The sequence below is a fragment of the Borostomias antarcticus genome, assembly GCF_949987555.1.
Source record: "Borostomias antarcticus genome assembly, chromosome: 10".
Classification (NCBI taxonomy): domain Eukaryota; kingdom Metazoa; phylum Chordata; class Actinopteri; order Stomiiformes; family Stomiidae; genus Borostomias; species Borostomias antarcticus.
Window position 1 is genome coordinate 10,377,320 of NC_140243.1, and position 71,186 is coordinate 10,448,505.

General features: G+C 44.7%; 5 protein-coding genes across 9 annotated transcripts in view; 3 read left to right on the forward strand and 2 right to left on the reverse strand.

The window, feature by feature from the left end:
* The first annotated feature begins 1,921 nt into the window (after window positions 1–1,921).
* srd5a3 (steroid 5 alpha-reductase 3) lies at window positions 1,922–3,515 on the forward strand. Its single transcript, XM_084444122.1, has 5 exons — window positions 1,922–2,050; window positions 2,186–2,340; window positions 2,471–2,662; window positions 2,756–2,887; window positions 3,047–3,515. Exons 2-5 carry the CDS (start codon window positions 2,253–2,255, stop codon window positions 3,304–3,306), a joined length of 672 nt encoding a protein of 223 aa, XP_084300248.1. The 5' UTR covers window positions 1,922–2,050; window positions 2,186–2,252; the 3' UTR covers window positions 3,307–3,515.
* Window positions 3,516–3,968: 453 nt separating this feature from the next.
* On the forward strand, window positions 3,969–9,042 carry tmem165 (transmembrane protein 165). The gene is made up of 6 exons (XM_084445172.1): window positions 3,969–4,220; window positions 4,763–4,988; window positions 5,408–5,583; window positions 6,658–6,834; window positions 7,314–7,419; window positions 7,505–9,042. Exons 1-6 carry the CDS (start codon window positions 4,068–4,070, stop codon window positions 7,579–7,581), a joined length of 915 nt encoding a protein of 304 aa, XP_084301298.1. The 5' UTR covers window positions 3,969–4,067; the 3' UTR covers window positions 7,582–9,042.
* Window positions 9,043–14,039: 4,997 nt separating this feature from the next.
* clocka (clock circadian regulator a) lies at window positions 14,040–39,454 on the reverse strand. Of its 4 annotated transcripts, none has more exons than XM_084444322.1 (23): window positions 39,380–39,454; window positions 33,434–33,511; window positions 25,217–25,426; window positions 24,256–24,347; window positions 21,311–21,370; window positions 20,396–20,544; window positions 20,118–20,209; window positions 19,905–19,994; window positions 19,607–19,727; window positions 19,382–19,495; window positions 19,137–19,255; window positions 18,914–18,996; window positions 18,600–18,706; window positions 18,355–18,502; window positions 18,099–18,174; window positions 17,190–17,331; window positions 16,891–16,991; window positions 16,524–16,742; window positions 16,199–16,357; window positions 15,526–15,735; window positions 15,210–15,391; window positions 14,658–14,934; window positions 14,040–14,539 (listed from the first exon to the last, which is right to left on the reverse strand). In XM_084444322.1, exons 4-23 carry the CDS (start codon window positions 24,273–24,275, stop codon window positions 14,213–14,215), a joined length of 2,796 nt encoding a protein of 931 aa, XP_084300448.1. In that variant the 5' UTR covers window positions 24,276–24,347; window positions 25,217–25,426; window positions 33,434–33,511; window positions 39,380–39,454; the 3' UTR covers window positions 14,040–14,212. The 4 variants fall into 4 exon arrangements, with proteins under 4 accessions (XP_084300448.1, XP_084300446.1, XP_084300447.1 ...); XM_084444320.1 differs by having other exon boundaries at window positions 16,882–16,991; XM_084444321.1 differs by having other exon boundaries at window positions 17,190–17,334.
* A 5,268-nt stretch (window positions 39,455–44,722) lies between these two features.
* Window positions 44,723–55,519, reverse strand: nmu (neuromedin U; the record flags this gene model as incomplete). Its single annotated transcript, XM_084444467.1, has 7 exons — window positions 44,723–44,761; window positions 44,876–44,929; window positions 50,119–50,148; window positions 50,363–50,416; window positions 51,606–51,653; window positions 51,741–51,796; window positions 55,375–55,519. 7 exons carry the CDS (start codon window positions 55,517–55,519, stop codon window positions 44,723–44,725), a joined length of 426 nt encoding a protein of 141 aa, XP_084300593.1.
* A 15,549-nt stretch (window positions 55,520–71,068) lies between these two features.
* Window positions 71,069–71,186, forward strand: part of exoc1 (exocyst complex component 1) — a 14,878-nt gene continuing 14,760 nt past the window's right edge. For both annotated transcript variants that reach the window (XM_084443968.1, XM_084443969.1), the window contains exon 1: window positions 71,069–71,186. This exon is cut by the window's right edge and continues 25 nt beyond it. The gene's annotated coding sequence lies outside the window, so the exon portion shown is untranslated.

The window sequence follows — 71,186 nt, forward strand, 5'->3', positions numbered from 1 at the left end:
CTGTCGTGGAACAGGTGGTAGCCTACGGCCCAGCAGGCGAGACATGCTGTGGTTCCTGTGCAGCGGAGGCCAGCCGGCTGGATGTCTGCAAGGATGGGAAGGTTGTCCAAAGGAGTGGGGTGCAGGCATCCTGTCATGATGCGCAAGGCTTCGTTGATATGCGGATCGATGAGGCGGGTGTGAGCGCTGGGACACCACACCGGTGCGCAATATTCACTGGCCGAGTAGACCATGTAGGCCTACCCTGAAACGGGACAAAAAGATTGGGGCCACCCCTCCCACCCCGGTCACAATCTCTTTGAATCTTTGGTCCATTAGGCCCAACCCCGCACCGCAAAAACAGCCCCCCGAACTCTATTCCTTTTACACCACTTGCAAATGACCGCTGATTGTGCCACATATCAAAACAGAACACACATTGTAGGCCTATATAAAACATCACACATACATTACACTACACTTTTCACACACACTGAATACGCTCACCACACTTCATTCTGCTATACAGTATATTGCGTATTTCGCATTGTGCTTTTCTTTATTATTGTATTTTGAATATATGCACTGTCATGTCTGTGTCCTGTCCTGCACTCTGTCTAATGCCGTCTCAATCAGTGGTTGCACCATTCCCTAGACAAATTCCTAGTAGCCTATGTGTAAACCATGTACATGGTTAATAAAATTATATTCAATCTTGAATACGGACGGCTATGTTGAACTGTAGACAGACATAACCAGCGGAAGGGACTGGATTTATAGTGTGGCTTCTGATTCACTGCATTTCATGTCCAGGAAAATGATTTATCCTTGAAAAAGATAGAAGCACAACTCACAAGAGCATAAGCAAAATCTTGGCTATTAAATCAAAAGCAACAACTACTGGCCTGGGCATGTTGTATAAAATATCAGTAAATGAAAACATCTGCCTTTCAATCAATGTGCTTTCTCCATGTATGCCTAATATGAAACGAGCCGAATAAGGTTTTTCTTTCATGGAGTATGGTCTGAAAGAACCAGTCCCAACTATTTATAATAAAACTGATTTAAAGTTAAATTTTCCAGTTCTGCAATGTTGAACATAATGTTCATTGTCAGTATGCTCTGTGAACCATCTACCCTATTTATTTCCTGTAAGGAGTCAGCTGTTTGTATGTGAACACACGTATCAGTAATTCCTCCCCTGTTCATGTGGGTTGTCAAGTAAAAATCAAGGTACAGTAAACCAGCTCAACTCTGTGTTGACACCCCAAAATGTCTACAAGGAGCAGTTTTTGTTCCTCTCACAGTGTTAAACAAACAGCAGGTGGCAGCAGATATTGTTTTAGATAGAACATTTAGATCAACATTTCTTGAAAATAGAACAATAAATGCCGTCAATACCAGAGTACAATATTTAAATGTATAAGTCCGGCAAACCTATCACTGTGTGAGTGTGTGTGTGTGTGTGTGTGTGTGTGTGTGTGTGTGTGTGTGTGTGTGTGTGTGTGTGTGCACGTGCGTGCGTGTGTGCTCTAATTCCTCTAGTGGTATTTTCATGGAGCTGGGCATTTTGGCACTCAGTGCACTGCCATTCTGATAATGCTGCCATCTGCTGCTGTCCTCATGAGATAGCAACACAACTTTTAAGCCGAGGAATAGATATAAAGTTATCTATCTATGACTCCTCTACATTTTAGGATTCCAAAATAGCATTATTTGGAAATCCTAAATCGCATGTCTCTCTCAAATTCTGTTTGCTACAAGCCCTGTTTAAGATAACCTTGTGGAACGCGATAGTTCCGGTTCTGTTTCTCAACGGACATTTTTATCTGCTGAACCAGCCAGTGTTGAGAGGGAAAATGCTGTTAGGATTGAATGTAATTGATGCGACCTGGTTATCTTTAGGATTGTGCTTTATTTTGGCCTTTTTAATAAACAGAATTTCAATTCACCTGAATGCTGAATTTCAGATATCTCACGTAAATATTTTATTCCAAAATCTAATCCGATACGGTAAAACTAAGCAACAAAAACGAGACGACTGGCTGAATGTGTTCAATGTCCCAAAAAGGTGAAAAAGCTACCTAACCGTGTAGGCCTGCCTTGTAATTTACTGCAATAAACCACACGTGGTGAGCTATCAGCTGTTGTTGTTTATCGTTGAACTGGTAATCTCATATGACCTCTGCTTCTTCATTCTCGACAGGTGGTTCTGGCACTTCTATGCAGTCTCTATCGTTTGGAATGGATTACTTTGTGTTCTGTCACTGCGTATGATACTATGGGGTCTACCATACCCATCATGGTTGACTGACACACTGGGCTTTCTGACGGGATTACCACCAGAGGCTGTCAAGCAAGGTAGCTAAACTGAACTCCCCTGTTCTCTCCACAGAGATGCATGTGTCTGCTAGTTGCGCCAGTTGTTGGAATAGTAAGATAATTTCCTTCTCATTATTTACATAATGTTGATGTTGTGTCTCCTCTCCAGTTCCACAGGTGACATCTGTGCTGGTGCAGGTGCTGCTATGGGTCCATTGCCTTAGGAGACTGCTGGAGTGCCTGTTTGTCAGTGTGTTCTCTGATGGAGTCATTAATATAGTTCAGTATGCATTTGGCTTAGGATACTACATTTTACTGGGATTGACAGTCCTTTGTCCTGATTATATTACTGAAGGAAAAGGTGAGGTTTAAACTGTGACATGTTAAGTAGGTGTAGTAACGATGCTCAGTTGTATTTGATAGTCTTTAATTTTCTGGGGTATGGTTTTCACAGTGACCCCTACACTTCCATTCCACTCTCAGCTGGGGTGGCAGCATGTTTCTGGAGCTGTGCTGTTCAGCTGTGCCTCTGTGCTCCAGCACCACTCTCTTGTCCTACTGGCCAGGCTACGCACAGGGGCCTCAGGTAAGATCACAGTGAGCTCAGAGAGACCATACTCATACACAAAACATTTGAGCATATTTATGCTGTTATTTAGTTGTTGTTTTATGTAAAGTAAAAAATAAATTGTATTGGTAAAAATATATTTGTCATGATTATCTCATTGCTCTGTTTGAGGTGCAGGTGCAGTAGAGACTCTGGCCCACAGAGTGCCGAGTGGAGGCTGGTTCGAGCTGGTCTCCTGTCCACATTACTTTGCAGAGCTTCTGATCTATGTGTCTCTGAGTGTCATATCTGGAGGTCACTCTCTCACCTGGTGGCTTGTTGTCTTCTACGTGCTTTGCAACCAGGCGCTGGCCGCCCAGCTCTGTCAGGAGTTTTACAGGAGCAAATTTAAGTCTTACCCACGGTATCGCAAAGCATTGATACCCTTTGTATTGTGACAGTAGATGTTGCTGTTTTTTTTGTACATATTTTGCAAGAATGGATAATCCAATTTTGTAACTAACACACAATATGTATGAACAGAGATTGCAAAACAGCATTGCAGCAGCAAAACAAACAGGATAACTTGTGTACTCATCTGCACAGAGCACCTGTAAAGATCTGTAGGCCTATAATAGACACTGCTCTGCTTGTTACTGAACTGTTATCATGCCTGTGCTGATCTACCATGTCATGTGATTGAGGTGTCTTGAGTTCCACATACGAATTGCATGAATAAAGCATGAATTCATTCATTATTCATGGTACGGTATTTTTTGTTACAATTTGCAATTGAGAGCGTATTATAGGATGGTTATTTTTGGTGTACCAAAAAAGGTTATTGTCACCCACAATCTTATGATCATAATCCGCTGCTTCTTTTGCTAAAAACAAACTACCTTTTCATCTTCTGTCTGCAGCGCTACCAAACTAGCACTTTTTCCATGACAAAACATGATACACCGTTAAAGTAACCAATTACAGCCAGATACGTTGCCACGTCAGAGTATTTTCTAAAGCGTCTTTCTGTCGACGACCCAATCACAAATATGTATGACTTCCTTTTTTGAGCAGCATGTTATCAACAACTTGCTCTACTCGGAAGAAAAAGATACCATGAACTAGCTTCACAGTGTGCAGCTATCAATACCATCAAACCATCAGAGTCCCGAAAACTATCTAAACACGGATCTATTTGAGCCTTTTTTGTCTTGTTGAAATGCCTCTCCTGGTCTGCGGAAGGGATAGCCGGGCTGACAGAAGTGTGAGATGTGTCTTGCAGACTGCTCTGTTAGCCGTTGTGTTGTTATCAGTCGGTGTTGCTGGCAGTCCGGAGGAGCACAAATCTGCCCAAGATCCATTGCCACAAGAGGTAAATTATGATATTGGTTCGGTCTTGTAATTACAAAAACAATATGTACCCTTTTTGAGCAAACGTGATAGCTAGCTTAATGGCTAACAAATGGTAACGTTAACATCAATAATGCCAGCTAGAGCTAGTTCGTTAGCAACATTGTCGGGAGGACAGGATATCAGGTAACGTTATTCTGGTCAGTGTGACCTGATATCAGTTACTCTGGTCAGTTTGACGTAGCTAGCTGGGTTGTGGAACTTGGCATTATGCTCTGATGATGAAATACAGCGTTGGCTTTTCTTTTCTTGTCTTTCTGGTTCTGAGTTGTGCTCATCTGCTAGAGACTACTAAAACAGGTTCACGAGCTACACTTAGCCAGACTCGCGAGCTCCCTGCTCGAGCTAACGGAGACATTACAGTTGATCCACGTTTTTGCACGCTCTGCTTATGATGTAGTTTGCTAACCTGTGGATGCAGAGAGCTAGCTAGTCCAAACAATGAAGCACAGCCAGACTATAACTAGCTAACGTAGCTAACATGCCTGTTTTCTCTCGCTACAGAAAGCCTCCACTGCCCACCCCATAGGCCCAGCTGTAAGTGATGATGACCCAGGCAAAGGGAACCTGGGCTTCATTCATGCGTTTGTGGCATCCATCTCCGTCATCATCGTCTCTGAGCTGGGAGACAAGACCTTCTTCATTGCTGCCATCATGGCCATGCGCTACAACCGCCTCACCGTGTTGACAGGGGCTATGCTGGCTCTGGGCTTCATGACCTGTCTCTCAGGTTAGCGGATTTGATGAACGAGAGGTGGAAGTAGCTAGCTTACTCTCGTTACAGTAATTAAGTAGCTTTTCTGTGTACTTGTACTTTTTTGAGTTAGTAGTTTTACCCAAGTAGCCCTATGTTAATGTCCTTGGGTGCCAGAGTCTGTAACCGATTGGGTGTCAGGAAAAAAATTGAAAATGAAAAAATACTATAATAGATAGATAGATATTAGCCTCTTGAGACCATCCTGATCTCGCGATGCATCCTTGTCTAGACGTTTAGCCTTGCTCAGCCTGTTGCTGTATACTACTGCCTCGCTGATGCCTTCCTCTCTCTCTCTCTCTCTCTCTCTCTCTCTCTCTCTCTCTCTCTCTCTCTCTCTCTATCTCTCTCTCTCTCTCTCAAACTGTCTTTCTCTGCTTTTATGATTCTGCCAGTGCTGTTTGGCTATGCCACCACCATCATCCCCAGGATCTACACCTACTACATCTCCACAGCCCTGTTCGCCATCTTTGGCGTACGCATGCTCAGGGAGGGTCTGAGGATGAGTCCGGACGAGGGCCAGGAAGAGCTGGAGGAGGTGCAGGCCGAGATCAAGAAGAAGGACGAGGAGGTTGGCGAAGAAATAAATCCAATCCTGAGATCATTGAAGAAATTAATCAGTCAGATACGACAAAGTCAGAAACGCTGATTCATGATTGGTACAAAATGATTCAACAAATCAGGAAATGAGCTTTTCTTGTTTTGGTTCCTTCAGAAGAAGAAAAAAGGGAGTCCTTCATACAGGCCACAATACCGCAGAAGAGACAGTAGCTGGAGCACAAACATAACTCATCCCTGACTGCTATACAACCATATGTACTTTATGTACTTTATTTAAAAGTAAGCGAGAGCAATATGTAATCCTTTAAGGACAGGTTCGGAATTAAGCATTATAAGCCATGTTATAAGGTTATTTACGACCATTACAACGGCCGATATCAACGTTTTGTCAAACGGTGCACTCTGGAGACTCTCGAGTGGTCACTGGTGTCTGTTGATGTTCTGGCAAAAAGATTGCCACAAAGTATGCTTCCGATCGGGTTTTATTGATCATATTATATCCATTGATTTGTATTGACAACAAAGCCAGAGATGTTTAGATTCATCTGTGTTCCATATTTGTTTTGATCAACAAACACTTCTACCTAACACTATCAATGAAATACTAGCTGCAAAGCAATCCTAGTATATCCAAATAAAATCCAATCCAAATAAAACCAGATCGGAAGCAAACATTGTGGCATTTTTTTTGTTAGAACATCAACGGACACCAGTGACACTCGGTGAGTTTCCTGTCTTTGAAAACAAGAGTTTATGGTGTTTTTGAGGGATTTTGTAGATGCACCTATGGATCCATTGAGTGTGTTAGCAGCGACGGGCTATACCTCGAGAGTGCACAGTTTGACGCAACTTTGATATCGGCCGTTGTGTACAGTATGATCATACATAACCTTATAACATGGCTTATAATGCTAAATTCAGAACCTGTCCTTAAATGAAGCAAGCATAAACAACATTTCTTTAACTTCCACTGCTTTAACTTCCACAAGGTGCGGACTGAGCATGCTCACGCTCACATGTAAATGAGCTCACTGCAAACACATCGATGGATGTGGGTGTTTTAACTGCGTGTGTCGTCCTTCAGCTCCAGAGGTCCAAGCTGGCGAACGGGTTGCCGGATGTGGAGGCGGGCAGCACCGTGCCACAGGGCAGGTGGCACAGCATCATCTCGCCCATATTCTTGCAGGCCTTGACTCTCACCTTTCTGGCAGAGTGGGGGGACCGCTCTCAGCTCACCACCATCATCCTGGCTGCCCGCGAGGTCGGTTTGGATAGGAAACACTCTAGGCTTGGAGCATTGCACTCCCCAAGAGATTTACTGATGCTCAATGGGTCTGCCAGTCCTACTTGTGACCTCTTTGATTCATATTCAGCTTTTATTTGTCACGTAACGTACAGTTGTACAATCACAATCTGAAATGTTGCTGCCGGTTCCCTGATGTGCTCATTACAGATAATTACAAATACACAATTTACAAATTACACAAAATAATACAAATCTATACAATATAAGGATAAAGATACTGGTATGGATGGATTATGTACACGCTTTATATACGTACACTGTTAACTGGTGTTAAATTAAGATGATATGGCTACAAAGCACTGATATCCCAATAATGTTTTAGTGAGGGCAACTAAAGATTCACTTTTGACTCTTTGTCATGTTTAAGTCAGTGTTGTGCCACTGCGTTGGACGAAAAAGAATCATGTCACATCATAAGCCTATTTGTGTTTCAGGATCCTCTTGGAGTGGCAGTGGGCGGCACTCTGGGTCACTGTATGTGCACAGGACTGGCGGTGGTTGGAGGAAGGATGATTGCACAGAGGATATCTGTTAGGACTGGTGCGACCTTTCCTCCATTCCGTGTCATTTTCTGTCAGCATATAATTTGCATACATTTACTGACGCTGTTTTGTTTGTTCCCCAGTTACAATCATCGGTGGAATAGTCTTCCTGGCCTTTGCCTTCTCTGCCCTGTTCATCAAGCCAGATGCTGGATTCTGAAATGACTTCATCTCTCATTCTGTACATACCTGTAAAGCTCAACTATGTTGATTTAGAGAGGCTGCATTGACTGTGTGTGCGTGCGTGTGTGTGTTAGAGATGTTTGGCCGTGTGTGTGTGTGTCTGAATGCTACCATCTTGTCTGAGTCTGTGGCCCCTCACCAGTCTAGGTTTTGTGGCTTACACACAGAGCGGGACTTACCTCTTCCTAATTCATATGCCCTTTAGTACTGGGTCATATTATTAACTTTTCATTTCCTTCATCCTTGGTTACATGTGTGCTTGAGAGCTCACCACCCCCCCTGCTGGCTTCATGCTGACCTCAGGGCTGTCCAATGGTGGAGGGCAGTGTTGGGGTTACTGGAACTCTCTATTCCAGTCTCTCTGATCCTTGGCCAGGCATCGTTGTTCCTTCCTGGACCCTCATAATAGCAGCTTTGCTGTCACTGCACCATGAATTCACTCTAATGGACCCTGGCCAACCCATCTCTAGGTGGATTGGTGTAGGGGTTTTGTTGATGTTGCTGTCATAGCACCAGAAACCCACTCTAGTGAACCCTGACCGAACCCTGGCCAACCTAACTCCAGGTGGATTGGTGAAGAGGTTTTGTTGATATCCTGTTACAGCGAAATAAACTGTTCTATTGAGGGGTTGTCGGAGCAGCAGTAACCCAGACAGTATTGTCCACATTCAGGCCTCTGCAGCAGGGGAGAGGGGTACAGATCACCCCCCTCCATCCCGGCTGTCACCTGCCTGCCATTCAGAACTCTACGCCCCCTCAGAGGTAGCCTGGCCCCAGCCCCTGAATCTGAATTTTTGAATTGAGTGAAACGAAATGCAATTCAGTCTGAGAGTCAGGCTACCTCAGAGGAACGGGTGTAGAAATCATGGAATGAATCGGTTATTCTTTTCCTCCTACAATTCATTGCCTGGAATACATCTGTTGTTACTTTCCTCTTAAATTTCACTGCCTACATAAAAGGAGAGCGTCTTAAACTTAACAACAAACAAACCTGAGCCACTAAGTCCACCTAACAAACTGGGTGTGTATTTATTTTACAACTATTGAGCACAGTTTTTTTTCAGTTTGTTTTGCATAGTTTTTAGCATAAGTACTGTAGACAAGGAGTGGATATATTTTTAAAACGTGCACAGGGTAATTCTACATTGTCAATATTTGACAGGTTGTGCCCTGAGGTGAGACAGCCCTAAATGCTGTTTGTGATACAGATGTATTGTAAAGCCTGCCTTGTAAATGCTCAATAAAAGCTCTCACGCACCGACTGTTTACTTACTGTAGAATTCAGACTGTATCTTGTGATGCACTGTAGTAGAATATACAATGTGTGCACTGAAAGGGATTTTCCTGGAATACAGACCAGAATTGTTTTAGTAGCTTAAATGTCGGTACATATGTTACCCACCTATCCATGGTAAAGATGTGACCTTTTGCTATCCTTGTTATCAGGCTACTTTGATTGTGATAAATTCATGCAAACTTTTTTTTTTCATAATTTCACTGTATTTTTTTATTTTCAAATTTGAGTAAGGGGACCAAACAGTTGTGTTTGCTTCAAATGGTTTCGTTATTGTTTTAGTTCATGTAAGAATGGTCTGGTAATAGTTTCATGACAGCACACTCCTTGCAGTGAGATTACAGCACTGCTAATACAAAGCCATCTGAATGTGCCTGTGTTCTTCTTTACCACAATTGTCTCTGTCCTCAATCTTGGGCAAAAAACAAACAACTTCCCCACACTTGTCACAAAGCATTTCTATGAATGGAATGTCTGTTCTGTCAATTTGTTGTTTGGCTCCAAAGAACCCCATTGCCATAGCATTCACTGAAGTCCCATTGAATTTGCCATGTCGTGAACAGCTGATCATTAACCGTAGCCCTCGTATCCATTAACCACCTGGATCTGACTTTGACCATGGAGAATGTGAATATCATAACATCATTTTACAGTGTGTGCAAAGTGTACTGATCAGATCAATTTCATGAGCCGGACAAGTGTTCTGCCAAGAACGCCACACGTACAAAGATTAAATGAGAGAGAACGCTGATAGACATTCAGAACTTCTAGAATACATCAGAACTACAGAACATTTAACATGTTTTCCTATCGGCTTTGATATTGGGCCTTCCAACCTGGGTAGTGGGTGTTACAAAAAGTTGAACATGATTAAGCCACATTACACCTTATCTTCAAATGTGTTCTGAACCACATACTGTACTGTAAATTTTCTACAAGCCCTCTTCATCGTGAAAAAAAAACGAGATCATCACCTGTGAATGTGGACACATTTCAGTGGGTCTGAATGAGGGGGCGTTCATATTCCCAACCTTCTCATTGTGGAAAAAAAAAACAGTTTCCCTCATCTAATCCCCACCCACCTCTGGCATATGTGTCTGTTTTTACGTATCGACTTTAAGGCTACACAATATGTAGAAGCCTAAATAGACACTTAAATAAAAGAGTGGTCTTTAAAATAAGTATTTCTGCACGCAAGATCACACAACATTTGAAATGACAATTTGAGAGAATCTCATATTTCAGAGAATTCATATTTATTGGGCTCTTGAAACAGATACCATGGGGAAATATAGTATAATGCAGTTAAATAAGGATTTTGTCACCAACAGCTTTGTATAACCAGAAGCACATAAGTAGCCAACTTGGTTTTAGGGGGAAATTGGTTCACCAGTCCTCATGTGTCACAGTTTGTTTACATCCTCCGCTTGTTTTCCATGTCTGCACATAAGGGAGTGCACTTACAGTGTTTGACATTATCCATCATCAACATATGTATAGGTCTATGCATCGTTTGAGGTCCATCTCGGCTATCTCTGAGTTCTACGATTCACCCCCCTCCCATCCTTCCCGCCTTTTCCTTCATGCAAGTTGTGTTAGTGATATTTCATTACATTCATTCAAGTATTGCACTGCCTAGCTCACTGCAGAATAAAAGGTAGATGTGTGGTTTGGTTTATTACTCCATAGGTGGCACGTGTTCATATCGTTTTAATTTGAGAAAAGCATCACACTCACAAGCCTATGAGGCAAGCACCACAGACCCTTGTCTTTCATTTGATATCAGTGTATTGATAAGCACCCTAGCACTATGATACTTGGGGTTCCTGTAAGGATGGGATGAGTACGGCTAAAGCACTGCAAGCCACCCAGGACAGTAGCAGAAGCCTGTTGACTTCAGGCTTTGTGTGATTTACTGCACTGCGAACATGAAAGTGACAGTGTTGCTATGAGAAACGTAGACAGACTGGCCCAGCCCTGGGGGACTGGAAGCATGTTCTGAAGGGGCCAGACATGCTATATACACTCCTGTCCACAGAGGTCTGATATGAAATGGCCTTCCACTTCCACCAACAAGAACAATGTACGCACCATCCTAATCAGGAACCACGGATAAGAAATTACTTAAATTGAATGACCTAGAAAAAAAAAAAGATTCCCTATTGTGCCATTGACTGACAACGCTTATGGAAACGAGTTAGGATGGTCCGAAACTGTACATTAAGGACGAGGAATTAAGAATCCTTACTGTATACCAGGAGGACACTCCCTTTTCTCTTAAGATAACCTTAAAAGCATCCTGAGGCCATACTAAATATGATTTACGATGACTACCATAAATCCTGAAGTGCCATTCTACTTGGTAGACAAGCAGCTGGGAAAAAATAGAAACAAGTTCCAACACGACTGTAGCCTCACAACCATCACCAACACCATTAGTCACCATAGCAACTGTCTGTTAGTACGCCCTGAAAATGGAAACCCTTGTAACCCTTGCCTACCGTCTCTGGGATTCCACAAGAGTCATAATAACCAACACATAAGGACTGACAGGGTTATCCTGCAGCTGTTATTAAGAAATGCCATTACTGGTCTCACAGGCCATCTATAGATCACGGGTCAAATATCTTAAAACTCTGAAATGAGGGCGAGTGCTGCTCATGGCTTTAATCCGTTCAGCCTCCGCCAGAGGACAGGAGAAGGACAGCCTCTAGTTTCTACTGTGTACAGTCTTCTTCCATTCTAGCAGGATTTTTATTTTATTGAACCTTTATTTAACCAGATAAAACTCGTTGAGATTAAAGGAAATCTCTTTTTCAAGAGTGACCTGGCCAAGAGGGCAGCACACAATAAAACCACATAACCATCCAGGTTTCATACATACAGAACAACAATAAAACATTGATAGAAAGTTTCAGGAGTAAATAGGCAGTATAGGAGTTTAGGCACAGAGATAATAGAGACTGTCCAGAAGGGGGTTCTTACATGACAGAGGTCAGGATATCTCTAGCTCATAATGCATGTCCTTTAATGACCATAGATCAGGTACTTAAGCGTCTTTATCTATGTCGTTTAACGACCATCATAGGTCAAGTACTACTACATCTTTTTCTAAAGACCACAAACCTCTGGCCCCGCCTGCGCCCACCCACCACCCACCCAGCACCAGGAGCCTCTCTGCTAGAGCCACCCACCCTGCCCAGCGCAGGATCACCCTGCCCAGCGCAGGATCACCCAGCCCAGCGCAGGATCACCCAGCCCAGCGCAGGATCACCCAGCCCAGCGCAGGATCACCCAGCCCAGGAGCCTCTCGGCTGGGTAAGCACAAACACACGTCTCTCTCACATACGTCAAGCAGACAGTATAGAGTGCCAGCCCTCCGAAGCAATCGGGCTTGCGGGTCCTTTGTGCCAACCAGTATTACAAGGCTGTGATAGGCCACTGGATGTGTGTTCCTGACATGGCATACACAGATTTGTGGATGTTGTTTAAGTGTCCTGTCACTTGTCTGTCATTGTATTGTGTGGCTATGCACTGTACTTGTGCTTGTACTGCTGTTGTTGTTGTTGTTGTTGTTGCTGTCATCAATGTTTACTGTCTATTGTGACTGTTGTTGTCCGACTGACTGCTGCTGAAAAGCACAAACCAAATTTCAGAAAGGACAATAAATATATCTGTCTTGTCTGATGAATTTTTCGTTAAACAAAAAAAAGGGGGGTAAAATCATTAGTTGAGATGTCATCTGCTCTGTGACAGGAGAGTCAGCAGGGCGGCGACACCACGGGGGGCAGACCCTCCAACCACGTCTACGACTGACTGCGCAAACAAGTGAAGACAGGCAGGAATTGCATTATGTTGTTAGTTTATGTTAGGATTAAAACGTCTAAAACGTCACTGAATACATATAAAATCTGAGGATCATTTAGCAAAATATTACATCTTCAGGGCGAAGAGACTTTGGACTAGAAAACCAACACTCTACTTGTCAGGTTTGTAATGCTTATGAACGACTTGCATCATGAGGCATTATGGAGTATAGAGTATGATCTCAAAATATGTCCATAAGATACACCTAAGTCTATTTGGTAGTCCTTTCTGTATAAACGGCTCCATATATTGAGTCAGTAAGATTACATGTCTAGATTTAGGGTGTTCCTACGGAACACAATATACTGTGTATAAAAAATATTTCCATTTTAAAACATTTCTGTTTATAATCTAGATAGATGGTTTTACTAAAATACTGATTGGGGATTAAACAAACTGTGACACAACCAGCAGCATCAGCACAGCCTGCTATGCAGACCCCCACCAACACACACCGTAAAGAAGTCCGTCAAAAACACCGGCCACTGAGTGTGTTAAGGTTGTCTTTTTTTCTTAGAATACTAGAAAAAAAGCATATTCAAAGCTACAAATAACAGACTACGCTTTTCATTTCATGCATCATATAAAATATTAGTTCTCTTTCTTTTTGTCCATATATTTACATAATATTTTACATGTGTTCTGTACAATAAAAGTTCGATCCACATGACACATTCTTAAAAATATTTTCCTGACCCATAATCACTTTGACGTGAAAAAACAACGGAGCAGACGAGGCCCGGCCGTCTTTGCGGTCGTCTGTCTGGGCAGCTTCTTCGAAGCCTTGGTTGAAGCTCCAGCGCGTCGCCTGGATCGCTCTGCATAAATGAGTCATTTTGAGGGTGACGAGGGCATGGACACACATGGAACACACACGAGACGAGGGCAGGCAGGGGGAGGAGGAGGAGGAGGAGGAGGAGAGGGCAGGCAGGGGGGAGGAGGAGGAGGAGGAGGAGAGGGCAGGCAGGGGGGAGGAGGAGGAGGAGAGGGCAGGCAGGGGGGAGGAGGAGGAGGAGAGGGCAGGCAGGGGGGAGGAGGAGGAGGAGGAGGAGGAGGAGGTGAGCTCTGCCAGGTCCAGGGATTCTTCCCCGTTACCATGGTGAGGGGAGCTGGAGCGGGAGCCCTCGGTGGGGTGTGTTAATAGCTGCCGCCCGAGCAACTGGCACCACACTGGGTTCTCTGGGTCCCTCGCTGGTCTCCCCCAGCTCTGTGCAAACAGCAAGAGATCCCGGGGAGGGAGGGGTGGGGAGGAGGGGCGACAGGCGTCTCCCTCAAAACCCCTCCCCTGCCCTGCAGGCTACGGAGAGGCAGCCTGTGAGGCCGGGTCTCAGTACAGCATCGCCAACACACACAGGTCTACACTGACCTTCCCCAGCAGACCTCCCCCCGACACGCACACTTGACACCTTGCCTTGATTCAGTCCTTGTCTGATTGGCTGTCGCTGGGTTACTGAGGCTGTGTACTAGAACGGTCTGACATGCTCTCTGCCCTATGAGAGGCTAGCTGCTGCTGCTGCTGCTGCTGTTGAAGTTGTTGTTGTTGTTGTTGTTGAAGCTGCTGCTGCTGTTGTTGATGTTGCTGCTGCTGCTGTTGGAGCTGTTGTTGTTGCTGTTGTTGGAGCTGTTGTTGCTGCTGCTGCTGCTGTTGCTGGAGCTGTTGTTGTTGTTGCTGGAGCTGTTGTTGTTGTTGTTGTTGCTGGGGCGCGGGGCTAAAGGGGAAGGCTGCCTGTAGGATCAGCTGGGTCGACTGGTTCCCATGCAGCAGACGGGGGGCCTGGGGGAGAGAGGGAGGACAGTGGTCAGAGAGAGAGAGAGAGGGGGGGTTGGGGGTGCTTCTCACCTATCTCCCTTTCAGGAGGCCTGCTGAGGCACCAGGACAGCCAGGGGGTTACCTGGAGGAACTGGGTCTGCGCCTGGCCCTGCTGCACGGCTGTGGCCTGCGGTGGCGCCGGGCCCTGCGCGGAGCCCGGCTGCTGTGACCCCTGGCCCGGCTCCGGGCCCTGCTGCTGGGGCTGAGGCTGGGCGATGCTGATGGTCTGGGTCTGGCCCTGCGGCGGGGCGAAGGCCGTCACCACCTGGCCCATGAACATGGTGGTGGGAACCATGACGGCGCCGCACGCCATCGGGCCCGTCACCAGCTTGGTCAGCAGCTGAGAGCCAGCAGGGAACCTGAGAGAGAGAGAGAGAGAGAGACAGAGAGAGACAGAGAGAGCAAAAGAAAGGGTGTGGGGGAGAGAGAGAGAGAGAGAGAGAGAGAGAAACAGAGGGAGAGAATGAGTATGTGTGAGAGAGAAATAAAAAGTCAAGAGAGGGAGAGATGTTCCTGTATATACAGAATAGCTGGAGCCCACAGCTCTCTCTCTGTTCCTGCTACACCAGGTCTAATTTGTAGTGGCGTGTCCACTGTGGTTCTGGCGAGGACACACTGAACACCGGGTCCATACCGGATCTGCCCGGAGCGGTCCTGCGCGAAGGTTGCCACGGCGGCGCTGGGGCTGCTGTTCTGGGCCAGGGTGGTGGCTATCTGGACCACGTTGGCTGGGCCGGGCTGGGAGATCATCATGGTGTTGTAGAGAGAGGCGGGCAGCGCCCCCTGCTGGGGCTGCAGGTGAGACGAGCGCTGGGACTGAAACAGAGACACAGACAAGAGAGACACGCCACCAGAGACAAGTTAGCACTGGACAAGCATGTGTACGATGGGGTTAAATTAGGCCTGTGTGTGTGTGTGGGGGGGGGGGGGGGGAGTGAGGTGTGTCTGACCTGGGTGAGAGCGGAGTTCTGTTCTCGAAGGAGGTTCTGTTGCTGGCACTGGGCCTGCTGGGGTTGCTGCTGCTGCACACTACTCTGCAGGCTCCCCGCAGACACCACCTGGCCCTGCATGGTGAGAGCGCCCCCTGGCTGCACGGGGGTCCCCTGGGCCAGCTGCACAGAGCCCAGGCTCAGGCCACCCATGCCTGGCTGGAGGAACATCTGGACCAGGAGCAAAGAACAGAATGACATCATGCGCGTGCGTTTGGTCCGTGACCTGTAGGTCCTGTCCCTGTTGGTGATGGCGGTGTGTGTGTGTGTGTGTGTGTGTGTGTGTGTGTGGTATCTGACCTGTAGGCCCTGTCCCTGTTGGTGATGGCGGTGTGTGTGTGTGTGTGGTATCTGACCTGTAGGTAGTGTCCCTGTTGGTGATGGCGGTGTGTGTGTGTGTGTGTGTGTGTGTGTGTGTGTGTGTGTGTGTGGAATCTGACCTGTAGGCCCTGTCCCTGTTGGTGATGGCAGTGTGTGTGTGTGTGTGTGTGTGTGTGTGTGTGTGGTATCTGACCTGTAGGCCCTGTCCCTGTTGGTGATGGCGGTGTGCGTGTGCGTGTGTGGTATCTGACCTGTAGGCCCTGTCCCTGTTGGTGATGGCGGTGTGTGTGTGTGTGTGTGTGTGGTATCTGACCTGTAGGCCCTGTCCCTGTACTCTCTGGAGCTCTTCCTGGATCTGCCTGAGCTCTTGCTGCTGTCTCTGGATGTTGGCCTCGATCATCCTGGTCCTCTGCTCCAGCTGGTCCTTCAGGTGCTGCATGGCGTCCAGCTGCGTGGAGAACTGCACCATGGGCTGGCGCAGGGCAAGGGGAGGGGCACAGTCACGTCACCAGGAAGTGCGCGGGAGTGGCCGAGAGGTAACGCCAATCTTTTTCATTTCATTCCAAACCTTGTTTCCCTCATTTACAGTGATGACGGGTTTTACACAAAGACACACATCTCAAGATGATGGGTATTACCTGGACACTGGGCTGGATCTGTTGTTGCTGTTGTTGATGTTGTTGCTGCTGTTGTTGTTGTTGTTGCTGTTGCTGCTGTTGTTGTTGTTGTTGTTGTTGCTGTTGCTGCTGTTGTTGTTGTTGTGGCTGTTGCTGCTGTTGTTGTTGTTGTTGTTGCTGCTGCTGCGAAACCATGGATGTCGCCATGTTCTGCGTGGTATTCTGGGAACTCATAGACTGCTGAAGAAACACAAACACAGACACATCAGCACCCACGACCGCCCTCGGTCACTTCCTTATCCGTACACATTCAGGAGTCTGGTCAGATCTCCGTGGTCCACGTCGGTCATCGGCCAGGCAGCTCCCCCCCATGACTCACCTGGCTCACCTGACTGCTGATGGAGGACCGTCGCTGTGATGTCATCTCGACAGCGGAGACGGACTGGCGGGCTGGCGTCCCCCGCTCCGTCTGCAGCTTGGTCTGAGATGCTGAGGGGCGAAACACACACACATACACACACACACACACACACACACACACACCTCTTGACTGCGAGAGACACACCAAGAGACCAACGCAAACACACAACCTCTGACCGCGGAATGGATGGATGGGGTCCATGTTTGCTGGGAGACGGCCATCGGTTTTACCGAGGAAGAGAGTGTGAGGAGCGCGGTGGAGCTTACAGCCAGGGTCGGACACGGCGGTGTGGGAGGACTTGAGCGAGCTGCGGGAGGAGGGGGAGGGGCTGCGGCTGTGGTCGAAGCGCTCCAGCGCCTCCTTCAGTCTGGAGCTGTTGAGCTGGGACTCGGAACCGGAGTCCTGAGACTGCTGACAGAGAGAGAGAGAAGCTGCGTTTCCATTACACTTTTTCGCAAAATAAAAGCGATATTTCGAAAGTTTCAACAAAGTACAATTGCAACTTGCAGGTGTTTCCATTGAAAGGTGTTTTGCGCAAGAGCCGTAATTCTCGTAGTCTAGTCTCGCGACGCCACACAATTCACGCAAAGCGCAACCAGGAAGTAAACCATGGATGTATTAAGTAAACAAACCGTTGTAATATTTGAACTTTATTTTAGCTTTCCCCTTGGCTCCACTCTTAAACAGTGCACGTTTCTCGTATCGTTGCTTTAGGGTCTTCCACTTGTTCCGGGCATATCGTTTCATTTTTTGAAGCGAGCAAATCACATGACCCCTACCTCTTCTTCTCCTGCCTAAATTTGAAAAAGGTGTTTCTATGACGCTTTTGCGATATACTTCTATATCGAAACTTCTGAAAAACCACCTCATGAGAGCGTAAAAACGTTTTATCGAAATTTGAGAGGTTTTTCAAAATTTAGGTGTTTCCATTACCAATTTTTTATTGCGATATTTAGGTTTTGCGCAATTCTAGGTGTAATGGAAACGCGACTAGTGACACATCCAGTCAGAGCCAGCCCTAGTCTCGCCGTGGGACTCGTTAGAGCCACCTGGATGACCTCCTGCCGGTCTGAGCAGCGCAGACTCATTCTAATACTCTCGTCGACCGAGCTGAACCGAGACCTCGTGAATGAAACTCGGGAATATCCCCCCCCCCCACAGCTTGTGCATCTCACCTTGTCTGCAGAGATCTCTGGAGGAGACTCCTCGATGCCCAGCTCCCTGCGTTGCTCCGCCCTCACCTCGGCGTAGCTGGGCCGCACACAGGAGAGAGAAACACCTCAGCGCCAACGATGGACATGTGCTAGTCAGGGTCGGTATTTGTGACGGGTTCGGAATTGGAACGGCCAGAGCATGGCCACGTCTCACCTGACCACATTGTGTGTGTGTGTGTGTGTGTGTGTGGTGGGGGGGGGGGGGATCTTGTCTTACCTGACCACAGTGTGTGTGCAGACGATGAACTCAGGTCTGGAGTTCCACTGGTGGTAGGTGATGTAGTAGTGGGTCTGCAGCCAGATCCATTGCTGACCTTTGGTGAGGAACCTGTAGTAGCACGACTTTCCCTTCCCATACTGCAATACTGCAAGACCAGAGAGAGATGGGGGGGGGCAGGGGGTGGGGTTAATGATGTGTAGCAGGTTTATCAAGCACAGCCAGGTGGATAGTGGAACCCTCACAGTGCTCATGACATCGGGCCAGCGTTTCCAGGTCATCCACGTGGTAGTAGTCGTACCCGGAGGTACCCAGAACCTCAAACGGCAGGTAACCTATGATGGGCGGCGCCCTGGTGAACAAACAAACAAACAAACAAACAAACAGGAATATTATTGTAATATTATTCAAATCACGCCTAGCAGGCCAATCAGGGCTCAGGAGGCATAGCCCTGCCTAGCCAGCCAGCACGGGGCTGAATCCTCCTTCTACTGAACGGCCTCTTACAACAGCTGTGTAAGAAGGCCTATCCAGACACACAGCTTAATTTGAAGTGTACCTGTGGTCCAGGAACAGAAACTTCCACTCTAAGCTGTGTCTGGAGGTGAACTCTTCGTTGGGTTCTTCTACAGTGCACATCTCCTGCAGAGGGGCGCGAGGGAGGACATAAACGCTCAAATAATTCCAAAACAGTCGTCTCAAGTTTCACGTTAAAACCACTTCACATGTTGTGCAGCAGCGGGCCTGTCCAGCTACACTGAGCGCGATAACAGAGTTCTCACCTTGATAAACTGCGGTTTGGCTAATCTCACAGTTGCTATAAAACACACTCTCTCCTCGAATGCTGGCCGGAGCGAACGCTGAATCACTCCTTCGAAGCCGTTTCGAGCAGAATTAGGCACTGCAGGGGGAGGAGGAAATGAAGATCGGTAAGTAGGGCAACAATGACAGCTATACTCATCACACGCCCGTACAGTATAGTAGCTTCTGATATGCTGCTGGCTCAGGACCAGCAGGGGGAGCTCACCATTATTCAGGGACTTAAAGTTTCCGATGAACTTGACATACTCATACACAGGCGGCTCTTTGGGGTCGATAGTCCCTCGGAGCATGTGGCAACAGAACTCTAACTGGTTTTTCGCTGCAAACCAAAGAATTGTTTTATTAACATGCCATCATCCTGTTTTTAACACTTCTGCTGTTACAGAGAGCCAAAGGAGGATCAGTGACAAGGTGACGAGGAGCCACTCACTCTTCAGGTACTCGGGTGTGAGAGTCTCTCCCTCCAGGATGTGGGAGGACAGGGCCTTGTACACATCTGAGTGTTCTCCCGTGGGCAGAAAGTTCAACAGGTTCTGATCCGTTAGGTCCGACTGAAACAAACACACAGGACATACACAGCCATTAGTAACCAAGGCTTATATACTGTAGTTCAACTCATGCTTAACTATCACACAGCATGCATCCACTATAGCGTACTGGATAGGTATCTTAGCACAAACGAACTGTTTTTACCTGATATAATTTGACAAACTTTTATTGATACTCACAGGTAGATGTTCCAGTAAGGAGGTAACACTCTCAGAGACATAGATGATGTTCCCATCCGTCATAATGGCTAGGAAGAAGCCATCCAGCGCCTGGCAGAGACAAACGGACACAAGCGGATACCATTACATGATGCCTAGATGCCCATGTACAGTAGGCTCGAGCTGCAAACGCTGCAGCCTGCTGAGTAAGCCGCGAGGATCTCTCTCTCTCACCTCCAACATCAGCTGGGTGAACTCTTCATTACTAAGAAACGGAGGTTTCCAGTCCTGGCGGATCTCGCTCGACTCTGACTGTGCAGCGATTTCTGATGGGGGGGGGGGGGGGGGGGCAGAGAGAGTGAGAAAGAGAGAACACAGAGAGAAAGAGAGTGAGAGAGTGAGAAAGAGAGAGAGAGAGAGAGTGAGAGAGAAGGGATGAACACTGTGAAAGACAGCTTGATAGAAGGTTCTCCCTCGACAGTACGAGAGGCAGCGCCAGGCCCAGTTCTCACCTTTATGCTTGCGCAGGAAGTCAATGCTCTTCTGCAAGATGGTGGACTTGTCCATCTTCCGGGTGTTGCCCGGCAACATGGTGCCCAGCTCCTTGATGAGGACATTGAACTGGTCTCTGCGTTTCTTCTCTGACTTGTTACGGGACACACTGTGTGGTTGGACACAGGTAAGATAACAAAACGTCAGTTATTTTCTCCTCATTCCAGTCCATTTCAGCAACCACAAATTAAAACAAAATCAAATACTAACTGTATTAAATACTAACTGTATTAAATACTACCCGTATCAAATATTACGTATCAAAAACTACCTTTATCAAACACTACCTGTGGCAAATATTATCTGTATCAAATACTACTGTACCTGTATCAAACACTACCTGTATTAAATACTACCTGAATCAAACATTACCTGTATTATATACTACCTGTATCAAATACTATTTATATCAAACACGACCTGTATTACAGTAAATACTACCAGAATCAAACATGACCTTTTTTCCTTTCTCAAAAACATCCCGCTGTTGTTTTAAAATGTAATGTCTTGGTGCTCTTATATTATTGTAAGTTACTGTATTTGCTTGATACCTGTGTGGGAGCTGTGGGCTCACAGGAATGATGTGTCGGTGGGTTGGTAAATGAGCGCCTCAATGTATGTCTGTTGTATGTAACTGTCTTTGCTGTGTATTATGTTGTATGTTTTGTTGGACCCCTGTGAAACCCAGATGGTTCATCTCACAGGGCTATCCATGAATAAACTTAAACTTACCTGTATCAAATACTACCTGAATCAAATACTACCTGAATCAAATACTACTTTTATCAAATACTACCCTGTATTATACACTACTCCAGAATGCAGGTGGTTCTAGGCTTCTAAAGTTGTCAACTTTTTCTTCTATCAAATCTCACCGTTTTGCTTTGTCTTTTTCATCTTCTTCCATCAATCCATCAAAGATACTGCTGTCATCCCTGCAAGGCACAATACCACAAACAGTCACATCCTTCCGTCCCAAACATGAGCCTCACACATGGAGACACCCTGACAGGTGAAATACATCCATTTCCCCCAGTGTGCACGTGTGATACCCCAGTCCCTGGCAATAGAGGGCGCTGTCAGTTCCATCTGTATTTAGACTGGAGTTGGTTTTGAGTGACTCAGCTGGTACCGAGGCAGAACAGAGATGCGGATCGCTGTCCTGAGTGGGGAGAACATCTGCTTAGTCAGCCAACCCAGAATGACGTCAGCAAAGGTACATCAAATGGCCATTGTTATTAGCTCTCTGAGAGGAAAAGCTGACAATGTTTTCCTGGTCAGGTAGAGAACAATGTCACATTGTGAGTCAATTAGCCTGGGATAAGGGCACTATGGCTCTGTGTCCATATTAAAGCTAAGGCCTGAGAGTGTGTGAGTGTGCGTGTGTTCGCTTAGCGTGCTGGATGTGTACGCGTCCGCATGCTCTTTTTTGAGTGAGACCGGGCATCATAACCAGAGCAGCAGTGAGGTGGGTGCTCCAATCATCAGCCCCGCCCCCCCCAACCAAACAGAGTCAAGCCAAAGTCTATTGTACAGTTGCAGGCTTCTTTATTCACATGCATCTGTGCATGCCATGTGCAGTCGCCAATTTCTGTCCGTGTATTAATGTGTGGATCCTTGTGTATGTTTACCCAAGGGCAATAAGCCTGGCAGCTTTTTACCTGTGGATGCGTTTAGTCTTTACAATATGGAAGCCCCACAGCGCAATTCCAACAAAATACAGTTATAAAAAGTACGTGTGTCTGTGTGCATCTGGGCACGCGTGTACGTGTGCACCTGTGTGGACAGAAAGTGCCTCCCAGACCAACACATTCAAAACAGAGAAGTACATCTAATCATTAACCTTAATGGTGTTTGTACTTAAACAGGAATGAATGGGGAAAGACTATGGAAACTGAAAGACAGACCTTCATGTTTTCATTCTCTCCTTGCTTGTTGGAACTACTGTACTGTACGTCCATTCCGCTCAACAACACGCTCATAAACGTCCACATGACCGTACTGGACTGCAGCCATGCTTCTTCACTGGGCCACCAGGGCTGGTGCCTGAGCTGATAGCTCTGGCCTCTACCTCACTCGGGGCCCCAGGGGTCTATGGGGTGGATGTGGCAGCAAACAGGGCTATGGTTCTCTAAGAGCTGGGACAATGAGCAGAGCCCATACTCACAAGAGTAAACACACACGCATCAACTATGGGCATAACAACGTTGTTATGACGTCAAATTGCTCGGTTTAAAGCGGTAGCAACCACAGTTCGGTCTAATGGATCACCATACGCCTACTTGGCAGACACTATCCATAAAGTCAGCAGGGTAGTCTGAAGCTCATATCAACATCTTTCCTGTGTCTGCCTGAGGGAACACCGGGGCTCCCTTTATATCTTGCATTAAATGAAGCTCGTATCCAGATTGTATCTAGATATGATCTATCCTGATTACATTTACGTCTGGCATTTATGTGTCTCCAGTGTCCTCAAAGAGACCCGATCGCTCTGTCCAGCCCAAAAAACAGAATGTCACATCCTCCTCTCCAGGGTCCAAAATGAACACTCGGCAGTCGCCAAATGCATGTAAATTTAGTCTTTTAGCATGTAAATTATGGAGACCACACACAACTCTGGCCAGTAGAAAAAAAAGCATTTCCAACACGTGCTGAAGAAAGCTACTGGTCTACCGTCGCTTCAATCTGCTAGATCTGCCGTGCTGGAAATGGAAAGTGTCCGTAAGGTGTCTGCACACGGCCCCAACCAACTAACTAACCAACTCCCAACAGACAACATTCTAAAGTTGGCAGTTATTGTTAGAATGTTTTAAATGTAAAATTCAGCTGCAAAATCCATTCAACCTATGCCAACTGTCACCAACAACCATGGCACACCAATCCAATACTGGTATTGGTTAATGTTGGTTGGCATTGGTTGGGGCAGTGTCCGGACACCTTTACGTTTACTCTCAGCAATTACCCCACCCCCTTGCTTGTCTGCTGTGCAACACACATCATCAACGGACTTGTCAAAATTACAAAATGCCAAAAAACTGATTATGCTAGCCAGCTACTAACTCTAACCCTACGCGTAATGTACGGTAAAATGTTGTTGCCGACTCCCAAGATTATGCTCAATACAGATGAACTCCAATACTCAATTTACAAATTACTAATTTATGTTTTAAGTCACAAATTTACAAATGTACCATTTCTATACAGTATAAAGATAAATTAAGATAAGACCAGTCATGAATGATAGTCCCAGCTGGGCAGCATAACGTTAGCTCTGCGCGTGTGTCTGGGACCAGAGATGACACAGAGGTCCAGAGCTAGAAGAGTCAGTGCAGTGGGTAAAGGCAGGCCCTTTATGCCCTACGCATCATTTCTGTGCCTCAGGCAAGCTGGTGCTAGTGTATAGGTTTGGCTCTGGGAGGAATGCAGGAGAGGGAATTAGTGTTATCCATATCTGTAAATGAGGGAAACCTCAGTGCTTTACGAGTATAAATAAAAGTTTGAAATGAAATGAAATATCATCCCTTAGACGGACAAGAGACGGTTCTGGGTTTGCTAAAGGCTTGCCAACTCTCACCGCCCCGGGTCACCTAACAGGTAGAATACGCTGTCACTCAGCTGCGCCAGCCTATCAAAAGATCCACCAACGTTGACTGCAGGATGTCGATCCAGGTGAATCACCACAATGATCACACACACGGGGTGGCTTGCTGCTTGTCACCAGGGCTGGTTAGAGCATGCAGGCTGATTGAAGGATTTCAGGAGCCGGGGACTGATGGGCCGGTGCTGCTCCGTCTGGGTAGAGGCTGCGTACCAGACTCACCGGTCAATGCTAGAGGTCATCTTGTAGCCTGTTCAGGGTCGCAGTGATGGAGAGGGGCCTTTTAACCGTGTAGTAGACATTTGTGAATAAGCCTGTAAGAAAAAAATCTAATTAACTGGTAAATAGCATGACTTATGCTGGTGTCATCTAGGGATGAGAAGGTATGGATTTTAGCATTACGGTACGGTACAGTATCTAGTTACACGGTACGGTTTACGGTATTTCACGGTATACGGCATCTCATCTCCCCAACACACATGAAAAAAACCCAAGTATTTTACTTTGAAGGAACTACAGTGCAACACATGATGGAAAATACACACTATTGTAATTAAGCTCAGTTTATTAATAGCAATCTTATATTAAATTACAAAATTAACCGTTGCAAGCAACTTGAAATGTGAAGTTTCAGCAGCGCATTATTGTGTAATACCGTAAACGTAATACCGTAAACACAGGGAATGTCACGGTTCTAATACCGTGGACATTTTATACCGCGGTTCACGGTTTTACGGTATACCGTCTCATCCCTAGTGTCATCACATTTATTTACTTCAAAGCAAGATTATATTTCAAATCTGACAGTAGAGCTGGGTACTGACTGGCAAGGACCTCACGATACGCTACGTATCACGATACAGGGGTCACAATACAATTGTATCACATTACATTGTGATACGATAAAATACATACAGTAGTATAGCGATACGCTACATAATTTACTTGAAATTTTAAAATACAGCTGAAAATACAACTCCATCCCTCAAAATATATATATACACACACATACACACACTTAAAAAAACAAAAACATATTGATACTGTACCGCGGAAAATCAAAACGTAACGGGAAACGGGAAAAAAATACTGCGATGTATTGCTGTATGGATTTTATTGCACAGTCCTTTCTGAAAGGCTGAGCTACATTCAAGAGGAGCAACACAACCTGTCCCAGCCTCACCTCCTGTCCAGCTGGCTCAGAGTGAGGATGATGATGTTGGAGTAGGATGAAGGGCTGGGTTGAACTGGTGACGATAGCAGAGCTCTGGAGGGTTAACCACTGACGGAATCCTGGGTCAAAGGTCAGAGGTCGTTAGGAGGGGCCTTGCTGTGCAGTGTTTTCCGTCGGGTGGGGGTGTGGGGATACCACATGACAGCTACATGCGATTTCCTGTGAGGTCAGACGGCAGGGGAGAAGGGAAGGTGGAGGAGGAGGAGAAGGAAGAGGAGGATGGGGAGGAAGAAGCGGAGGGAGACAACATGGAGATGAGCAAGAGAAGTAGTAGGACGAGGAGGACACCCTTCCTGTCCTTGGCTAGTGCCTCTAGCACCTCAAATCAAGTCAATTTTACTGTCCTTCATCCACATACAAGTCCACGGCTGAACGAAATGTCATTCCTCAAGTAAGCAAGTAAAACTTTATTTGTACAGCACTTTTCGCAGCACAGAGTCGCACAGTGCTTCACTTACTGTAGGTAAAATAGATCAAGATGTCACAAAATACACAGTCACAACATGGAATAAAGTACAAAATAAACAACAAAGGCAACAGTCATTTACGGCTATCCAAAAGCCTGCTGGAACAGGTGAGTCTTTAGCTGTCCCTTAAAAATGTTCACAGAAGGAGACTCTTAAGTCCTGGGGGAGCGCATTCCAGAGTTTGGGTCAGATTCTATGGGCCGAGGTGCTACAGTAACACAAAATAGGACATATACTACACTTACTATACAAAACACAAACGGAAACAATACTACAAAGCCATGGGTGCGGCCTTGTGTGACGCAGGCGTTAAAAGTGTGCACACCCAAATGTACTGTAAACATAGCCGTGCTTCGGTGTGCAGTCGACCCTCTGTAGAGCACTCACCAATCACACAGTATCTGTGACGCCACATTAGCTCTTAACTAAACAAGAAGATTCCTCTTTTCCTCTTGGATCTAAAAAATAATAGGGAACAGGCATGACCATCGATCCTGATTCACTGATACTGCGTGACAAGCACACACAAGTAGGTACTTAGGCCTACGCACACATGCACGTGCGCACACACACACACACTCACACCGTGACATCACCAGGGGAAGGTGAAGCCAGTAAAGACCTTTAAAAGGGCCGAGGCCTGGACAGAGACCAGGAGTTGTTCTCTTTTTAAATTACACAAACTGGAATGCTGGTGAGGAGCAGATGGCCGCCCCTCTCCGAAGCCCGGCCCAATGCAGCTCGCGTGCCATTAATCTGGCCAGCACCATGGCCCCGGGGCTAAGGAGGCCATTTTGTGGAGTTGCCCCTGTTGATACCACAACACACACGCAAAACATATTTCAGCTCTGACGCATGATGCTGGCATAGCTGTGCTGATTCAACGAACAGACACAGACAACTTTAAAGTACAGGCCCTAACAACAGACAAAGACTACTCAAAACTACAGGCCCTAACAACAGATACTAAACTAACTATGAACACCTTAATTAGCTGAATCAGGTGTGTTCCCAAGTTGCCGAGTTTCAGTAGCTTTGCAGGACTGGAGCTGGAAACCCCTGGTAATCTGTCCCAGCTTTAATTGGCTCTACATAAAATAGCATCCAAACCAATCAGTTCCCCTCAGCACGAACGTCCCCAAATAATCAGTTGTGACAACCTTATGACCTTCAAAAACCCATAACAAGCACAACTCAAACTCTCTGTCTCACTGTCTCCTGATGCAGATCCTCTCCAGGGCATCCCTGCTACAGTGCCAGCCATCACCCAATCCACCAGGAGGGTCATGTGCTACAGTGCTTCAAATATTGGACAGTGGTATGGATGAATGGCGTCCATCTTAAAGGGAACCAATGTAACATTATTGTAAGCAACTCATTTTTTGTTTACATTCAAATTTTCAAATTTACATTACATTCAAATATTCAAAAAAGAACACTTTCCGAACTAATTGTCAGATTGGAAATACATTCGACATGTTTATTAGACCACAAGGACAGATGTTTTTGCAGAGCATATTTGAATGTAAAACAAAATTGAATGTAAAAATTAGTTATTTTCAATGATATTCCATTGGGCACTTTTAATCCATACCTTTTCAAACAGAAAGTACCCTTGCCCTGTTCTTCCAGTATCCTAGCAGCCACTACCAACACTCAGCCTGCAGGCAAGCACAGATTTCCAAAGCGAAACCCGGTGTCGTTTAAATCTGACAATGCCTGTCAGAGAGCCTGAACACCAATGCCTTGTACGGATTGTCACAGTGAAAGTGGATGGTTTTTAAGTAGAGCCAATGTCAATATAGGCTCAGTTTGGCTTTGGTGTTGAGTATTCAGAACTTATGCTTGGAATGTTCCACAAGACATTCCACCCCCTGACTGCGGCATGCGTTTTTAGCAAAACCCAGATCAAATCCATAACCAGAGAGAGAGACAAGCAGACAGAGACAGACGAGAGACACACGGGGTGTCTAACAGTCGCAGTGAAGTCCAGGAGAGAGGCGAGGCTGAGCGCCTGAAAGGGAGGGGGAGGGGGAGGGGGCCGTCTCATGGCTCAGTGCCTACCAGCTATGCCTGACTATTCTGCTCCTCCCTGCACGTGACACATGACCTGCACGCTACCCAGGCTCTTACGCAAACACGACAGGCTACAAAGAATGAGGTCTCTTGTCTACGACATTCAGGTTTCATAGTGACCTTCTTCTACGTCCGTAGCGGTAGGCATGTCCCAGATATGGGTCGAGATGAGTCAGCAGCCACTCTGCCCCGTTGTGATTATAGCCACAGCTCATTGTTGGAGTCAGTCAACCGACATACAAAACGATAGGAACGCAAAAGACTGTAATCCATACTCGGCTCATACAAAGTTAACTTGAGTAGTACAAGGTAATTCTAACGCTAGATTACACAGAGTGTGGGGGTTAGGTTTAGTAGTACTGTAGACTCAATTATGTTTATTTGTACCATGTACAATTAAATGCTCAGCCTAACAGCAGCTGGCTGTAGTGGGCTAGAAGGGGTAGGCTAGTATTAGCAGCTGTAGAAGGCTAGTAGGCTAGCAGGAGCAGTGAACTAGCAACAAAATATAGTAGGCTACTGGGCAGCTGTGGCTCAGGAGTTAGACGGTCGTCCCATGATCGTAGGTGGGTTCGAATCCCGGCTCCTCCTGTCCACATGTCGAAGTGTCCTTGGGCAAGACACTGAACCCCAAATTGCTCCCAATGATCAGGCTAGTACCTTGCATGGCAGCTGCTGCCCTTGGTGTGTGAATGTGTTTGAATGGGTGAATGAAACGCCATTGTAAAGCACTTTAGATAAAAGCGCTATATAAGTGCAGTCCATTTACCATTTACTATCGTAGCAGAAGCAGTAGGCTGTCAGTAACAGCAGAGGGCTTCCAGTAGCAATCTAGCATGCTGGCAGCAGTAGAAGTAAAATCAGTAGGCTAGCAGTAGCAGCTGTAGTAGGCCAGTAGGCTAGCATTAGCAGCTGTGGTACTGTAGGCCAGTAGACTAGCATTAGCAGCTGTAGTATCCCAGTGGGCTAGCATTAGCAGTTGTGGTAGGCCAGTAGGCTAGCAGTAGCAGCTGCGGTAGGCCAGTGGGCTAGCAGTAGCAGCTGCAGTAGGCCAGTAGGCTAGCAGTAGCAGCTGTAGTAGGCTAGTAGGCTAGCAGTAGCAGCTGTAGTAAGCCAGTAGGCTAGCAGTAGCAGCTGTAGCTGCAGTGCCAAGCAGCGGTTGTGTAACTGTGACGTCACTCTGTGCTTCACCGACCCGCTGACCCAATGACCTACTTTTCTTCCTTCTCACTACTCTTACTGCAACACAGCTCCATATGCAGCCCCTGCCCTGTTCTGGCCAATCACACTGGATTACTAGTCAAAGATAAAAGCTGGAAGAACCAATCACTCAGTAGAACAAGTAACCAAGAGCACTAAGCAGCCAAACATACCCCCTAGCGAGCATTATCACAACCTTCCCCGACCAATCAACCCGAGTGAATGCATCCCAGTGTTCCCAGAGCCAGTAAAAGAGAGAAGGAGAGAAGGAAAGGAGGCATATGGAAAGAGGACGGTTAAACGGCAGAGAAACTTCACCGATCACCCATTCCAAAACTCACACATTCTCAGTAACAGATATATATATATCCTCCCACACCGAAGCCTACACATGATCATTCAACCCTTAAATAGTGCATTTCCAGATACGAAAGCTCTTTCTCACCACCATTTTCCTCGCCATTTCCCTGCCTGTGTGTGTGTTCTCTCAGATGTAGGTCAGCAGAGCTCTGAGGATGTGACTCACTCTGAAGTGAATCCTCGGCGCCGCTCACCGTCACGCACTCCGCTGCCTGCGAGCGAGTGGGGCGCCAGCATAGCGACGGTGCCCATCAGCGACGCCATAGCAACCGCCCTCGCCGCGCAGTGTAAAAATAGCCCCGCTGAATTCCTCCACAGCTGATCCCCCCCCCCCCCCCCAATCTCTGAGCAAGCATCCCCCTGTTCTATTATTGAGTAGAAACTCCCTTCCATCACGTAGGCTACTCCGATTCCCCCGATGATACCCCTAACCACAGAGGAGCTTCCTCCACCCCCCCAGCAAAAATGTTCGGGACGCCATGACGGTATCGGATACCGTTCATCGTCAGGAACCAGTGGCGGAAAGATATCAGAGTCCCTGGTACAGTTCGCTCTAGGGGAGCCCCCCCCCTCCTCCTGTGAAACATGCTCTCCTCATTCGACTTGAGTTACGGGGCGCCCGTCGACCAGCAAGGCAACACAACGAAGAGAAAAAGGAACGAAAAAACTTAAGAAAATAGCATTTTCTAGAACACCACTGAAGAGCGTAGCACGTGATGAACATCCCAGGTGTGTGAGCCGGAGGGGGGGGGGGTGAGGCTCTACCCTCAGTTGGGCCCAGGCGTGGCTCCACCTGGAGGCCTCCTCGACACCGGAGAGCAGGGAGGATTCGCAGCGGCGTCTCGCAGAGCCGTCTGCGGCGGCGTTGCTTTCAGGGAGTGTGGGCGGCAGGATGGGAAAACGAGTCCCTCCTCCATTACCATAGAAACCCCCCCCCAAAAAAAATCCTCTCCCACGGCTGACATTTAAAACCCGTGGCAGATCAGTCGTGGTGCTAGGTGAGGGGGCTGCAGGCGGAGGAGGAGCCCTAATGCTGCAGGAGCGGGAGAATATCTCATTCATCCAATGAAGTCAGAGGAACAGACTCCTCACCGGCAGGGAGAGCAACCAAACACTACGTTGGCTTTAAGTAGGTAAAGGTTCTACAATACTGTGGAGGTACTACAATACTGGCTAACAGTAACCGGCCCAATAACAACTGAGCACACAGCTACAGATGTGCGGCTTGTGTTCCTCCGCACTGCCCACCCCATCAGTCCATCTCATCCCCGTGCTGCCCAGACCCAGGAGGCCGGGCGGCAGTCTGTGTTTCCACCCACACTCACGCATCTGCAGCCCCTGCCGCACAAAAGGCCTCTTTGTTTTTTTGTTGTTTTTTTGCGTTCTGAGTCCCGCAGCCCACAGACAGGAATGTCTGAGAGGGCCGAGCGGCGGTTTCCACTGGCGACTGGGCCCTTGTTCTGCTGCCTGGAGCCTCTGGCCCGCTCACACTCCCATAGGACCAGGAGCCCAGCCAAGGGGCCCGTACTGATGCCAACTGGGTCACAGGGGGTTCAGGCGCCAGACAACCTGAGCTGCCTATGTTTATTGGCAAGGGCCTCACGATACGATACGCATCACCATACATGGGTCACGATACGATTGTATCATCGGGCTGTCAAATACATATTCAAACTTTGACCAGTCGTCCACTTTTGGGGAAAAATACGAAATACGCAATCAATCTTAAAAGTGTAGATTTATTTTTAGTGAGGAAATACCTTACTTTCGGAAGATCCAAGTGCGTCTTCTCGCCAGAAAACATCGTAAACAAGCACTGAATCTGATCAAGCGGACTAGCACTATAGGGTATTCCTCATTTTATTTTCAGTTGGCTAGGCTATAGGCCTACTAAAAGGACCCTGTTTGCATCGTCACCCATGTTGACTGGGTATTACTTGAATAGCCTACTTGAATCCTGTGAACACTTAAATGTTGTCTTGTGGTTAGAACTGGTACTGGCCAGTTCCATTATAACATGCGTCATTTTCTATGCAAAATTATAATAGTACCAACTAGAAATGGTGCTCAGACAGCACAGACCTATGCCAGTCCAAACCCTGTGTCTGTGTGGCCTTCCCATGTCAAGATATGGTCGTTTCAATTCCCCCTATTGACAATGAATGGGGGGAATTTTTCGCTCCCCAAATCTAAAAAATGAATTCAACGGGTTCTAAGTTGGCCCATGCTACACCCCTCCACCGAGTTTCATGAAAGTCGGTCTGGTAGTTTTGGCGTAATCCTGGTCCCAAAAAAAAGAATGGAGGTGAATGGCTGGCCATGTTTGGGTGGCACCCCGTGATTCGGATCCACTCCAAAATGTCATGGGTTTTAAGTTGGTCCATGCTACACCCCTCCACTGAGTTTTGTCAATGACAAAAAATCAGCTGGTAGTTTTTGAGTAATCCTGCTAACAAACACACACACACACACAAACAAACAAACACACACCGGTGAAAACATTACCTCTCGCCCTGCGCTGTCACTGGGACAGAGATAATAATCGAATATATTCAATTTTCAGAAAGTAATTAAGTCGAATATCATTTCTGAGCTCCTTTGATAGCCCTATTGCGATACAATGCATGTTGCGATACATTGCAATACTTCTACATAATTTACTGAAAATATTAAAAAAATAGAGCTGAAAACACAGCTCCATCCTCCGCTCACTGGAAGTGATTCTGAGGGCAGAGGAAATGTAATCTGTTTAAAACATGAATAATATATCAATGATTGAATTCTATCCTTCATTTTGTATATTGATATCTATTACCTGTCTATATATACACACACACACGCTCGATACGATGAGCTGGGAAATTATACACATATCATGAACAAAATAATATTGCAATACTCAGCTGAATCGATATTTTGCACAGCCCTAGTATGCACACACACCCTAAAGTAGGCCTAGGGGCATACTGACTATGATTAGACAAGAGGGGAGGTAGAGGTCTTGGTGCCATCTTTTCTTGAAGTGTACTGCGCACGTGAACAACTCAAGGCAGGGTCAGTCCAAAGGCAGACTTTATTGGTGTCAGTCAAACATTTCCGATTCCTGAGTCCCGCTGAACCCATCTACTCTGAGCCAGGTAGTAACAGAATCCATGCCGTAAACTACATGATTGTTTCCATCCGCCCCATCATTCGTACGATGGGATCGGCGGCATACGAATGTTTGATAGATCACAGGTGGACGCTGTCCTACCATCGCTTCAGCGATCGGATCTGCGCTCCTTTGATAAATGAGGGCCCCTGAGCCCAATACACAAACACCTCTATTTAGCACACCTTTAGTTTGTCACATCAACCAGACAGCATTAGTCAAAGTCAACAGTAATGTTTAGGTTTATAATTCCTTATTAAAAGTAAATACATTTTTTACATTTAGCCCTATTTGTGGTCTGTCTGAGCCTGAAAAACAGAGAGCATCATTTCACTAATCTCTTAAGTATTGATTGAGCTAGACCGACATTTTCGACCGGCTCAAATTTATTAACAATGGAAGTGGACAGGGCCACGGTCAACGCAAAAATGTGTAGCTTTTTCCGAGACAGGAAGCTCATGGTTTAATCTTACTTGGTCTCAGTATGCTGTCCTGTGAAATGTAGGCTATTTGCAAACTGAATGTTGAAACAACAGTTACATTTGAAACAGAACTATTTTGCCGACCGCACTACCACTGTAAACTTCTGCTCTGTTTACATTGTAGAGACGACATAGTCCTCCATGAGGTTTACAGTGGTCATGCGGTCGGGGAAATAGTTGTTTCAAATGTAACTATTGTTTCAATGCTCGGAAAAAGCTACACATATTTGCGCTGGCCATGGCCCTGTTCTCTTCCACTGTAAAGAAATTTGAGCCTGAAAAAAATGTTTATCTAGCTCAACTTGAGCGAACTGTGAAATGAAGGTAAGGTACATGTTAGACAGACCGCAAATAGGACTAAATCTCCAAAATAGCATATCCCTTATCCATTAACTTTAATCATCAATCATCAATTCTTTTTTCATCTTACCTCTTCCTGTTTAAGATAGGTCCAATAAGGCAGCACTCAGCCAGGGGTCTTGGTGTAATTTTTCTTCAAATTGTTCACCTGTAAAAGAAAATATGACAACACATGAGTATGATGTGCCCATGATAGGGCAGTGTGTGTGGTTGCGTGTGTGTTTGTGGGCGGGGGGTTGGTGTGTGTGTGGTTGTGGGTTGTGTAGTTGGTGTGTGTGTGTGTGTGTGTGTGTGTCTGGTTGGTGTGTGTGGTTGGAGGTTGATGAGGCAGCATAAGCCAGCGCTCTCCAAGGCAGAGCAGTGTTGTCATGTTGAAGCAGTGTCAGCTGGCCGCCCCGCGAATGAATCAGAACTAAAACATGTGGGTCATCCTGAGACTCCCACAACACTCCCAGAGAAACACACACACACACACACACACACACACACAGCTCTCCAACAACCGGGACTGGGGGCTAGTTGTCAGAAAATGTATTTAAAGTCGCACAGAAACGGACGTTTGAGATCATCTAACTTCCGTAGTTTGACGTATTTCCGATGCAAACAAGCTATGAGGGTGGGACATATGTTTAGAGAATTTGTTTATAACATTGACAAGTGGACGGGTTTTAAGAACTTTAGACAGATTCGATAGAAGGATAGCGTTGATTGATGTTGAAGGATGAAGGATGTTGTGAGATTATTGGCCTAAAATCTAAGGTACCTGTGGTCGTCATTGCACGTGACCTACCGTTTTCCAGGAAGTAAGAAATGATATGCTTTGATATAAGATTACAACAAAAGTAGAATTGTAATTTTTTGGCATACATCGTTGAATAGGTGAACACTATGACCAATTATGTGAACCAAAATGGGACAGAATGCTTTTTTCATTTCTGTGCGACTTTAAGCTTCCATGTGCTCCTGGAAGCACATCAAAGTAAGTGCCTGAGATTTGTGTGTGTGTGTGTGTGTGTGTGTGTGTGTGTGTGTGTGTGTGTGTGTGTGTGTGTGTGAGAGAAAGAGAGCGAGCAAGAGAGAGCGAGAGAGGACAGAGCTGAAGAGTTGAAGGAGGAGATCTTGCGCCTCAATTCTCTACTCTTCACCAACACAGTGTGCCCTTTCCTTTTAGGATTTCAAAGCGCTTCTGTAGCTTGTAGTGGAAACTTCCCGAGCCCAGGCCAGTGTTTCCCATTAATTACCTAGACTGTGGTGGGCCGCCATAGTCTAATTTGTCCCGCCATAGTCTCATAAATCAGTATTATTATAAATAATTATTTAGGCTACTGAAAGTATTTGACTCCTCTTAATAATATAAATAAAACATCTTGAACGCCGTTGTGTTTTGTGCAGTGCAAAAGGCTACTTCAAGCATCCATCACTCCGTCAGCCAGCCAGCCAGCCCCTCCTCCCTTGTACCTCCCCTTCTACGTAGATTTGGGTAGTGTTCTTTGACCGCGAAGGACGACTGGGAGGCGAGATTAGCGTTCGTTCAAGTAATTTCAAAATAAGGGTCATATAGTTAATGGTATATAGGTAATATAGTTAATATGATGTAATGCATGTAAATAGTTCAAGGTCAGGTTCTGAACATTAAAGTCCCGTCTCGTTTACCATGCTTTGTGGGGGTGACTTCTCTGCCAATGTCATCCCCTTTCATAACCAAATGTGTTTATGATTAAATTGTTATTCTACCTTTTTGATTTTGCTCTCCAAGTGCACCAGATTGATGCATTTAAATTTAAAATGTTCACATTTTCTTATGGGGGGGAATCCCCGCAGACCCCCTAGGGTCAGAGATCCACCCCCAATAGTCTCACAAAATCCTGTGGGAATCACTGCAGGCTAATATAAAGCTTTTAAGTGTGTAGGGGGGGGGTTACACCTCTCTCCAGAGAGCAAGTTAGAGAATTGGGACGAAGGAGAACTATACATTTATATAAATAAAGCACTGATTGATTGATTGATAGGGAATACGAGAGTGAGAGAAAACCAGGGAGGGAGAAAGAGATGAAGCAAGATCGAGAGAGCTGGAGACAGCAAGAGCTGTAGGCTAATAGTATGCTTCAATAACCGTATACTTGTTATTCCAGAGGGCAGGTGCGAGTGGCTCTCAAATAAAACTGCTTTGGTGCTCTGTCTGTCGTAATAAAATGCTGTTATTTTACCTCCAAAATGGAGGACATATTAAGAGGACTACTGGCTGATTAGCCTAAAATGGCAGAACTGTGAAGACCATCTCCAGCTGAATGTGTGACTGAGCTGTGTGTGGTGGTCTGGTTGCCACAGCCTATGAGAGCCCCCCACCTCCAGGTGTGTGAAGGGACAGCAGAGCGGGGCAGTGGGGCCCGATGCGTTACTGAGTCGGCCCCTATCCTACCGAAGGAATGAACAGTCAACTATTGAACTCAGTGGCTCCAGTTCCATCAGAGACAGTTGGGGACCTCCGTTTAGCCTCGTCATCACTCAGAGGGGAACAGATCATATTTTACCCTCATTTATAACACAATTTGCAGCCGGTACAATGCAGCTTCACAGACCAACTAGAATAACAGTGCACAGCCTCACTCAAGCAGCCCAGTCTTATCCTGCATCCATTGGTAGCCTTATTCTGCATCCGTTCTTGCAGCTGTAGCCTACTAGGGCTTGGTGCCGAACTTGCCTAAATGTTTTGGCTGTCACTGAAGCATTTTTGCGGATGTTAGAGCTCAATCTGTCTAAGTAGGGGGAAAAATCCAGCGGATATCTTAGTTAATACAAGAAGATTGATCTAGCAAAGCAGTTTTGTGTTGTGATATTCCATTTGGGAAATGCATGTGATTGCTGGCACACAGTAGGCTAGACGCTTAGCGGAGGGGAGAGGGGTTCCCTGCCTTCTTCCCTCCGCTATATCAGTCTTAAGTCTCCTTTTACAGCACAACAAATAACTGCAGTGATAGCCTAGGTCTAAAACGAATGATTGGCCTGTCCTATATAAAATCACAAGGCAGGTGAGCGCATCCTGACAGTGGAGCAAAACACGACTTAAGGGTCTCTGACTGCTGACACGACTCGTCAACTTTCAGGGGGCAGCCCTACTGATCATGTTTGTTTTTATTAGTCATTCCTGCTGCCACCCCGACACACCCTTCAGTAGACTAATAGTCAGACTCACCGGATGTGCAGTAGGTTTTGGGGATAAACCCTGTCATTAGTATATTACTGCCCCAACTAATCAGATTCAATCGAGATTACGTGAAACAACAACCCAGCAACCGCTCTGCCCAAGAGAAGTGGAATTGGTTTAAAGACATATTGCTTTTTTTCACCCTATCCTTGAATGGTAATGACTGCACTGCCAACCTTTCTCAAGCGCTGGCACTGCGTAAATGAAGGATGGAGATAGGTCTGCTTACACAAGACTAGTAGCCTGGTTACAAATGCCGAAGTATCACCCTTCACTAACCAGGATGAGTATGCAGAGAGAATGCCGCACGGCTGTAACCAATTTAACTGTAAAAGAATTGCTGCCATTCTCAACTGTGGAAGCCCCATGGTTTAGTCAATAAGCTAGTATCTATTCTAAGTTAAATAAGTATCCTGCTTGAATCAATGGGCATACTGCGTGCTATTCCTGCAGCCTAGTAAGCCTACTGTACCATTTGTATTGTTCACAATTGTTTTGTTTTTTTTAAAGAATAAAAAAAAAGTTGTTTTCTCCATTAATCTTTAGTAGTTTCACCTCTGACTGGGCAGCTAGCTTCATATAGTCCCTTGTCTTTCTGGTGCATACTACATTAATGAGAGGGGGAATGCTAGGCTATACTAGCTATTGGGGATTTAAATATGAGAACCGAAAACAAGATTGGTACCGGAATCGAAAATGTTAAGGATAAGCTGTTGTACCTACCCACACAAGGCCTCCTTTAAACCTTTATTTAGACAGGTCATCTCATTGTTTGAGCCACATGGTATCATTCTCAAAAGAGACCTGGGCTGAGTTTCCCAGGGTCATCGTAGCGCTACGTTCATCGTAAGCTATGGCGTTCATCGCCTCTGGGAAACGCAGCCCTGATCAAGACTAGCCTTGTGAGACCATCCTGATCTCGCAAGCCCACCTTCTGTTTCTACCGCAAATCAGTCTGGATACTCTCCATAGAGGTCTTTTTGTGCCAGCTCAGAAAACAATCTTGCCAATCAGCATTATATGAGGAAATTCAAGCAGCTACGCTGGACGGGTTTAGGTGTGATGACAGCGAGGAGCGGTTTAAGCGTGTGGCTCGTCCAATCACCTGCCAAGCACTTTTGAAAATGCCTGCCCTTTACCAAACAGTTTCCAACAGAGAGTTCACAGATGGTTATGTCTCTTCTTCGTTCATTACCTCAGACAGTGGAGTGTGTGTCAGCCTAGGTCTAACATTAAACTACATGTCCCAAAGGTTTGGATTTTGCTCTACTCTAGTTGTGATGCTACATTATAGCTTTTTTCCCCACAAAGTCTTCAGTGAAGGATGACTGTACCAAGGGTCTGTGATCTTGACATTAGAAGGTAAGTAAGCATCATAGACCTGTTCTTGAGTACAACCTGAGGCACCTTTGAGTAGCCTACTCTGAATGAGGAATAATTAGGATCAACCAATTGATCTCACTTAGTGTCTTCATAACAAGTGAGCTAACTGTTTTAGTATCTAGGCTAATTGGTGGGAACACAGTAGGGCACCCCTGTATCAAAATTAGATTGAGATTTCCTGCTGAATATTATTTAGCTGATTTCGGCTACTGTAGTAGAGATCATGTAAGCTAGGCTAACATGACCAACAGTCTATGGATCTGATGTCCACCCCTGAACTATAGTCTATGATGGATCTATGGGCCATTGAACACATACTGAGTAGTCTGATACAACAAGATAATAGGACACTTTACAAAACACATAAGGCAAATCACACCATCTGCATTGTATATGCTAGCTCATTCGGACAAACAATCCAAGCAGCATTATTCACACAGGCCAGCGCTTCAAAAAAGGAAGCATGGACAAGATGAAATGAAATCCAATATGGATTAGAATGAGACTTGCCGTTTAAGGTTGCCGTTTATAGCTTTAATTTGTCAAATTATGGTTTCTACCACAACGACAGATATGTTTGAGGGTCTGATAGGATGTGGAACTGAAAAAAATAATAATAATAATAATAATAAACACTACACTATGTAATTATTAGCTAGCCTACATGCAGTGCCCTGGCTTATCGCATGCAAATGCTCAACATGTCATCGCCGAATGATCAACTGGCTAAACTGATTTCATCAGAAGGCTACACATCATAGACAGTTAATCTACTATTACGACTCCTCTGTATAGGTTTGGAAAGGCCACGAAATCCAAATCTTCTGTCGCTACAGGTTGCTCAGTCTACGGAACACCAGCGAAAACGTTCGAGGTAATTTGATTTTTATTTTGCCCTGCAGCGTTCCCGTGAAAGCCTCCGAAATTGCACAGGTCTATTAGACAATAATAGCCACCGTTAAAGATCGCGGTACATCTGTCACCTGCCCGTAGCCTATTTAACGTACAAATAACCTCTCAAAGACATTAGTTCCTAAAGAGCCTCAAGTGCGCGAGCTGTCGGTCTGTAAAAGGCTAAGTGTACCTACAGCGTGTTTCTCTGTCAGAATCATGTCACTGAGTTAGCAGGCTTTATATAGCAATTATAAAGCTACTGCTAGTCATAAAAACGAACGTTAAAGAGAGCAATGAGACATATATTATCCTCCAAAATTATTGGCGGCGCGGTTATGCAGCAAGCACACCCCCCGGTATTTCTCCGCTGGATTAGGAATGTGGGTCACCAGGCCTTATGAATCAAGCAGGCATAGCGAGAAAAAAACTGCTCCGTATTCCTCTTTAATACAACTGTGTCCTACAACAACCATAAACAAATGTGTTATAGCCTATAACGGATTATCGCCTACTCAGAGAAATGTAATTCTCTACCTTGAATTCGTCTCCGTTCGTCGGGATTTCCCTGGTCCTTGTTTGGTCGGAGCCAGACGGCTGCGCTGAACTGAGTTATAACAACAGCAGGGCCTACCTCAGGCTCACAACGCGCATGCCCAGTTTTACACATCAGATACTCGGCAATATCTTGGAAATGAAAACTGGAACTTTAAACAACACTACTTGCATAAGTGCAGGCTATCAAAATGATTAATTGTTGTATTTGGTAGCCTGTAAGATGTTGACTATATGGCACTTACTGTAGACCTATGTAGGCTACTGTATGTTCATGCTATTTGCACCCTTTTCCAGAATTCAATAAATCTTGTAAAATGTCATTGTCATCTAGGTCCTTACGCCAAAGTGTAGCCTACAACGCCAAAATAAATCGAATGTAGGCTACATATAAACAGTAGCCTAGCTTACGGACAGCCTTTGACCTGCCTTTCAAAAATAGCATTCAACTCATGTAAATTCACATTCTTTAAATAAGTTAAGACTACATCTAAAAGGATGTAGGCTATTGCGCTTATAAATCAGCAACCTACACCCCATTTCCTGCTTTTATTGTGCAAACGAGAATTTCTAGCCTATGTTTCATTCCAGTAAAAAAAAAAACCTTTTTGTTTTTTTGTAGGTATCGTTCGTTACATGCTCTCTTCGTTACATGCTCTCCGTATTCTCGTTATACAAACGATCCAAATGTTTGGCCTGCATGTGTCGCTCACTCCTTTGGAAGGATGCCAATTGGGTCAAACACACTAGCCAACCAACCTTTACCGAGGGACTGCGCGCGCGGGAAACACGTGGTTGACAGCTGATACAGCCAATCAGAGGCTTGTGCGTGTGTGTACACGGATTTATTACGGCTCGGCTGAATGTCCCAGGTTCCTCCACTGGCTTGCGCCACTGATTGTCTAATATCCTGTGGAAAATGTCCCCGTTTGTAAACATTTTGCGTTTATATGTCTGACTGTAATGAGAACGTTTTTATTTTCATACGACCTACATGGTCTTTATTGACACAGTCCAAATTGGACATTAAATGTCATAATTGATCTCCTAGTGTCCACGCGTTTTGTTGATGGCTCTTTTAGCCGATTCCCACTTAATGTATTGTGGGGTGATACGGCAACATACAGTCATGACTTGTGGCACTAGCATGTTATTATGTTGTTATAGATATTGATCTTTGGTTGTAATAGACAGTTAACTGTCTTGGTCCACTTAGTGCAAAGTTAGTCAGTTTGTAAGTTGATGAGGCAACTGTGTTTATTGATTTGGTTAAACTAGCCTCGGCGTAGGCTACATGTGTGCTACCCCACGTCATACTGGAGTACACAGGTTTCATGTAAAATAGGAAGTAAAATATGATCCATGACTGTGAGCCTCAAAAAGTGGACAAAAGGCTGAGCGAAAACAAATATTGTGATATTTTTATTTTGATTAGAGTCTGAAATTGAGAGATTGCAGATTTCTGAGGGATCCAGAACAGAAGTTGCTGCTGCCTTGATTTCTTGTGTTGTCCGAGTTGAGTTAATAAAAAGGAAGACTAAATAACATATGCCATGTTATGTTTCAAAATGTCATGTTGTGTTTGTGAAATGTCAATAAAACATTTAGCCAAAAAGAGAGCGTAAAGAATTCAACCATGATTGCCATTTACAGAGGGAGCAAAAGTAGAGACTTCATTTTTAGGAGCAGGTGGACCCCTACTGTTCATAAGAGGAACTGCACCTTGAAGAAGCCGTCCACTACTCTCCAATGTGATTGCAACCAGTAGGTAGCCCAGATAGCAAGCGGATCTGGGCCATATACAGGCCAGATCTGGCACTTGTGGTTTAGTTCTGGCCCATATATGGCCCAGAATCATTACACATCCGCTTGCTATCTGGGAGTGCTGTGGTCAGATATTTGTACACCTACACGCACATTCATTTGTCAATGAACTACATGATGCTCCGCCTGTAGATCCGTTTTTTGGTGAGTTCTTCTCACTTCTGGGCGACACTCTGGCTGTCATGACAGAACAAATGCCTTCTGCTTGGTTGAGTGAGCTTCCTTTAGGTTTTTGTTTTTTTTAACACTTCCACCCTCCAGACTAGGGTTGCAAAATTCCTGGAATATGAAAAGTTTGAAACTTTCCATGGGAATTTATGGGAATTAACTGGGAATTTTGGGGTTATCTATACCAACTGTATGTACCTTGTCATAAACAGACATACATATAAACAATTTGCTTTGTCATAAGCAGAAATGCAGTCAAACATTTCTAATAAAACTAGAAAATTGCATTTCCTGCAGAAAATGCGTGTGAATGCTGAGCAGCTGAACGGAATAGCAAAAGCATTGCTGAAAATGCATGAATGTGAAAAATCTGAAATGTCAAATGCATCACACCTGAACGGCTGGAAATCCTGGAAGCTGAAAAGCCTGGAAGCTGAAATGTGAAACTCGCAGAATTGGAAGCTGAACTGCATTGCCTAACAAAGCTAAAAACTTAAATACAAAAGCTGGACGATAAACTGTAATACTGTCAAAGCAGAAACATGGAATAAATGATGGAATGTATTGCTAAAAAGCTTGTAAGCTGGAAAACCTGGAAGCTTAGCTGAAATGTGAAACTGGCAGAATTGGAAGCTGAAGTGCATTACATAAAGAAGCTAAGAACTTAAATGCATTGCTACAAAAGCTGGAAGATAAGTTGTAAGTATATCAAAGCTGGAAAATAATGGAATGTATAGGTAAATAGCTTAGAATCTGAAAAACCTGGAAGGATAGCTGAAATGTGAAACTGGCAGAATAGGAAGCTGAACTGCTTAACCCAAAGAAGCTAAGAATGTAAATACACTGCTAGAAAATGTGGAAGATAAACTCTAACACTGTCAAAGCTAAAATATGGAATAAATGATGGAATGTATAGCAAAAAATTGGAAGCTTATCTGAAATATGAAACTGGCAGAATTGGAACTGCATTACCTAAAGAAGCTACAGTAAGAACTTAAATACTTTTAAACTTTTCAACCTGAGTAGTTAAAGCCTTGAACTGAGCCTTTAGCTTGAAAGATGAGCAATAGAGTAATACTATCAAAGCTGAAAGATGGAATAAATGGTGGAATGTATAGCTTAAAAGCTTGGAAGCCTGTCGGGGACAGTACAGTGACCTCTGGGCAATTTCTATGCACCCAGCCGTGAAGACCGTGTGTCTCTAGCCCACATGGGCTGAGTTCTGTGGTCCATGGCATGGTGGAAAGACTCCGCCGCCTTGGGTCACCGCTGGTCGGGGGCAGTGCCTTGTCCTCCGGGCAATCTCCTTGCACCCACTGGTGAAGACTGTGTGTCTCTAGCTCACGCAGGGGCTGAGTTGTGGGGTCTGTGGCGTGGATAGTGGCGTGGTGGCAAGACTCCACCTCCTTGGGTCACAACCTGTCAGGGACAGTACAGTGACCTCTTGGCAATCTCCATGCACTCACCTGTGAAGACCATGTGTCTCTAGCCCACTCAAGGGCTGAGTTGTGGTGTCCATGGCATGTTCAGTGGCGTGGTGACGAGACTCCGCCCCCTCGGGTCAGAGCTGGTCGTGGACAGTGTAGGCCGTGCCGGGCTACCCACCTGCCTTCACCAGTGAAGACCGTGTGTCTCTAGCCACCTCAGAGGTTGTGTTGTGAGGTCCGTGGCGTGGATAGTGGCGTGATGGCGAGACTCCACCCCCTCCAGGCAGAGCAGGTCGGGGGCAGTGCATGGACATCCGGGTAATGTCCATGCACCCACCAGTGAAGACCATGTGTCTGAAGCTCACTCAGGGGCTGAGATGTGGTGACAGTGGTGTGGATAGTGGCGTGGTGGCGAGACTCCGCCTCCTTGGGTCACAACCCATCAGGGACAGTACAGTGACCTCTTGGCAATCTCCATGCACCCACCCGTGAAGATCATGTGTCTCTAGCCCACTCAAGGGCTGAGTTGTGGTGTCCGTGGCGTGTTGGCGAGACTCCGCCCGTCAGAGCCAGTCATGGACACTGTAGGCCGCGCAGGGCTACCCACCTGCCTTCACCAGTGAAGACCGTGTGTCTCTAGCCGCCTCAGAGGCTGTGTTGTGAGGTCCGTGGCGTGGTGGCGAGACTCCGCCCCCTTGGGTCAGAGCCAGTAGTGAACAGTGTAGGCCGCGCTGGGCTACCCACCTGCCTTCACCAGTGAAGACCGTGTGTCTCTTGCTTCCTCAGAGGCTGCGTTGTGAGGTCCGTGGCGTGTTAGTGGCGTGATGGCAAGACTCCGCCCCCTTGGGTCAGATCTGGTCTTGGATAGTGTACGCCGCTCTGGGCCTCCCACCTGCCCCCACTTAATTTGTACTTAGTCTTGATTGTGTTTATACTGCTGCTGTAACAATTCAATCCCCCCATCAACCTACAGTACCTACTGTACCTACCTACCTACCTACCTATCTATCTATCTATCTATCTATCTATCTATCTATCTATCTATCTATCTACCTACCTACCTACCTACCTACCTACCTACCTACCTACCTACCTACCTATCTACCTACCTACCTATCTATCTATCTATCTATCTATCTATCTATCTATCTATCTATCTATCTATCTATCTATCTATCTACCTATCTACCTACCTACCTACCTACCTACCTACCCACCTACCTACCTACCTACCTACCTACCGACCTACCGACCTACCGACCTACCGACCTACCGACCTACCTACCTTCAGGTACTAATTACTGACATAAAGCATGAATCAGCTTTGGATTCTGACTGAATGATTGGCCAGCAGTGTGCATTGGTGGTGGATGAAATGAAAGAACTTCACCATATAGATGAAAATTACTGCACTACAGATGCTACCCATCATCATCATCATTATCACCACCATTATCACAAGCATAAAAAATGTCTGACTCTAATGCCTAAAACACTATCCTCTATAAAAGGCAAGCATCTTTTTCTTTATTCAGAATCCCATGGTTTATTGCCAGAAAAATCTACAGTACGTGGAAAAACCGTCACTCTACAAAATCATACAACAATGAAAAGTATTGATAGAATGGTTTAATTTAAAAGACACTATCGTAACAGAAATATTCTGGAAATCTAGACAAACGAGGATCACTTTATTTGGATTTTTTGTTTACATTCAACATCAAGGGTGGTGAGGGGCTGGGTCGGCGGGCTGTGGCCGGTTTATGACGGCATGGCGCTGGATTCCTCAGGGTCTGCGCCTGAGGAAGGCGACTCTGGGGAACTGTCAAAGGGTTAGGTCCATGGGTGCAAAACCACTTCTATACCATCAATAACCACACACATATAGGCACTTAGATACCTTTTGTTACTCATACTCTCGGAATGATCTTCTTCCGTTCCTTGGCTGCAAGATAGAGAATGACGTTATTATTCTAACAGTTTGAACCTCCAGCTCTGTGGTGGAAATGTCTAAGAGGTATTTTATTCAACTTAGAACAGAGCTCAGTGAATTTCATACCCGATACAGGAAGTAGCCTCTGCTCTGGATCCCTCCAGGACCCTTCCGCTCCACCTGAACAGAGAGGAACACATTTCACCTCAGATCTCTGTACAACACAGATCCACAGACCAGTAAACGACAGAGATTCTCATTCTGAGGGAGTGTTTTCCCCCTCCATTTTGTTCCTTATGGTTGAAAGTTTTCCATCTATTGGCTGAAACAGCCGTGCCCTGTGTGCCCAGCACCTCACAGTCCTCTCTGGTCCAACACTCATGAGGACAGAACCATAAGATCAGACTAGAGTCCAGTCATGCAGCATTTCTGCTGCACTTTCCACATTTTCTCGGATGATTCTGGTGTTATTTACTATCTGGATGTCGGTATGAGAGAGGGTGAGCAGGCACCATAGCACCATAGCTGCACTAATTTTAGACAATAATTGCCATAAGTATGGAAAAGAACAGCTAATGTAGACTGACCCGGAACAACGATGGAGGACAGTATGTCTCACACGTACCTCACAGACACAAGCTTTCATCATATGCTTTAGAAAAAAGATGACGATTTCCTGAATTTACATGTTCCATTGCATGTCAAGAGGGTTCACATGTTCATCCACCCGCCTCTGTCCTCGGCTCGTCCGTCTTACTGTAATCATTCTCAAAATGCCTCAGGTGACGCAATGTTCTGCACCCCTCAAGCAGAGTTTAACAGCGCTGACTTGAGTTCAGATCTGAGCTCACATTTTCACAAAGTGTTGCATGCAAAGTGAATAATACGTTGTTTCTCACTTATAAGTGATAGCATACACTTCTGTGTAGGCTAGTCGACAAACTACACAGAATCATAATGGCTTAACGCTGTAGCATCCGCCATGAGGTTACAGCCTCAAGACAGGTGATGAATGGATGCAGAACAGAAATGTGTGTGGAGGGTACATACGCGCACTTTAACTCCTCTCTCTCTTCTGGCATGGAGCTGAGGAACAAGCTGCAGAAGGGGATGTAACGCTGGGGGCTGACACACATCCACACAACAACATGACAGACATGAGAAACATGAGAACCATGAACAACCATCCTGGGAGAGGAGGGGCTGGGTGTGCAGAGAGGACTCTCAGGTAGAAGCATGTGCACACTGTAAGTGCACGCACACACACGCACGTACGCACACACACACACACACACACACACATACACACACACACGCACATACACGCACACACATGCACGCACACACACGCACACACATACACACACACACACGCGCACACACACATACACGCACACACACATACACGCACGCACACACACGCACACACATACACGCCAGCACACACACGCACACACGCGCACACACACACACACACACACACACACACACACACACACATACACGCACACACACACGCACACACATACGCACACACACACACACACACACGCACGCACACACGCATGCACACACGCACACACACACACACACACACACACACACACACACACACTCTTATAAAAGTCCTCTTCTCAGCGTGCCTGTGTTAATGTGTCCTCAAACAGCAACACATATAACAGCACAGTCCTGACATGCAGCCATGCAGGGACAGTTGTCAAACTCCTCACAGCAGTGTTGATGTACGCAGAACAACCAGGGGCAGCAGGGATGAAGTCAGTTCAGTTACAATGAACGGTTTACATAATTGTTAGGCAATGTATAAAGTTAAGCAAATTCTGTTGAATCATTTTTATTTTATTTTATTATTATCGTTATTGTTTCTACAAATGTAACCTTGCTTCCTGAATTTAAACAGAATTGTAACTAAATTCACCTTGAACCTGATATGTTCTCTAATTTATCCCTATTGTCAGTCCAAAACTTTTTAATCCTTTCTGAAACAAGTGCACAGTAAACATGTGGTCCCCAGCCCATGATGCATGTTCCTTTGTGGCAATGATGGAGTGGAAACATGGAATTTATTTTTGTTAATAGTAATATTGAATTAATATGATACACTAACCAATGACAATCCTGACATGTAAAACAAGGATTAAAGAAGCCAGGAAGCTTCATTGTCTAAAGTATTTTTTGAAGTGTCCCTGAGTATAATACTTTTACTGAAACACATGTTATACCATACTGTATATATATGGTACTTATACTGTGTGTGTGTATGTGTGTGTGTATATATATATATATATATATATACATACATGTGTGTGTGTATGTGTGTATATATATACAGGGCAGGCAGGAGAGGAGAGGAAACGCACACCTACTATCCCAGGTGCAGGCAGGCGGTAAACATGTGGACTAGAAGAGAGGAGACGCCGCATACTCTGGCAGGTCTGATGCAAGCAATTTATTTCGAGACTCTCCTCCACCTCCCTCCCTCCACCTCTCTCCCTCCACCTCCCTCCCTCCACCTCTCCTCCACATCCTTCCCTCCACCTCCCCTCCACCTCTCCTCCACCTCTCTCCCTCCGTCCCCTCCATCTCTCTCCCTCTACTTCTCCTCCACCTCCCTCCCTCCACCTCCCTCCCTCCCCTCCATCTCTCTCCCTCTACTTCTCCTCCACCTCCCTCCCTCCCTCCCCTCCATCTCTCTCCCTCTACTTCTCCTCCATCTCCCTCCCTCCACCTGTGTGCACATTATGAATGGGCACTGTGGTACTTATAAAGTATCAACTTTGTCACGCCACAAATCATACCATTTTTAACGAAACAACTTGTTCTTATCACATTTGATGGAGACAATGCCCAAGAGTGCATGTGTGCAATGCTCACTGAACCGGGAGAAAAAATTGAAAATTGTCTCTAAAGCGCTATATTACCATTAGTAATTAGCTTACCGGCAAAATGGTCAAATTTCAAATGTCTATAACGTCCTTGTTTTTTGAGATATCTACAAATGCTAACATGTTCAACATGCTAATGTCCTCTTTGTGTTAACGTGACTTCACAGTCACACACACAATTCAGGTCCCTAGATCATTGTTGTACAAAATGATAACACTTCTTTGTGGCCAAAATTATTTTTCTTTAAATTCGAGTTTCTCCGCCATCTTGGATTGGATCTTAGCTGTGAAAACCCTATATGTAGACATGCACTAGACACGTTGAATTTCAGACCGATTGACCGTACAGTTTATGAGAAGAAACTTTTTGTAGGTTTTGCCAAATTTTTGACCTGTAGCCAAATTCATCATGGCGGAAACTATGGGTCCAAATAGCAAGTTTGTTCCCCATGAGGAATAACATAAGTGTTCCAAATTTCATACATTGTTGTCCAACGGGGTGGAAATGCCAGCCTTGTTTGCTAAATTGCTCATTAAAGTGCCACATACCACATGCCAATCATGGTGCTTCTTTGTGGCCTGCTTACTCATGCATGGTCTGTAGTTTGGATCTGGTGGTTTTCAGCATTTTTGGTCCAGGACTTCAAGACAAGATAGCATTTCAAGAAAAATGTGAATAATAAAAGGGTTCCTACTGTACGCTATTGCATATGACTCCTAATAAACACGAGAATCGTAATGTTTTGAACAGGGATTAAACAAGCTACTGTAAGAAACACCTACATCTATGTTTAAGCCCGGTGGATTTGGAAAGCAGAAGGGCCCTTGTGTAGAATAGATTATACCTGTACTGAGACACAAAGTATCGTTTTTTGTACTGGCAATAGGAAAAATGAACTGTGGCTAGCACTCCTAGGGGTGTGCTCTGGTACGTACATCTCACATGATGGACGAACGGACAAATGTTGTTTTAATAGCATTACCCCTTCCAATTTCATTGGGTGGGCTGTCATCGGGTGGGGACAGTTACTATTGCAAAGTGTGTTCTCAGTAGCTCCAAATTAGTATCAAAATCAGATCCTAAATGAATTAATGAAGCCATCACAGGAGCAGGAAGACAACTTGTTGATTCTATTACAGTCAGTCGGAGACTTGAGAGGAAAATGGTCGGCACTTAAAAATTACGCACCGCTATGAATTATGCAGGCTATAATCCCTTCTCTGCAAAAATGAGTCTTCGTCGTTGTTTTTTGGTCATTTTCTGGTTCTCTAGTTTACGTGGGTTCTCTTCAAGCCAGTCACACTGATGGCAGCTGTGTCTATGGTGGGGGAAGAGGGGGGTGCATGTACAGTCTATTCACATTCCCATGCAGCAAGGCAGTCTACCCCTACAGTCTTCCCCCTGTCTGAGACTGGAGGATGGAGCCCCCTGTCTGAGACTGGAGGATGGGGACCCCGGCCTGAGACTGGAGGATGGGGGCCCTGTCTGAGACTGGAGGATGGGGGCCCTGTCTGAGACTGGAGGATGGGGGCCCTGTCTGAGACTGGAGGATGAGGCCCCCTGTCTGAGACTGGAGGATGAGGCCCCCTGTCTGAGACTGGAGGATTGGGGCCCTGTCTGAGACTGGAGGATGGGGCCCCCGGTCTGAGACTGGAGGATGGGGACCCCGGCCTGAGACTGGAGGATGGGGCCCCCGGTCTGAGACTGGAGGATGGGGCCCCCGGTCTGAGACTGGAGGATGGGGGCCCTGTCTGAGACTGGAGGATGGGGCCCCCTGTCTGAGACTGGAGGATGGGGCCCCCTGTCTGAGACTGGAGGATGGGGTAATGAGACAGCAAACCAGGAAGAGGAGAGGCAGGGGGTGGGAGGGAAGGATGGAGGAAAGCTTACAATGCAGTGGAAGTGGTTGGAAGTACTGTATCTATATCAGTGTGTGTGTGTGTGTGTGTGTGTGTGTGTGTGTGTGTGTGTGTGTGTGCGTGCGCGTGCGTGCGTGCATATATGTATGCTTTTGTGGATAACAGCTGTCTGCCTTTAATTCCTAGAAATGTTTTGGTACTGTAGCTTTCTGCGTCAAACGTCAGCATTAGTTGCAATTTTCTCCATACACAAGCACAAGTGCGAATTCCAGTGATGCCGTGTGCCTTCTTATGTCAAGCCACATAGCAGATTTATCTGTCAACCAACTCACCATCCCCTCTGTGAAGCCAGTACCTTGGGGCTTAGCATAATTAGATAAAAACTGCACACACAAGTACAGTAGTACATACACGTATATTACAAATAACACATATACAGTAGATACACATAGAACAATCAGTCTCTCTCTCTCTCTCTCACAGACACACACACACACACACACACACACACAATGCATACAAACAGAGAATTATAGATAGGTTTCATGCTGTAAATGGGAATATTTTGTATTAAAATAAAGATACATTATAGCAAGCAACACTCACCCTTTTACTAAGTTCTCGAACTTTCAACTCCTGTAACAGCAAGAAAACACAATGACACATGGTAGATAAATATAATCAATATAAAAACCATGGCTTACATAACAGAATTGTGTTTAAATATAGTGTGAAAAGTGACATGAAGTACTATAACATTCTGTATTCATCCACAACTTCATGATCTACTTTTACAGCATGTCACTTGGAGTATCGACATACACAGTATTGATCTGAAGCAGTAAATTACCTTGGACTTCTGAACAAGCATCAAGACACACAGTTCTTCTGGGACGTCATGTGCCTGGAAACATGGCAGAAAGTAATTTCATTATTTTATAAAATTATTTGCATAAAATGCAATTGAAACACTATTATTATTATTATTATTATTATTATTATTATTATTATTATTATTATTATTATTATTATTATTATTATTATTATTATTATTATTGGCTCCGCACCCGGCGACCGCCAAGGCGTGTTATTTCATTTGTTCGTTTGTTTGTTTGTTCATTCATTTATTCATTGTTTAGCAGGATTACACAAAAACTACCAGAGCGATTTTCACAAAACTTGGTGGAGGCATGTAGCTTTGGCCAACTTAGAACCCATAAAATTTTGGAGCGGATCAGAATCACTGGGCAGATAAACAAATTAAACCATTTCCCTTCATTTCATTCTTACGTCTTCTGCTAGGTCAAGAGGTTAAGGCTTTGCACGAGTGATTTCTCATCCCGGGTTCGTGTCCCAAACAAGATTTTTTTTCTCTTTGTTTACAATGAGGAGTCAAATCAGCTTTAGATAGATATCAGCTTTATATATTTGCTTGTAATGGTAAATGGTAAATGGATTGCACTTATATAGCGCTTTTCCACCTTAGCGGCACTCAAAGCGCTTTACAATGGCCTCTCATTCACCCATTCACACACACATTCACACACCAATGGCGGTAGCTGCCATGCAAGGTGCTAAGCTGCTCATTGGGAGCAATTTGGGGTTAGGTGTCTTGCTCAAGGACACTTCGACATGTGGACAGTCGGAGCTGGGATTCGAACCAATGACCCTTCGATCATTGAACGACCCACTCTACCAACTGAGCTACAGCCGCCCCTTTACATGTAATGCATGTAAAACAAAATAATATCTGATTCTCATTCATTCACTATTAGGAAAAATTATATTTTCTTAGTCTGGATCCTGTGGTAAGCTATTACATATAAACTGAGGTGTGATTTTAACCATTTCAACTGAGTTCCACCAACTAAATGCATTAATGCGCAGCTCTGAGCACCCTTTCTAGTTATTATTATTGTTATTGTTATTGTTATTATTATTATTATTATTATTATTATTATTATTATTATTATTATTATTATTATTATTATGCCAATAGAAGAGTAATAAGACTTAGCTGTCACCAGGAGATTTGAACACACTGAAGAGTCAAGAATAATGAGCTCTCAGTTCTTTATTACTGCTCTGCTCACCCGAAATGGCAGGTCTGCAGAGAGGTAGGATGAGCATGCGTCAGCTATCTGCTGGGAAGAGAGCTGCCATGAGAAAGGAACGAGAGAGAGAGAGAGAGAGAGAGAGAGAGAGAGAGAGAGAGAGCTCTGGTCTACCTGGCTGAGAAGCTGGTCCTGGTCTATTATGGCTCCCTGTAGCTCTACTGGAGCACCTTCCAATGAAAAGACAGAGATAGAGAGACAGACAGACAGACAGACAGACAGACAGACAGACAGACAGACAGACAGACAGACAGACAGACAGACAGACAGACAGACAGACAGACAGACAGACAGACAGAGATGGAGAGATATACAGAGATGACAGAGAAGACAGACAGAGGGAAGACAGACCAGAACAGTTAGGCGTGGTCAGATGAACTGTTTGTGCTGAAGGTTGAATTGGGGCCTAGGAAATCCTTATTTGTGATTGGTCAGGCCAGTCTCCCAAGGCTGAGGTCAGCGCTATTCACAGAATCACTCATATACTCTCCTTGTATTCAAATTCTGAGATTATTATTATGAATTGTATTTCTATATATTTATATAGCGCCCTTCATGATACCCAGAGCGCTTTACAGAGTCCAGTATTCATTCAGACACAGTCATACCGGTGGTGGTAAGCTACATCTGTAGCCACAGCTGCCCTAGGGCAGACTGACAGAAGCGTGGCTGCCAATCAGCGCCTACGGCCCCTCCGACCACCACCAACATTCATTCAAATTTATACGTTGCATGTCTTTATGATGGTGGGGGAAGCCGGAGTACCCGGAGGGAACCCACGCAGGCACGGGGAGAACATGCAAACTCCACACAGAAAGGACCTGGAACGACCGGGATTCGAACCCAACCTTCTTGCTGTGAGGTGACAGTGCTAACCACTGAGCCACCATGCTGCCCACAATAGGATATATATGATTATTGTGTTGGGACTTTAATCTGGACTGGCAGAGTGTTGCTTCTGAGTACCTGAAGGAAGTGAGTGGTAGTGAGTGGTTCTCAGTTGGTTAATGAGCCCACTAGGCCGAATCCAGAAAATTATGTTAAATCTTCCCTTAGTGATTTATTCTTTTCCAACAGATCTCTGCCTGCTGTGTTTTTGATTTGGGTACAAGTGACCACTGTCCTACGACTTACATTAGATCTACAAAGCTGGTGAAAACAAGACCACACATCTGGAGGAGAAATCTCTCAACGACCAAGCCTTTTTAGATGATGTCATTGACTGTAATACTCTATGCTCGGTTGAGTCTAATAGCGTGCAAGTTGCCCTCGACACTTTTGTAAAAACATTCAATTACTTTGTAGATAAACATGCCCTTTTGGCCGAAAGGAGCCAGTTGAGGTGGTTCGGGCATCTAGTGAATATGCCTCCTGGGCGCCTCCCTAGGGAGGGGTTCCAAGCGTGTCCGGCTGGGAGGAGGCCACGGGGTAGACCCAGGACCCTTTTAAGAAGACTAGGACTAAAGATAGAGTTGCACCATGGTTCTCTAGTGAGCTGTCTACCTTGTTTAATGTTAGGAATTGTGCCGGGTCCAGTGTCAGACTGGCTTTCTTTTAGACAACTCAGAAATAAATGTACAACAGCTGTATGAAAACTGGATGGATGGATAATGTTCAGGAAGCCATTGTTAACCTGTAGCTGGATGATAAACTCTCTTTCAAGTTTCATGCAGATAATCTAGCCTCTAAGCTGCATCAGAAAATTGGCTTCCTGTACAGAAACCCTTCTAGCTTTCCTATAGGCTATGTTCAACAGGAAATTAATTGTTCAAGCTGTTTTTCTATCAGTATTAAACTATGGTGACATTATCTATAGACATGCTTCCGTGACAACATTGAAACCCTTTAAAAAGATTTATTATGGGTGATAGATATGACACTGGTCATTACAGGTGATACTGTAGATATGACCATTGTGTTCTTTATCATAAGGTGGGCTGGCCATCTCTTTCTCTTTGTTTTGTTGACTGTGTCTCTGTGTAAACTCGCCATCACTCTAAATGAGGGAAACCTCAGTGCTTCACAAGTATAAAAAAAGGTTTGAAATTAAATGAAGATATGCTGTGGCAGCAAATCTCTCACCAGTTGCTTTCCTGACTTCAAAACATTAACATGACATATACAATAACCAAACATTAACCAGATATCATTACAGTAAGAAAACAGTTAAAAGGTTAGGACTCTTGTTGGCTTTGAAGTGAACTGATGCTATCGCACCACTGGGTTCACTGTGAGATGTCAAACAGGAAAGTCTGGTGCATGAAAATATGATGACAACAAGATTGCAATCACACTGTTCTGCTCAGGTATCTTATTCTAGACAACTTATCTCAAAATTCTACATGCACTGCAGTCCCCCAAATGGCTACTGCAAAACACCAGACCATCCCAATCCCGACTGGCATTTTAAGGGGAATATTGTCCCTATTATCTGACACCATATTAATCAAAATCCCACAACACTGTTACGCTATTCCCCATAAAATCCAGAACAGTGAGAAATAGGCAGAATAAAGTTGTGTGTGTGTGTGTGTGTGTGTGTGTGTGTGTGTGTGTGTGTGTGTGTGTGTGTGTGTGTGTGTGTGTGTGTGTGTGCGCGTGTGTGCATGTGCGTGCGTGCGTGTGTGTATGTTTGCACAATAAGGGAGAGACCCAATGTGTGTGTGTGTGTGTGTGTGTGTCTGTGTGTGTGTGTGTGTGTGTGTGTGTGTGTGTGTGTGTGTGTGTGTGTGTGTGTGAGAGAGAGAGAGAGAAACAGAGAGAGAGGGGGAGAAAAAGAGAGTCAGAAGGGAATTTGGTCATCTGCGCTCATCTTATAGAAAACTTGGTAATAGAGGTCTAGGCCTCTTAGCCTACTGTACTGTACATAATGGTGCCTTTTATTTTCCTGTAGCCAAAACACCATAGCAACTGATGCAACAGAAGAGGCTGTTCTCTAAATCAAGAACTGCGGGTTCATCAATACCTCACACGTTGATGGTTGATTCAGACCTAACTAAAATATAGGCTACTGGTTGCATATCGCATAAAAACAATACATTAACAAAATAGTTCTGCCTTTTTATCTCACTTGAATAAAACTGAAATCAAATCATACACATAATGTGATTGGTGCATTTTGGCACCTATCAGAGTAGAATATACAGTAGACTATCAGACGTCCACTGCAAACATGTCCATCACATTGAGGGGCGTGTGGAGTGCTGACACCTCCATTCACTGCTCTTCAAACGTCTTCCTGCCTTTCTCCTGCTCCTCTAGAACAACTCGTTAATAAGCTAATTAGCCTACATTTTTAAAGCATACTCCAGTCTTAAAATAAAAATGTAGCCTATTATGAATACACCCCACGCGTTGCAAAGAGACGTTTTTTGTATTTAGCCTACTTGATTAGCTAATTATTTCAATCAAATAATTGTAGGCCTAATTTGAGTTTCAACAAGTGGGGTCGTATGGTTAACGTTAAACCGATTTAATGTGAAACAATTTCGTTTGACCGTATTATTACAGTAGATAATAATTTGAAAGGCACCAAATGTAACTTGTGAGCCTTTACAATGCTACAGTATAATTGCAATTAACAAAAACCCAATTACAATGCATATGGATTTATTATGTAGTCATAACTGCTCAAAACTTTCATTCAACGCTTTGCATGGCTCTCAATTTGTTTTTACAGAAAAAACACAGGAGTTCCTGTCCACAACTAGCGCACTTAAACCTAAAGAAGCGTGTCTCAAGAACTTACTTTTGCAGACGGGTACCGCTGAGATGAGGAGAGCAGCGAGGCACAGACTGGCAGTGCTGAGCGGGCTCATCGCGCTATAGAGGCTGTTCACGTTGCTTGCACTGCAGGTCTGGGAAAATCTGGTTTGGCTGTGAGGGGTCCTCATCATCATTAGCTACTACTCGCTGCGCGCTCTTAGCTTATGTGCTTGTTGCTCTGTTATAGCCTAAGTATTTCCTCGGGGCAATTATATGAGGTCACACCCTCGATCAGTGACTCTCCTTGGCGTCATTCAGGGCTGGCTCCACATCAAAGGATCATTATTGGGATTTTTAAAGGTTACATTTTTGGATTGAATTTGGACAATTTTACATGACTCAGACATTGCCTAGCTTATAGCCTACAATTAACTAATAAAATTACTGATGTTTTACCTGGAAACTTTGGAGCCCCATGAAAACATAAACCTAGGCTGCACACACGAGCCCAATCCAGAGTCGTTCTTAACTTCCAGCACCTGGACAGCTCCCTTCGAAAAAGGTGACGAGGAGGCGTTCGTCAGACTCAAACCAACTCGCATGAAGTAGGGGCTACTAGCAGGTAGGCTACAATATAAAAATCTGAAGGGCGCTTTCACACCTAAAGGTCTAGACCAAGGTCCGAACCAGAATCCCGTTTGGCGCTTTCACATTTGTTATTTTTTATTGATTAGTTCCATAACTTTCTTTCACACCAGCGGACCAAATGATTTTTGGTGGCAGACCTACGTTATGTCGTCATAGGGGTGCGTCTCCCTATACTTGACACTGATTGGTTTGTGGATGCACGCTCGTCTGTTTGATCCGAAAGTGCGAACCTTTGATTTCACATTAGGCAGCAGCGAACCTTGGTTCGAGCCGAGACCACCTCTTGAGGTCGGACCAAAGACCGAGTCTTTGACCCGCGCACCGAGATCCAGGAGGTTTCACACCTGTCAATTTGGTTCGGATCAAACTGGAAAGTCTGAAAGTCCGGACTAAACAACGTAGGTGAAAGGGTCAGAAAGTTCGACAGTTTATTAGAATTTCATTGAATGTATGGACCCTACGTTGTTTAGTCCGTCATGCAAGCGATGACGACATAATGTAGGTGTGCCACCAAAAATCCTTTTGGTCCGCTGGTGTGAAAGCGAAAGTTATTAAACTAATCAATAAAAAAGAACAAATGTGAAAGTGCCTACATTTAAACCTGAAATGGAAGATATAGTAGGCTATGGGTCAGCACGACAAACCTGTAGCTACTATGTAAACGTTATGCCTATGTGTTGGACGTTTACAGGTGTCAGCACTATCACCTCTCTCAGGAGGCTATAAGAATGGTCAGCACAACACAGCAAATATGATTGATCAGAGGAGGAGCGTAATGATGAAATGTGACAGGTTGTGGGAAATGTGATGTGGTAGGCTATAGGAAATGTCCGTGTTCCTCATGAGATACTCAGATCGGATAGATTGAATTAAAGCTTGTGTTACTTGGCTCATGTTACTCACTAGGATAGATTTCACTATCTCATGTAGCCTATGCTCTAGCAGAGGCTACAATTCGCATCAACATTATCTCTGCTCTCTCAGACTAGAACACAGTAGCCTAATAATTGTGTCAGACAAAAATACTACTGAGCAATAACGTTTCATGCAACCTTTCATCATCCGATGGTACATTGTTATTACTTCCGCCCCAGCGCCAACGCAGGGCGAGAGGTAATGTTTTCAGTGGTGTGTGTGCATGGGTGTTTTTGTCTGTTAGCAGGATTACGCAAGAACTACTGGACCAGTTTTCACAAAACGCAGTGGAAGGGTGTAGCATAATCCAACTTAGAACCCATTACATTTTGGAGGAGATCCATAGCACGGGTCGGGTCCACTAGCTGCCCAAACACGGCCGGCCAATTCACCTCCATTCATTTTTTGAACCTGGATTACGCAAAAACTAGGCCTAGGGGAGGACCGGGACGGATGAAACAGGGGGACGAAAGAAACACGCTTGTTTCATCCACAATAGGGAGACCTCCAATCACGTACTTATACATGATTGTGCAAGTTACTGTGGACGAGCTTCATTCGAAATTTGAGCACCATCGGACAGTTTTTGACGGAGCTAGCAACGGAAAACGTATTTTGCGCCACATAAGTAAAATTGTGGTCCTACATGTATTTTTCGATTGTAGAATTGTGCTTACTTCTCAATGTTTGTAAACACGTCATTTTATTAGCACATCTAGTGATTGCATGATAGCCTAGGTTTCAAGTTTCTTGCAAGCAAGTGTTTGGAGCTAGCCAGGCAAATGTGACAGGAGTGCCGGGCGGGACGAGTGAAACAGAGCGAGCTGCGGGTGGACGTAGCTAAATGGCTCCTGCGCTTAGAACGAGAGGGGCGCTTGACATTTTTCCCATGGTTTTCAAATATATAGCATCAATTGCATTAATGGAAACATTAAATTGGGTCTAATTATACATGTGTTGAAAGTTAAGATAATTACAAACCCCAAATAGACCGCTACGAAACACAATAAGCAAAACAATCTCACTGTTTCACTTGTCCCACTCATCTGTTTCACTCGCCCCGCACGGCAGGGACAAGAGAAACAATGCATATCTTCCGTTCTCGGCCGTCTTGAATTGAACTGTTACACTACAGAACGAAACTTACAACTAATAATAGTAAAGGACATGTACAAGTTGTTTATCATCAAAAAATTGAATATCCATCTTTATTCATTTCTGTGTAAATCTGATCAAACCAAAAAGTGTTTCATTCGTCCCGGTCCTCCCCTACCTGACCGATTTTCATGAAACTTAGTGGAGGGGTGTAGCATGGGCCAACTTGCAACCTCTTAAAACCTGAAGTGGATTCGAATCAAGGGTTGGGTCTACGGGCCGCCCAAACACAGCCGGACTGCCCATTCACTTCCATTCATTTTTTGGACTATGATTATGCAAAAACTACCAAAACAATTTTTATGAAACTCGGTAAAGGGGTGTATCATGGGTCAGCTTACAACCCATTCAATCTTGGAGCAGATCCGAATCACGGGCTAGATCCACGAATTAAAACAAGACTTAGAACAAAGCCAGCTTCCTGTGTAGGGGTGCTAGAGACATGAGGTTTGGACTGGGGTGTGCGGGGGGCGCCACAGTGTCAGCCAAATAAAGCCACCCATTCACATCCAGTCATTTTTACCTCAGCAAATCACAGGGTGGGTCCATGAGCCGCCAAACTAGTTGGGTTACACAAAAAAAGTCGGTGGAGGGGTGTAGCATGGACCAATTTAGAACCCATTCAATTTTGGCATGCACAGAGCCAAGAAAATCATTCAAGGGTAGAGGTCTGTGCTCTCTGAGCACCATTTCAAGCTTGCTATTTATTATGTTGTATTTTGTTGTTTACACAAAACAGTAGTTTGTTCTACACTGTACAGTACTTTGTTCAACCACTGTTGTCTTAAATGTGCTTTATAAATAAAGTTTGAGTTGAGTTTTGAGTTGATACTGCACAATGTGCTTGTGTCACAAGAGAAACAGTTCATAGTTCTGGTGTCTTTAGCTGAGTGATGTCCCTGGAGGAAACATTTAGATGGCAGGCAGATTGCAGATATGGGGTGAAGTGAACCTACAGGTGACTGGGTGATCCAACCTTCCATTCCCTTCAAGTTCAACTTTATTGTCATGTGTATTAAAATACAATGAAATATTGTGATCTGGAACTCTGCCTTAACACAAGGGATACACAATAATATTACATACTGTATTATACAACAACAGTGAGCGGTGCATATGCATGCGTCAGCTGTTCAGCAACCTGACTGCCTGTGGAGGGAAACAGTTACTGAGATGGGCGGTGTTTGATTTGATGCTCCGTCTTGATTATGAAAAATAAAAGTTCTTCCTAGTGAGAAAGCTGGAGCACACCCTCTCTAGGCGAGGTGCCGACTAACGACTAACTAAAAGAAAGAAAGAAAGCCGCACACTCTAGGTCTCCTTGAGTATAAATAATTTAATGCACCATGTTGATCACCTACGCGTTTCGGCCTATAGCCTTCGTCAGGGTGTTTTTTGTTTTTCTTTCTTTCCATCTTGATTATGTCCACGAATGTTTTAGTAGGACGTCCTCGCGACTTGTGTCCACACCATTGAGACGGCTCCCACAACACCAGCCTGCTGGCCGGAAGCTCACGGTGTCTGTAGCAGTGCCCAGCCAGCCTCGTTCTCCTTGCTGCCATCTTCCCACTCACCCTTGGCCTCTCTCCGTACAGATCTTCAATACTGACGTACGCGTTATGACTTATGTCCAGTGCTGCACATAGCATTCTGGTGTAGCATCCGTCCAGCGACCTCTGCAGGGAGTGGCTCAGGGTCCAGCACTCACAGCCATACAGGAGAACGGCCTCCGCAGTGGCATCGAAGAAGTGGAGCTTAGTTAGCTTTTGCGCAAGTGGTGAAGATTTTATGAAGTTATGGTAGTTCTGTGCCAATGATTCTTGCTGCTGTCTTTACTGTCCTTTATAGCAGTTTGCAGTGCTGAGCAGTCAGGTTGCAAAACCAATCCAGCCTGTCAGCATTTCTCAATGGTACATCGATAAAGAGGCACGTCGGTACTGGGGATGTTATCTCCAGGGTTGTCAGGTACTCAGGTGCATGGGTATCTCCCGGGCATTTTGTGCGGAATTTGCATATTCTCTCCAAGTTCGCAAGGATTTCCCTCATAAAGAACCCAATATGCAAAACATGCAGAAGAACAGATGCTCTTCAGTCCAGTCCCTGACCAGGACTTGGACTGAGCACTTGGACTTGGTCCGCAGGTGCCACTAACGACACTGCCCACTGCTCCTGGCTGTCCCTGGAGGATGTATTTGTGTGTTGTGTGTCGTCACTTTTATGATGCTTTTGTTGTCATATTTGGCAACACAGTTGTTTGTAAATAAACAGGCTGCCTTTCCAGGTACCTCATATTAAGCAACAGGTTGATAATCATTAAGCCAAGTGACGGATGTTTTCTTTTTTCTTAGGTAGAGGCACAACGGCGGTCTCCTTAAAACACAATGAAACCACACACAATGACAGGGACAGGTTAAAATGTTAGTAATCAACACCTATTACATTTTCTTCAAATTTAACAGTAGCACTGGTATGGTACTTGTTCCCTTAAAGGCAGTTTTCGATTGGTAAGTTCCCACTAAGCAAATGTGCATCCAATATGTCAGCAAAATTGTAATTTTGTTTTTTGGGGTTTGCAGTAAATCAAGGTCCCTAATGTGTTAAGTACCCATCCACTCCAGTCCATATGAGTAATGAGATTGTAGTTCCTTGGTGAGGGCAGACTGCAGATGTGTGTATGTTTTCTGCATAACTCTTGCAGAAATATAAGAGAGATGTAATTGGTATTGGTGCCAGATGTCACGGGAGATTTAAATTAACTTAAATGCCACACAAAAGATTTGTATCCTATCACATGTATAATCTTTCAGCTCGGTGTGGTCTTGTTGCAGTACCCAGGTCACACCCGAGGAACCCTAAGCAAGTTAATCATACTGTATGTAAAACTATACCTTACTCCTGCACTACAGCTCATTAAAGGTGCACTTTGTATATAAGCTGTATTTCACCTAACTCTACATGAGGTGCCTGATTCACTGTGTGTGTGTGTGTGTGTGTGTGTGTGTGTGTGTGTGTGTGTGTGTGTGTGTGTGTGTGTGTGTGTGTTTGTGTGTGCGTGTGTGTGCGTGTGTGTGGGTGTGTGTACTGTATGAGTAAACCATAATGTTCACTCTCTACTTGGAAGTATAAATTACAAACATGGGGGAATAAGATGTGATAACCTCAATATCCTGTGCCCCTTGGGGAAATTGATCTGAGATATCAAATGAATGAATAAACACAGTAGGATTCCTCATCTGGGGCCTCCTGTGAGAACTGTAATTAGTTATATTCATGATGTAGAGTATAGATTTACAGGAAATATGTCCACAATAAGGTTGATGGTGCAAAGAAAGTTTGCTAGAGATTTCACGTTGTGGTGAAATAGATCATAGAGAAACGGAAATAGAGAAAGAGAGAGAGAGAGAGATCCGGAATTTCCTAAGTTTGTTGTTATCGACTGTCCCATGTCACATGCTTATGTAACCGAGTGAAACAGTCTAACAGAGTCCTCGTGAGTCCGGAGTAGGTAACGAGCTGTTGGTTAAACTCACTCCCCCCGCATAAATAACGTCCACCCAAGCAGATGAAGAGCTAGTTTTTCATCGGCATAGCTACAGTAGTTAAGGCAATGCTTGCAACGCGGGAGACCTGGGTGCAAATCCAGCACTGGGCAAGCAGAAACATATGGGTTACACTTGGGAACAGATGAATAATGTACCTACCAAGAGCCCTAACCCTAACCAAGAGCTCATACTGAGCCTGGGAGATCATGGGCTGATCGATCCTTCCTCCGAGAATAAAGACAAACACCTGCTGAGCTACAGTATGCTGACCTTTGTGTGACCCTGTGCTTTAGCTCTGAGGCGTGGGGGAAGACAATGATGAACCAGGACTTCCTGTCAGTGCTCGCTCTTCATCCACACCCCTCTGCTCCTCCTACGCTAATCCTGCTCTTTTCTCTTTCACTTCTCTCTCTCTCCCTCTATCTTTCCCTTTTTATGTAGCCTTCATCCATTCCATCTGTCTGAATGGATTTGTAAAATTATATGAAACACAATTGTTGCTCCTCATTATATGGGTCACAAACCTGGATATTAGTTTTCTTAAAGATTTGTCTCTTTTGAAAGAAGGTCTGAGTCTCATTGATGTATCAGTGGAGGTAATAAAGTATGTACACTGGGCTAAGCCCTGCCCTGGAGGATAGAAGCAGAGAATACTGTGAAGGACATTTCCACGTCAGACATTAACTCTCATTAACAAAAGGAAACAAGTAGGCTAGATTATAAAATGGGAACAATAAGTCCTCCATTGATCATGTCTTGCTCTGAAGGAAAGTTTATCGACATGGCAATTCGCTCACAATATACATTCACAAATTGTAATAAATCTGGAAAATACATTTTTAGAATGTGCTGTATCTGCAATTTTCCTGGTTCTGTTTCTGGCTTTTGTGAGCAGTGGGAAAGCCCCTCACATTGATGTGGTAATATGTTAATCAGCACTAGTAATCTGGCCTTAATTGTTACTCTTCTTGGCAGGGGAATGTCAATTAAGAGAGGCCGAACGTCCGCCAATATCATAGGGTGTCATGGAAATTGTAGTTTCACCACCTCCCTCAACCTTTCACATAGCTGTGCTAATCTAAATTATGACAGGATGACCTCCAGGAGGTCAACACACCTAGACGTTGTCTGCTCCAGAATAACCATCCTTTGTCCCATTGTCCCTGCAAGAATTACTGCCTTTTCTCATGGCACGTGTCTGTATTCTCGACCACTGTTGATGATGCCTGCCATTTAATATGACGTGTACAATGGGTTAGCCAATCACATCCTGGAAGCGCCATACCTGTGTATTGCTTGAATATAAGGCCGCGCAAGACCAGACTGCGGCACTTCTGTTGGATGAACCACTCATGTGCATTTCCTCTGAAGTCCTTGCGCTCGTATGTTTTCTCAATAAACCAGACTTAACCTCTTTGAGCGAATCTTGGCAAATCCTTTTTGACTAGATCAGTTAAAAAATCATCTACAAGGGTCACAATCATTGGCTGAGAATAGAATCTGTAATAATATGATAAAAGCCTATTATTACACAAGCATTACAACATCCTTCCATTTAGGTCTCCATCTAGGTCAACGTGCAGAGGTTCAGGGGAAATGATTGAAAACATTACAAAATACCCTTGAACTTGCTCTCCCTTACTGGGTACTTACAATGATAACCATCAGATCCCAATATTAACCCACATCTTAACAGCAAAATAAACATATAGTCATTCTCTTCAGGACAGCAAAAGCATCAAACATAATGTTTCATTACAGACGTGATTGGTTATTATGTTCTGAACTGAAATCATGTCTCAATACCATGGCTCCCATTGGTTGGCTTGGCTATATGAGGGAAATAGAGCTGGGTCACTTTGAGTCCTTTTGAAAATATGCCGTTGTTACTCATTTCAAATGTGTTGATTGACCTATTTCAGATGTACAACAATGAGATGTCTTTAAAGTCTGCTATGGTAATGGACTAAGAGACCAATCTAGTGTTTGCTGCAGTGTGGAGAAAAATGATTCATCAACCAAATGTTTACTAATTGCCCACTGAAGCCATGAGCGGCAAGTCTAATAACACTGGCTGTCATTTCTCATGGTAAGGACATTTTTCAATGTTTTATAATATTGTGTGGGGTATCATTTTAAAGCTGTGAATCTTTCAGACAAATATAGAAGTCATTTGAGCTCTTCAAATCGACGACACACATTTTTCACCAATTTCTGCCTAAACTATATACTTTCTAGCCCTGTGGCATCTAGGAACGCTAGGGACACAAAAACTGGAATACTCACAGGACTCAGGAAATGTATACTTTGTACCCATATTATTTCATTGTGAGAGGTCAGATTGTCAGCCTTACATTAGAAGTGAGGTCGCAGAGTGTAGTGATCCAGGGGAGTCGGGGGAATTCAACCTCTCCCTGAGGCTCAGCCTCTCCCTGAGGCTGAAAAAGGTGCCACTGCTGTGGAAGACCTCCTGCATCGTTCGATCAGAGTGGACGACGCCATCATCTACTTACTACACACAACCTATTCACAGGGCCAGGGAGCTAAGTGCAAGTCTTGTTCTTTGACTTCTCCAGTGCTTTCAACACCATTCTCCCCCTCCAGCTCGCGGAGAAGCTCCTATCCATGCAGGTAGGCCATGACTCGCTGGCCTGGATCAGATTACCTCACTGGCAGGCCACAGTTTGTCCACCTGCAGGGCTGCCTGTCCCACGTGGTGATTAGCAACACAGGTGCCCCCCAAGGAACAGTCCTGTCTCCTTTCCTGTCCACCTTCTACACCTCTGACTTCAGCCACAACTCTGGTGCGTGCCACCTGTACACTTTTGTCTTCTTCTTATTTTTTTTATTTTTTTTACCGGGACAGTTATACTGAATAACATTTTGACCCTCAATAGCTCCCTTAATTTAATACTTTGTAACACAAATATTTCTGGGTCAAAAGAAGGGTAAGAGTTGAGTGATTTAATATTATATTTATACATATGTATTGTTAATATTGATGGCCTTGGGACACCAAATTTAACACGTCATGTCTTTGACCCTTACACAGACTGGATGTATGTACACAGGTTTTTTTGTTTTCTATTCTATACTGTACACATGCTGTACATATGGATGAATATACAGTAGTACAGTACATGTTCTTCCTCTTTTTTACACTTACTACTCTGTATCTAGTATTTTTCTTTTACAACCTTGCTGTAATTCCACTGCTGACATGCCAAATGTCCCCCTGGGGGGATCATTAAAGTATCTATCTATACAACACAGGGCCCTGAGGCTGAGGAGCCCAGATTCACCTACTGCCACACTCTTCAGCAACATTCATTTGTAATGATGGTCCAGCTACTCAACAGTAATACACACTCCACCTTCTCACACTGTGGGGGACATTAGCAGAAGGGTAGAGCCCTGAAGAGACCCTTGAGTGAGCACTGAATTCAGAATGTCTGGACTATATACAAGCTTCCTGTGTATAAAATGTATATTCAAAAGTATAACCCTCCCCCCAATACTGTTGCCGTGTAACAGCTTGATACAGCTTGTTTATGTAAAACAATGTGTGTGTGTGTGTGTGTGTGTGTGTGTGTGTGTTTGTTTGTGGGTGTGTGCATGTGTGTATGTATGTTTTAGCCTGGTCCTCACAAGGCAGCAGCACATGGATTAAGCACATGGTTTAATTATGATCTTCAAGCACAAAATGTCAATCTGATAGGAAGTGGCAAACAGTCAGTGCTTTCATCATCAATGTGAATGTCAACGTAGATTAAGCAGATGCCGTCATTTTCCCAGGATATTTCAGTTATGGCGTGAAAAGCCATTTTGTTTGCAAGTCACGTCTGCATGTCATTTGCTAGCATGTCATAAAGGGCTCCCTCCTCAGGCTGGAGTCCTACTGGCACCACAAGTTCATCTGGTGGGACACCTCCTGGGTGGCCCTTGATTTGTGTTGTCAAGATATCTACAGTATGTGGAACTCAATCTCACATTTGCAAAAATGTTTAAAGTGGACAGAGCAGGCAGGTTTAACCCATGTCCTGATGCAGCATTCACACCTTGCTAAAGGCTAGATGCTGTAATGAATTAATTGCAATCAAAGCTATTGTTTTTGTGTCAACACTTTGTCTTATTGACAGAATGTCTGTGTGGGTGCTGACTACTGACATCTTCCTTTGACATTCTCTAAATATATAAATAACAGTGAGATTCAGCACCAAAATAGCAGGACCTAGTCTGTGAATCATGACCAAGCGGAGCTTGTGGCATAGAGGACATGTGAGTTGATGAAAGCTAATGGTTGTGGGTAGGTGTGTGGGCTGAAAATGTTGGCTGAAAAGGGCTTATCTTTCTACGAAAATAATGAAACAAACACATCCACATGTAACATTCATATTTTGGAACAGTTTCTGGGAAAGACAGATGTGGTGTTTTGCCATACCTAAAGGCGTATTGCAATTTGTTTGAGGTTACTTTCTTTGTAATAATGAAGGATCATAACTGACAACTGCCTCTGAAAGCAAAATCCAATACATTGTTTCCATATTAAAGCAATAACTCTGTTTTTTCTGCTGTGGGATTGTCATTCTACAACTTTAAACCTCCAACATCCTCAACTGCAATATCCAGTATGACAGGCATGTTCTTCTCGGTGTAGGAATTATTACACCCTGAGGCTTACACAATACCACAGAGCAGAAAATGACTTAGCACTATTTATGGCACATCAGAAACCGCTGTTTAAAATAGCAATCATGATTTGAAGTTTTCATATCAATAAATGTCTGTTTTGCTATCGCTGATTGAGGTAACACAATAATGATTTCAGCCCTCATTTCAGCCCTCAGTTTCACCCCTCATTCATAATAGCCATTTGCAGTTATGAGCATGGATGTATTGAGTGTCTGCAGGACATTCCCGACAAAAAATAAAATAAATCCCAAGCGGCATTTTACATCAAACAGCAGTGGTTGATCCGAGCAGGAGCAGCCTCAATCATGGCCCCTCCAAATCACATTCCCCTCAAAATTACCCTATCAAATTTATGTGTGACAAGAGGTTGTGATAATCAAATTGTGAGGTTTACATGTAGCTAACTTTTAAAACAGCATTGACGTTAGCATAATGTTATGTTCCTGACATAGCTAAGGTAAGATATAGCATTTGACCCCCAAGGGGAACTTAAAGAAAGGTTACACAGGTGAACTGGAGTGGCACTCAGAGAGCGCAGACCTCCACCCATGATGCATGCATGTTGTCATGTAGGCTACAGCTATTGAATGTGTGAGTGAGTGGGCTGTTCTAGTTTAGAGAAGGACGTCTCTCGATCCGATCTCAATATTAATGAAAGTGAGAAATAATTCTGCCAAATGGCCTGTCTAGCAATATCAAAAATAAACATCAGAGGGCACTTTGGTGCATAATAAGGCCAAATGGCCTATCTTTCTAAGTTAACAAAAGGGAAAAATAATTTGTGGATCCGCCCTGTGATTTGTATATGCCCCAACATTTTTAGGGATCCTTCTTTGGCCGATGCTACATCCCTCCACCGAGTCTCATGAAAATCGGTCTGGTAGTTTTTGCATGATCCTGCTGACTAACAAACGAACAAACTAACTAACACAGCACTGAAAACATAACCTCCACAACTGGACTTTGCGGTAACCAAGACAACAACACTGTAAACATAGGCTATTTTAATTCATGCACTTATCAATATTATAAATCATTATCAGTTGTGTATCAGTTGTTGGTGCAGGCACCCTGGCATCCACATATCCAGGTGCAACGCACTCCAGCTTTACAGCCTTTGCAGAACCCACTACATTACTTTTTGCAGCTGCAGTGGAGGAGGATGGTACAGGCTTTACTGGCATCTGCTAGATGGGTTCAGTAAGGTTCCCAAGTCTTGGTCGTGGAGAACCACCAGCCCCACATACTGAACTTGGATATTTTTGCCAATTTTATTTTTTGCAAAGAATCCAGTTTCTTTGCCATCTTGGATTGCCAACACCAGCCACGTACATGTGATATTTCAGACTGATCGGACTTACAGTTTATGAGAAGAAACCTTTGATAGGTTTTGTCAAATTTTCAACATACAACAAAATCCATTATGACGGACATTATGGGTCCAAATGGCAATTTTTTTCCCCATAAGGAATGACATAGGCCAAGTGTACTATGTTTCATACATTTCCATCCACCCAGGGTTGAATCGTGGTGACTCTTTGTGGCCTAGTTACTCATGGTCTGTAGTTTGGCCTTGGTGATTTTTAGCATTTTTGGTCCAGGACTTCATGACTTCATGACTTTTTCCAGGAAAATAAGAATACCATCAATTACTGTACAATAGGGTTCCTACGCTTACTAGCATAGGACCCCTAATTACACACAATTTAGTATTTTCATCCAGACTATTCAAATTCATGTTATTGCTGTACAGTTGGTGGAAAGGATAATTTCTGATATCAGTGTAGCCTATAACCTACATTTAAATAGAGCATGAGATTCAGTTTCGATAGGGCCATTACTGGCCCATTAGTTTATTAAAAAGGAGACAAAAATGCTTATCAAGGGGGGTGTTGTTTGAATAGCAAGCAGGGCGACTCTTTAAATTTGTCAGAGGAGCTATGATAATGCCGGGATAAAATGCTGGATGGATGGATGGATGGATGAAACTATTGACGATGTCAAAAGAGGTGAAAAGAAAGGTCTTACTGTAAGTGAGGGAAAGAAGGGTGCACTTCTGGCCTTAGTAGCAGAGGGATACAGTGAGCGTCATGTTGCTTAAATCCTTAAAAGTTCAAAGACAGCAGTTCATAAGAACAAGGTCAAGCAGCAAACATTGGGGACAACAAAGCTACAACAAAGCTACAGACCGGCAGAGGACGAAAACAACTCTCCACTGACCGGGATGACCCCCAACTCATTTAAATGTCACTCAACAGCCGTAGGATATGGACATCAACATGATAGGACATCAAGAGACCTACAAAGAGACCTACAAATAGACTGGCAAACGGCAGAGGTGAAGGGTACAGAGAGGACGGTTCAAAGCAGGCTCCTGGAAGTAGGGCTGAAGTCATGCAAAGCTAGGAAAAAGCCCTTCAACAATGAGATGCAAAGAAGAGCCAGGCTGAGGTTTGCCAAAAACCACAAGGATTGGACCATAGAGGACTGGAGTAAGGTCAACTTCTCTGATGAGCGCAATTTTCAGCCTTGCCCAAGACCTGGTTGTTTAATGGTTAGAAGGAGACCTGGAGAGGCCTACAAGCTACAGTGTCTCGCACCCACTGTGAAATGTGATGGAGGAAATGTGATGATCTGGAGGTGCTTCAGAAGGATGGAATTGGGCAGACTCGTCTTTGTGAAGGACGCATTAATAAAGCCACGTACAAGGGTGATCTGGAAGAAACATTGCTTCCTTCTGCTCTGACAATGTTCCCCAACTCTGAGGATTGGTATTTCCAGCAGGACAATGCTCCATGCCACACAGCAGGGCCAGTCAAGCTGTGGGTGGAGGACCACCAGATCAAGAACCTGTCATGGCCAGCCCAATCTCCAGACCTGAACCCCACTGAAAACCTCTGGAATGTGATCAAGAGGAATATGGATGGTCACAAGCCATCAAACAAAGCCACATTGCTTGAATTTTTGCATCAAGAGTGGCATAAAGTTACCCAACAGCAATGTGAAAGACTGCTGGAGAGCATGCCAAGAAAGCTGTATTTAAAAATCAGGGTTATTCCACAAAATATTGATTTCTTATTCCTAAGTTAAAACATTTTGTGTTGTAGTTTAAAATGAATGATGACCTAACACAAACTACAGACCACAATTATGTATTTAATAATTGTGCTAATTAGTAAAAGAAGAAAAAAGTTTTTTTTCTTCTGTTTTTTCTTCAAGAATTTGAACAGAGTTGGGCTGGCCAATCAGGGGGGGAACCCAGAGGAATTTGGATGGAAAAAGGACACCAGTAAAAGGGCACTGATCCCAATCCACCTACCAGAAGATGTCAAACTTGTTCCAGACTACATCCTGAAGATGATCTGGTGTGGCTGCAAGAGTGAAACTCCTTGGAGCTCCAAGAAATGCAGCTGTAAAGTGCATGGTTTGCCATGACCAATGTTCTGTACATGTTTTCAAGGTAGGATGCTCAAGACCCTAATACGTAATATTATTACCATAACTTGGGCATAAATTGTGCTTTGTTGCCCACCCATTTTTTTTCCCTCCGCCCACCCACCAGATGATTTCTGGCTACACCTCTGCAGTATTAATTTAGAATACATGACCTCCTTTATTAATAGTCATTGTAGATGATCCATTTGATGCATTTAATCCTATAATGCATGCAATATCATGCAAGTCTCTTTTTTGGGCATGAAGGGGTTAATATGAAGGGGTTAATATCTGAAAATGCTCAAGGGATATCACCGAGCACCCTCCTGTATTTTGAAGAGGTTCCCCCAATATCTTTCTACTGAGGTGAATTCTGGGGGGACATGTGTAGTATGTAGAGAATGATCTGTTATAATTACACCACACATTATTTATGTTTTTTTTCCATACTGTTTTTGTAATGCACATGTGCATAAGTGTGGGTGCATACTCACTGGGTGGGGAATCTGGGGATGCACTTGTTTGATTTAGTTAGATACATTTTGTGGGGGGAAGAGCTGCACCCCTTTTCCTGTTGCTCATTTTTTATTGCCCATATCAATAAATGGACCAACACAATGCAAACTTGAGTTGTGTGTCGCAGCTAATAACTCCTGCTACAAAGGTTGTTTTACAGGCCTGGCTTGAAAGGGTTAATACTAATCATTTGGAATGCAATGCATTTCCCATCACCCCTTGTATGAAAAAACATTAGAGAATGTAAATTGGATGTATTTAATTTATATATTCATCATGGAATATCATGTCTCCATTTTTGTGTGATTTTGGCATTTTCGGGCATGAAGGGGTTAATATCTGAAAATGCTCAAGGGATATCACCGAGCAGGGACGTGCAGATAGATACGAGGTGGTGCTAGAACAACTGCCCTTTGCCCTCTGGACAAGGCAAGTGCCCTTTTGAAAGTTACTTTTTTCTTTTTACTTCAAAACACAAATTATCTGTAGCACGCAGGGTGCCCTCATTTTTCACTGAGCACCTGCCCCCCAAAATGTCTGTGCACGCCACTGTCACCGAGCACCCGCTTGTATTTTGAAGAGGTACCTCCATGCGACAAGAAACAGCAAAGAAAAAAATTCCACCCGACAAAACAAGGTTCACCTATAAATCGGGCTATGGCTCCCGGACTATCGCATCGTTTATGGGTAGGCCTGTTTTTGGACAGTATCCGCATAGACCGGAAACCAAGTGCAAAGCAAATAGGCACCAGGCTACGACCGGCCTACTGCTTCTGCTGCGCAGGCTGTCACATGACTGGTCAATCGCATGCGGAAACAGGAAACAAATGGGAAAGGCAGGGAGGGAATGTTTATCATTTCTAATGTACGTTATTTTCCTAATTTGAAGCTGACATAACGTTTTATATGGAAACAGACAGCGATTGAGTGCAGAACGTTCCGTGTACACTAC

What these genes read in the sequence shown, in the direction of transcription:
- srd5a3 (XM_084444122.1), top strand. Translation starts at nt 2,253, where the DNA reads ATGATACTATGGGGTCTACCATACCCATCATGGTTGACTGACACACTG. An exon ending in TTATATTACTGAAGGAAAAG is followed by an intron (nt 2,663 to 2,755) that starts GTGAGGTTTAAA and finishes TGGTTTTCACAG; the next exon opens with TGACCCCTACACTTCCATTC. An exon ending in GCTACGCACAGGGGCCTCAG is followed by an intron (nt 2,888 to 3,046) that starts GTAAGATCACAG and finishes TTTGAGGTGCAG; the next exon opens with GTGCAGTAGAGACTCTGGCC.
- tmem165 (XM_084445172.1), top strand. Translation starts at nt 4,068, where the DNA reads ATGCCTCTCCTGGTCTGCGGAAGGGATAGCCGGGCTGACAGAAGTGTG. An exon ending in CTTCATGACCTGTCTCTCAG is followed by an intron (nt 4,989 to 5,407) that starts GTTAGCGGATTT and finishes TGATTCTGCCAG; the next exon opens with TGCTGTTTGGCTATGCCACC. An exon ending in TCAAGAAGAAGGACGAGGAG is followed by an intron (nt 5,584 to 6,657) that starts GTTGGCGAAGAA and finishes GTCGTCCTTCAG; the next exon opens with CTCCAGAGGTCCAAGCTGGC.
- clocka (XM_084444319.1), bottom strand. Translation starts at nt 24,275, where the DNA reads ATGACCTCTAGCATTGACCG. An exon ending in CACACCCGAGTACCTGAAGA is followed by an intron (nt 19,496 to 19,606) that starts GTGAGTGGCTCC and finishes TTTGGTTTGCAG; the next exon opens with CGAAAAACCAGTTAGAGTTC. An exon ending in TGCACACACACTGTGGTCAG is followed by an intron (nt 18,175 to 18,354) that starts GTAAGACAAGAT and finishes TGTGCGGCCCAG; the next exon opens with CTACGCCGAGGTGAGGGCGG.